Source organism: Erinaceus europaeus, chromosome 1 (genome assembly GCF_950295315.1).
Source record: "Erinaceus europaeus chromosome 1, mEriEur2.1, whole genome shotgun sequence".
Classification (NCBI taxonomy): domain Eukaryota; kingdom Metazoa; phylum Chordata; class Mammalia; order Eulipotyphla; family Erinaceidae; genus Erinaceus; species Erinaceus europaeus.
Window position 1 is genome coordinate 165893444 of NC_080162.1, and position 72089 is coordinate 165965532.

Sequence of the window (72089 nt, forward strand, 5' to 3'; positions counted from 1 at the left end):
TGTTTGCTTCTGTAGGTGGGAGAAAACATTGGATGGTTTGAATGGAAAATGGTAGAATATTAGTTGGACCTCAGGAAGTTGCATCCTTAGGACCTTGTGTTTAAAATTACTTCCAGAGTGAGGTGATTGAGCAACAGCTTCAAATCAGTCCTGATTTGGGGGTGTAAGTCTCTTCACCTACAGTGTTGCCTCTGGCTGAAGGTATAAACATTGACCTTTCCACCCCTTATTAGTCTGACCTCTGAAACTGCTGATAATTTGACTTAGTAAGATTCTCCTGGAAAAATATTTAAAAACTTAATTGGCAGTGTATGTTGGTTCCCTATGAGAGGAGATTGGCTGTTTAACTTTTCCAGTGATCTTGGCATAAATGAAATGAATCTTTTAATAGGAGAAATTTTATAAAAGCAAGAATTTAAAGACTTGCTGATCTTATGGTATAAAAATCTGAGGTGTGATCACCTGATATAATGGTTCATTAACTTAAATGCTCATCATTGAACACATTTGAAATTATGTTAATTTTGACAGGTACAAAATCAACATGCAAAAGAAGAATCTCTTGCTGATGATCTCTTTAGGTAAAAATTTTTTAGAATCTTTGAAATATAGATATAAAATTCAGTTCTTTTCATAAATATTAAGTATTCACTCTTCCTGTCTTTAGAAATATTTATTTCCTTAATCTAAAAATGCTTTGTTTTCAGAACATGTATCATGTATTTGTTTTTATTACTTGAGCACCTCTTAGGTAATTAGTTTGTGTCACAACATACCTTGAGAGACAAAGGAAATTGCCTTAACTGGGTAAATTTGGCTTGTAATTTGTGAGATTTTTTTTTTCCTCTCTGCATAGAATTGTGAATAAATGGATTTTAAATTGAGACAAATGAAATACAAAAGAACATTTCCTGTCACTCTGGGATATATGCCTCTAATGTATAGAAAAGGTTAAAGTCACAAATACTTTAAAGTCCAACTTTGTTGTTTTAATTGGCACATGCATAATAAAAAATGAGAGGCATATTTAGAGCTGAAGGTTTCTGTGAGAGGTTTACAGGAGTTAGGAGTTATTTAATCTTGATTTAACATTCCCAACATTCTTGTAAATATTATAACTATCTCTCACCTATTTGTAAAATATTACACCATAGAAATTGGCTAGCAATGAATAACATTTTCCTAAACCAAGGTAGAGGCAGAACTAAAAAGTGCTTTGATTTTTCATCTTTTTTGAAGCTAGTTTGATTGGTTCTGATTGGATTGACAATCTGAATTATTAGGAATGTTGACAAACAGTACTATTTTAATGCTTTACTTGATTATTGTCAGTAATGTTATTTTTATCAAATACTCATTAAAGCAACATAAAAAGGATGAAATCAAAGTTGAGACTAATGCTTAATACCTGATCTTACGGATGAAATATATGGTTTGTCAAAATATTTTGAAAGTCTTAACATTAGAAAGGTATGATCACATTTATCTAGATACCATTTAACCCCATTTCTTCCGTTGCAGATATAACCCTAATGTTAAAAGGAGAAGATAACTCAAGATTTTATAAAGAATTTGCAAAGAACATTTCCTGTCACTCTGGGATATATGCCTCTAATGTATAGAAAAGGTTAAAGTCACAAATACTTTAAAGTCCAACTTTGTTCAAAAGACACAAAACTATTTCTTTGGTATGTGACAATATTATAAATTCTCTTTTCACTCTATCACCTGGATACATGTGTTTTATCATTTTAAGTGCTATTTATTGAATAATTAGTTTAAAACTAAGAAGGTATAAAACTACAGTAAAGAATAAAAAGTTTCCACCATTGTGCTATTTGGTTCAGTTCTTCAGGAAAAAAATCACTTTTATGAATCCAGAGGGAAAAAAGTGATTCTTCTGATTCTTGTATCACTTTAAAATATTTGTCTACAAAAATGATAGCATAACTCATGGTGTTCTACATCGTATACTTTTTGTTTTTTTTTACCAAATAAGACTAGTTCATAGGCATATCAGAACATTATTTTTATAATTATGTTTATAATAATGTGTGTGTGGGTTTTTCAAGAGCCCTGCTCAGCTCTGGCTTATTGTGATGCTAGGGATCTAACTTGAGACTTCAGTCTCAGGCATGAAAGTCTTTTTTTTTTTTTTCAGAGCCATTATGCTGTCTGCTTGGCCCCACAATTTTAAATACTTTTCCATTATGTTCTAATTTTCCCAGACCTGAAATGACACAAATGAAGGGTAACTCAACAATACAGATGTTGAAGGTCCTGAAAACATCTCAAGAGTTTCAGTGCTCGTCTTCTCTAGACACCCCTTTTTGGTATGTAAATTATTTTACAGAGGTCAAATGAAAAGGCCTGGAAGCTTTTAGGAAAGCCTTTGACCATCTCCATTATTCAGTTAATGATATTCACAAATCATTTTTTCAACTCTTTGAAGCACTTTTTTTTTTTTTTGCCACCAAGGTTATTACTGGAGTTTGGTGCCTGTAAGACTCCACCATTCCTGATGGCCATTATTTCCTTTTTTTTTTTTTTGATAGAAAATGAGAAATAGAGACACCTGTAGCACTGTTCCACCACTTGTGAAGCTTGCCCTGTTTGTGTGTGTGTGTGGAGGGGCTGGGGGCTTGTGAACAGGTCCTTGTGTAGAAGTCTGCCCGACCAGGTACCCAGCACCCCCCATTAGTTTTGAATATAAAAATCTCTTCTCACTACTGATGGTGGATCTAATCATTTTAATTCCCTTGTGCAAGTCACTAATATATTGCTCTTGTCAGTCTGCCTCATAATTTTATCAGGGCTTTGTGTAGCTCTGGCAAAATGTGGCACCAGGTATAGAACCTAGAACATCTCACATGCAAGCTCTGTATGCTAATACTATACTATCCCCGTCCTTATTTGTCTAACCTCTGAAAAACACAGTGAGGGAACCCCCACAATAGCATCCATATATTATAGTACTGGGAACTAAAAATAGAAAATACTTCATCAAGGTTGTGGATTCACTCACTAAAATAGGAAGAGCTGTTTATCTTCCTAATCGGATCTTTATTTATTTATTTATAAAAAATGAAACACTGACAAAACCATTAGGATAAGAGGGGTAACAACTCCACACAATCCCCACCACCAGAACTCCAATATCTCATCCCCTCCCCCGATAGCTTTCCTATTCTTTAACCCTCTAGGAGTATGGACCCAGGGTCATTATGGGGTGCAGAAGGGTGGAAGGTCTGGCTTCTGTAATTGCTCCCCTGCTGAACATGGGCCTTGACAATTTGATCCATACTACCAGCTTGTGCCTCCTCCCACTTCCCCTTTTTTTTTTCTAGTAAAAAGACAGAGAAAGAGGCACACATACTATCTTGTGAAGTTTGATCCTTGTATGGTGCTCCCATATGGTGTCTGGGGCTTGAAGCCAAGTTCTTGTGTGTGATAAATTGTACACTCTATATAGAACGAGCCACCTCCTGGCCCAAGAATGCTTTTCTTTTTTTTTTTTTTTTTTTTTTACCATTTCACATTGACAATTTTAAAATACTATTTAGGTTTGAGTTTTAAATCTGTATTAAACTAAAATAAGATCCCATAAAACTTAAATATATCCACATAAGACTTAAATCTAGTTAAAAGTTCACAATTTTAAGACTACTTAAAACAGTGAAAACTATGACTAAATCCAATTCTTTTAGAACTTTCTGTTAACATCACACCATAAGCCAGAGCATAGCAGTGCTCTTTTGAGAGAGAGAGAGAAAAGGGATAATATCTAGTCCAATTCAACTCACAAGGACAGGTAAGCAAGCAACAGTGCTCAATCAAATGTAGTAAACGGATGCTGCGTCATTTCAATAGGTGTGGAGTTAGTTTTTAAAAAATTATCTAACTAGATTAGTTCTAAAAACTTGGACATAACTGTCAACTGTAAGTTATCAGTTCATCTGAAGCTGCTAGTTGGAGAAGCAAATATGTCTTTTACAATTATGTCTTAAGATAAATTATGATCCTAGAAGCAAAAAAACATTATAATAAGATCAAAAGAACATTGACATTTCAGCCCATTTTTTTTTATTCTAAAAAGTAGTCTTAGATGTTCCATGATCACATTCCAGAGGAAATAAATATTACCAAGTAGAGAATAATAAGATTCGGAAGTTCAGTTTGCCATGTAGAACTCAAAACTTTTGTCTAACACTAGAAATTATAGAATTGGTCTAAAACAGGTAAGGACAATCAATCAGCATATAAAACAATAACCATAGGAAAAGCTGTCATGCCATCTCCAGTGAGCAAAATGTCACAGCAATAATCATTCCAGGAATGGAAAAGACAGGTTTTAACAATAACTTTTTAAATAAATATTTTGTTACCCATGTATTTCATTATGCCCAATTGTAATACTTATTTTAAGTATGCCCAATAACTTAGTTTAACTGACAGAAACAAACTCCATACAGAGAGGTAATATAAGTAGTTTTAGTCACAATTTAATTGAACTGTAATTGTGTTATGGTAGTTAAGCAGAGAATAAACCTTTTAAAAAATCTTGGCAAATTTCTGGACTTCTAAACCAATATTACTAAATTGTTTAGATTATTAGAAACTTGACTATTATTTCAATAATACATATTTTAAAGACCACCATATTCATAATAAATTAGATGTGACTGATAGTCATTTAAAATAAACCTGAGCAGTAAACGCCTCTTAAATCTGCCCCTTCCCCAACTAATGTATCACTTTTTCTTTTAGACCAGTGTGTTTCAAATTATAATAGGCACATAGAATCCTTGAGAATTTCTTTAAAATATAGCTTCTGACTCAGTTTGTTGTGGGCCTGTGAGCACTTTTCGAGTAAGCTGCAAATGATGTATTCGACCCACCCTTGGGTAGCAAGGTGACCCAACAGACAGAGGGCCATTTCTGATCTATTAACAGTATGGTTTTATATGTTCAAAGCTGCCATATTTTGAAATCAAACATAAGAAATGGCGATAAATCACCACAAAAAAAGAGTCTTAGAAAAGATTTTAGTTAAGTGAAATCCTAAAATACACCAAATATTCTTGGTTGTCTGATAGTGACACTATTGATATACTGCAGTGTAACCAGGACATCAAGTTCTTGGGGAAAAAAATGTTGCTCTAGCTTGAAACTTTCCTCCAATTAACCCATGTTCAGAAAATTCAAGCCAGTACACTTGTAAACCACTATTAAAAATCTTTAATGGTAAATTGCCCAAAATAAATAGTTGGTAATGCTGCTTTAAGCAATCCCATCTCCTCCTCCTCTTTCGACAAATAAGTGTTGCTTTTTCTTCTGTCTTATAGCTAAACAATGAGTAACACCCAGTGCACCTCCCTTTAAAAACCGAACAAAATTGTCTCCAACCAAAGGACCCAATGCAAAAAGGTTGGATTCTTTAACACACTCGTAGGTAAATGCATCAATTTCCACAGGATTACCTTTACATGTGATTGGCTGGCTTGATTTATGGCCCAGGTAACACCCTTGCTCCTTCAGAAAAGACAGATTAGGATGAGAACCTATCAATACGACTGCTGCAGAAAGCTTAAATATTTTCTTCAGTCCAGAGACACTTTGAAGAATGCACTTCATATCTGATTTAAAGGAAAGCACATGGTGCTCAGGAAAACTGGTATAATCAGATAAAAGATTTGAGTCTCCAGCATATGACTGAGTACACATCATATGATAGACTTTATGATATTCGGGATACAGCTTTTTGGGAAGCTGTTTAAAAATTAAGCCCTGATCAGTTACTCGCCTGCGAAATACATGAATCACAGGGATATTATTGTTGTGAGCAAACAGTACTGCATCAGCTGCAGTCAGCCCAGAACCTACAATTAACACTGGATCCACTTTGCCACGCAACTTTCCCTTGTTTACAGCAGCTCCAAATTCAGGCATTGAATGAAACACAAAAGGAAAATCTTCCCCTTCGATTTCCAGATGGCCAGGAGAGTCTAATGTTCCAGTTGCCAGAACTACATTCTCAGCAAATAGACAGAAAGGAACATGGGAACCATCCCCTATTCGCTGGTAGCCCCTGATTTCCCAGTTCCTCTTGATAATTTTTGACTTCTCTATTTGTAAATGCTGTTTTGAAACATCTATCTCTTGACTATCACTGTCATCTTGGTCTCTGTAGAGTCTTGATACTGAAGTTATAAAAGTATTCTCTCTGAAATTCTTCTGAAGACCCATCACTTTCACATAATGTTTGTAGTAGCGAGCTATTTCATCCGGCATAACTCTATCACCTTTTAGGTTCCTATGAAAGGAAAAAGAAAAATTTCTATGAACTCAGTACTTTTAGCTTCCCATGCTTATCCTCCATCTAGTAAAGCTACATAATCTATTTTAACTCCTCTAAAATGACTTAGCTATAAGTTATATCAACACCTTATAAAAAGACTTTCTATCATATATGATGCTGTGGGGGCCTCATGCACTCAAGGAAAACACTGTACTCACAACACCATATCCCTGGCTGCAGAAAACTTTCCTTTTTGTGCCCTGGCTGCAAGAGTTCTGTACTCTACTCCCCTGCCTGGGTAAGCTGAAAATATTTTAAACTAAAAATGCTAATGAGTGGGAAGAGCGCTCACTCAGTAGGGCATGTACTATGCCTGCAGCCTGGGTTGAACCCTGGGTTTAAACGTGAGTACCACAGCATTGGGAGAAGTTCTGGTGCTGTGGTATCTCTATCTGAAATAAAGTGAAAAAATGAATAAGTTAATGAATAAGTTCTGTCAATAATGAGAAATTCCATGAGGGCTGAGGCTATATTTAATGCATTGTTGTTCCTCTGGTGCCTTACATACTAACTGTTGAGATTAGCTGCCTTTATCAATAAAATATTAATTAAATCAAAAAATTGTGACACCTAATCTATTTTAGTCTCACAATTGTAGTCTAATTAATTCAGTCTACAATGGCATTATTCAGTCTGTATTTCCTACTATGCAATATATACTTACTACTAGATCCATATACTATGTAAACTGTGTACAATATTAAAGTATTTCTGTTGATTATAATACATGTTTAAAGATTATACCATTTCCACACATTATTAAGCTGCTTTTATTTTCCTAAAGATCAAAACCTACTTAGAGCAATCTCTTCTTGAACAAAATTGTAGCTCTAAGTAAACTCAATATAACATCTATCTTCCCACTGACAGATTTGTAAATATAATCTCTTCAAGAAGAAAGTGCACTAATAACTTATTTTCCACATACATATTCAAACAGGTATTAGTGCCCTGATTAAAGGTAAGTAGCAATAAACATATGCCAAAATACTTTACATAATTGACTAGAAGTTCACAAATTTTTCTTCATAAAGTTGGCTGATTATAATTAGCAAGATTATATTGCTTCATTTTTTAAAGTTAAATCCACATGGCAATGTCGTCTCTATTACTGTCTCTATTTTACAACCTAAAAAAATGGCAATAAAGTTAGCTGACTAGGATCTCATTTTACAAGTTAGAATCAAGATTTGAATCCTGCCAATCTAGATAGAGATCTAAGTGTTCTTAAAACTGCAACGGTAGGGACTAAAATTAATATCAAAAGCTAGTTAGCTAAAGTTATTATCACAAAATCATTAATCTCCACATATTCAATATACAATATTCTAGTTTAAAAAGGTGACCACTTTTGGTACATAAATCAAAAAGCTCTCAACCATGTTGCAAAGGGAAGAACATGTTGAGCAAGTGCACTTACTTATGAAATCAAGAACTTAATATAGCTTTACATTTCATAAAAGCAAGAGGGAACACTAGGAAAGTTAAATACCAATTACCTATACCGGTCGAAATGTACTCAAATTAAGGATAATTTCAGTAGATTAATATGGTTTCTATCTAGCAAAAAAAGCAAGCATTTAAATATGACTGGCCTGTCCTAACAGGTTCTACAACTTCCTGTTTACATTAGCTGTCTCTGCAATTAAACTAGAATAGGTTTTCTATATTATTTCAAGGTTTATTACTGTAAAAAATGATGGGATTTTTCTTGTTCTCTTCAAATTTATGTTCTTTTATGAACTTGAAAAAAAGAAAACTGTTTCTAAGACTTGTGAGAACTAAGGTGTATTATCTTTGGGAGGTGGGAGGGTGGGGATACAGAACTTTGGTGGTGGGTGGGGTGTAGAGCTATACTGTAATCTTACAATCTTTTAACCTACTATCATTTACAAATTAAAAAAATGAAGAAAAAAGAATTGTGTTCTTTTCCCCTAAATAAACAAACCTGTAGTATTTCAAGGTGTGAGCTTTCTTGTGTTACTATTTTAATACTTCTTAAATATCTATTTATATACCCAAGTATTGTATCACAGATTTTAGTTTATGCCATCATTTTTAATTATTACTCAGGCCCAGCAAGACAGTTCACCTGAATAGTGCACCTGCTTTATCATACGCAGCCCAAGTACAAATCTAGCCCAGGAAGTTTTTTTTTTTTTAATATTATTTTATAAAAAGGAAACACTGAAAAAAAAAAAAAACCATAGGATAAGAGAGGTACAACTCCACATAATTCCCAACAGCAGAACTCAGTATCCCATCCCCTCCCCTTGATAGCTTTCCTATTCTTTAACCCTCTGGAAGTATGGACTCAGGGTCATTATAGGGCACAGAAGGTGGAAGGTCTGGCTTCTGTAACTGCTTTCCCACTGAACATGGGCATTGGCAGGTCAATCCATACTCCCAGCCTACCTCTCTCTTTCCCTCGTGGGGCGGGGCTCTGGGGAAGTGGAGCTCCAGGAAGTTTTGGTGCTATGGCATCTTTCCTTCTCTTCCTGTTTCTATATTCTACTTTGAAAGCTGAAGACTTTTTAAAGACATACATTCATTACTCAACTCACAATCACATAGACTTTGAATTTTACTCAGACTCTCCCATAGTACATCAAATAATTTTAATAGTTTGATTTTTTACCTTCGTTTGCTAGACACCCAATCTTTAAATTTAAGTCCAGGTAGCTCCATCCAATTTCCAAAGCTGATTGTCAACATAGAGCCTTCCATATTCTATTTCAATAAAAAATGTACAATCAAAATCATGTCTGAGAAGTAATTAACCAAATCCATCTCATTATAATAATTAAAAGTCTCAATAAGGAGAAAGTGAAGAAATCCTATTTGGTTTTGAAATTCCAACAAATTTACTAATACCTTCATCACTTGAGTTTGTCTATACTTCCATATAGTTGTACATTTACAAATTAAATTTACAATATTGCCCAATAGCCACACAATGTTGGTAGTGCTGGCCTAAATTCAGTATGATAAAGTTCAGATGTTGAGAATTATGAGAGAGGAGAAAAGTCAGTATTTTGTTTTGTCTGATTTGTTATTCCCATGGCTTCACACTCTTGTAGAAAGACATTACTTATCTAGTGTGCTGCTTTGCCATGTACATGACCCAGGTTCGAGCCAGAACCCCTCCACATCAAAGAAAGATTTTATGCTGTGGGGTCTCTCTCTGCCTTCATCTTTAGAGAGAAGGGGCCAGGAAGAACAGCTGGGAGATAGCATAATGGTTACAAGACTTTCACGCCTAAGGTCTAGGGTTCAGTCCCAAGCACCATCATAGGCCAGAGCTGATAGTGCTCTGCTAAAACTCATCTTAAGACTATGAGAATCAGTGGATATCACTAAAAGGGGTAGGACGGGAGCCACAGAATTTTGGTGGTGGGTACAATATGAAACTACACCCCTTTTATATTATAATCTTGTAAACTATGATTAAATCACTAATAGAGAGGAGAAACATCATAGCACACAACTTTCCATAGTGCAACTGTATTCACATATGGTATTCTGGGGGCCTGAATCTGGGTTAATGCACATAGGAAAACAAACAACCTCCTAGCTAAGTTATATACTGGCTCCCTCATGTTTTTGAAGCTTTGCTTGACTTTAGTGAAAAAGGGACACAGAGGCACCAGAACACTTCTCAGCACTAATTTATGATGGCTGCTGGGACTGAACCTGAGACCTCTGGACCACAGGCATAAAAAGCCTACAATCACGGTGCTCACTTCCTGATCCTTATATTCTCTTTTTAAACGAAAAGAAGAAAGTTCAGTAATTCCAAATACTTTAGATTTCTTTTCATTTTAATATTAACAGATTTATATTAAAACATCTTCCCCCACCTCCATTAGTTATAATTATAAAATCTAAGATAGTTTGGATATAGCAGTGTCTCTTCTTACAACAGAGAAATAGGCAGTGGTTGCCTGGAAACAGCATTATTGCTGAAGCTAATGCAACTTTTAAGAAAGCAGTTCTTCAGGCCCTCTTGGCCCACTTACTTTTCTGTAGTCCAATACAAAGCAAGAAATACCAAAGGGCTAAAAGCACCTGTCCTTCCTACAATGACCTCAGCCATCTGTTTCAAACAATTCTTTTAGACCATGGCTATTCTCTTTATTTTTCTTGGCCTATGCAGCCCAGCATTGGGAATAGGTTAACATCATCATCCATTAACATTTATAGAGCACTTACTATGTGCTAGGAATTAAGAAATCCATTATTTTTGACAGTATATAGATCACAACAGCAAAAATGCTATAAGCTGCCATTGTTTTCAGGTAGGGAGGGCCAGGTACTAGGGTCAGAGCAAAGAAGACAGAAATCTGGAATACTGAAAGGGCTGCTGTTAAGAGCATAATACATAGCAGAAGTTATCTGGAACCACAGACCTACCACCTGAAACTTAAAAATCTTAAACCACTAATATTCCAATTCTGTTGACAATCTGCAAACTTTATTCCCACTGAACTAATTCTTCCAGTTGGTTGAGAGTCCTCTAATACCTTGATCTATTCATGTTTCTATTATGATAGTCTGTCTTTTTTCATAAGTAACCCATGTGTGATAGACACCTACTGTCCTGGACGCCACAGTGTACTAAGGGATGAAAACATGACAGAGTACTGTAGAAAAACACAAAAAGAAGAAACTTTTTATAAAGGACATATAATGGGCTTTGTGTACTATACAGGTAGAAAGGCAGACTCAGGCAGAATAAACTGGTTTTATGGCCGTTTTGTAAATAGAACATTAAGTGCCTTTCATTATTGTAAATATATTCATTTTAGCACAGGAAAAGATCACCTTGGTATACTTAAAGTTGCTCAGCCCTGCACATTACTAAAAACAAAAACAGAAAGATGGTTTTCATGACAGATTCTTAGACTCTACTATGGAATAACCTCTAACCCTCTGCAATGCTGTGCCTAAAGAGTGCTTTGTTTGTACTGAGGCTACGCCAGAGGTCCTGGGCCAGATTTACTTGTATCACCATGTCAGATTTATCCTAACTGTGATTTATGGCTCATACCAGTGTTTGTTTTCGGAAGAGAGGGAAACATGTCCAAAACAATCATACAGATGCAGTTTGTATACACACACAACAGCAATACCGGGACACTAAAACACGGGAGGGCGTTCCTGACTGGAAACTCTTTACAAATAGTGTCACAATCACGGCTGGGAGAATAAGTGCATCCCCATATAATTCCACTAGGAATGAACCTGTAGAGCCAGGCAGGTGACTTGACAGTTTCTCTGGGTTGGATCAATGGCACTACGTAATAACAATAAGGAGAACTCTGGATAGATGTCAAAGCATCTCATATAAAAATAAAATTTTAAAAAATGAATGTAAAAAAAATGTACTTGGATTTCTCATAAATTTCTCTCCATAAAATTCTCCCTTCAATGACTGCTCTCTATCCTTTCACTGCAATAAGCTTTAACTGTGAGTATACTATCTACACTGAGTTCTGAAAATGTCAACACCTAGAAGTAATCCTGTAAGCATCTCAATGTAAGCATTCTGGAACACTGGATATGACAGGCAAGAAGGCAAAGTAGGGGCTAGGTTGTGCCCCAGGATATGGTAAAATTCATTAGAAAGTTTTAATGTTATTTATGAGGCATTGGAGCAACTAAACAGTTTTACACGTGGATATAACATCTCTGACAAGTGTTTTAGAAAGATTACTCTGGATTTGGTATTAAGAAGCTCTGATTCCCCAGAGACCCACCCTACTAGGGAAAGAGAGAGGCAGGCTGGGAATATGGATCGACCTATCAACGCCCATGTTCAGTGGGGAAGCAATTACAGAAGTCAGACCTTCCACCTTCTGCATCCCACAATGACCTTGGGTCCATACTTCCAGAGGGTTAAAGAATAGAAAAGCTGGGAGTCAGGTGGTAGTGCAGTGGGTTAAGTGCACATGGCACAAAGCACAGGGACCAGTTAAGGATCCCGGTTCGAACCCCGGCTCCCCACCTGCAGGGGAGTCGCTTCACAGGCGGTGAAGTAGGTCTGCAGGTGTCTGTCTTTCTCTCCCCTTCTCTGTCTGCCCCATCTCTCTCCATTTCTCTCTGTCCTATCTAATAATAACAACAGCAATAATAACTACAACAACAATAAAAAAAAAAGGGAAACAAAAGGGAAAAATAAATTTAAAAAATACAAAAAAAAGAATAGGAAAGCTATCAAAGGAGGGGATGGGATGCGGAGTTCTGGTGGTGGGAATTGTGCGGAGTTGTGCCTCTCTTATCCTATGGTTTTGTCAATGTTTCCTTTTTATAAATAAAATAAAATAAAAAGACTGTACTAAAGAACAAAAATCAGTGTGAGAAAACCATTTAGGAGGTTTTTCCAGTAGTTTGGGTGAATTATGGTTGCCAAAGTTAGTACAAATAATAATGGAGAGAAGTAGAACAGATAACAAAATATAAGAATAAAGAAAATAAGCCAAACGGTTTGAAATGTTGAAGAAAGTCAAGAAAGACTTTTATCTTGAGTAACTACATTAAAGTGAAATTTCATGACCAAAAAAATAAAGAAATTTGATATTAAGGTTATAGGGATGATAAGTAAGAGAATACCTGGGGTGGGGCTAGTTAGCACATATATAATGGTGATACAAAGAGATTCTCATGTCTGAGGTTCTGAAGTACTAGGTTTAGTCCCCTGTACCACCATAAACCAGCACTGCACAGCTCTGGCAAAAAAAAAAAATAAAATAAGAATAAGAATACAGAATAAGCAAGGGGATGTATTTAGCTAGATTTATGAAAGAGAGCAGCACGTTGTCATGGTTTGAGAATCAATCAATCAATATTCATGTGCAAACCACTGAAGTATACATAGTGAGAAAATCATGGCCTGGAGTAGACTACAGTTTTATAGACTAGATACACAAAGAGACTACAATGGAGTAACCCAACGGAAGAAAAATAAGGAATGTATGGTTCACAGAATCTGAGCCATCAATATTACTAAATATTACTAGGAAAGATATATCTTGAGACTAGCAAAACTAAACAACAAAATAAGTCACTGACCTTTAAAAAGCGATCAGTAGGAAACAATGACAGAAAAATGAAGAGTGGAAGGTGCCTTATAGAAAAACAAGGTGGGGGAGTGGGTGGTGGCACAGTCCATTTTACAGTGTACAAGAACCTGGGTTCAAGCACCCAGTCCCCACCTGCAGGGGAAGCTACATGAGTGGTGGTAAAGCAGTGCTGCAGAGGGTGGTGGTGGTGGTGGTGGTGGTGGTGGTGGTGGTGGTGGTGGTGGTGGTGGTGGTGGGTGGGTGTGTGTGTGTGTGTGTGTGTGTGTGTGTGTGTGTGTGTGTGTGTGTGTTTGTGTACCAGTGCTGCAGAGAGGGTGTGTGTGTGTATGGTGTGTATGCAGCAGTGCTGCAGAGAGGGTGTGAGGGTGTGTGTGTGTGTGTGTGTGTGTGTGTGTGTGTGTGTCTTTTACTCTGTCTCCCCCTTCTTGGTTTCTGTTTATAGCCAATAAATAAATAAAATAAAAAAAGCATAAAGTTTAAGAAAGAAAGTATATGTTTAAAAAATAGCATGGAGTTCCCTAAAGAAAGTGAATGCATTGTAGAAATCCATGAAGATGCAGACTGGAGGATGAATCACAAAGACTACTGCAAGCTCATCAAAAAGGACATCTAAAGAAACTACAGGAGAACACGTGGTGAAAGACTCGGCAGAGCAGGTATGTTGCAATGCAGAAGGACCCAAGCCCCTGGTCCCTACCTGCAGGGGGAAAGCTTCACAAGCAGTGAAGCAGTATTGCAGGTGTTCTTCTTTCTTTCCATCTCTATCTCCCCCTTCCCTCTGGATTTCTGTCTCTACCCAACAAAAACAAAGAGAAATTAGAAGCTTCCAAGAGTTCAAGAGATTCCTCTCATCAAAAAGACTAATATTTGAAGAAAAAAAAATCAAATAGACACACAGTATGTGGGACATTAGGAAATGGCTCTCTCAGTGGACCACACACTTCACCATGTGTGAGAACACAAATTAAGCTTCCAGTCACCAAAGCAGAGAACCAATAAGGGAGAGTTTCACAACTAGCAGAGCAGTGCTATGATAGCTTTCCTTTGCTGTCTCTCACCCACTATCTAAAATAAGTAAGGGAGGAGGGGAGAGGGGGCTCAGGTCCTAGAACATGATGGCAGAGGAGCACCTAGTGGGCGTTGAACTGTTATGTGGAGAACTGGGAAATGTTACTTTTATATACAAAAACTACTGTATTTTACTGTCAACTGTAAACCATTAATCCCTCAAGAAATAAAATAAAAATAAGTAACAGCCATCTGCCAAGAGCAGAAGAATCATGAAAGTGCAGAGTCCCAGTGATAAAGCTGGTGACAAAAGAAAAAAGGGACTGAGGGTTTGGAGCCACCTGCAAGGCAAAAGTTTCACAAGCAGTTTATCAGTGTTGCAGGTGTCTCTCTCTCTCTCCCTCTCTCTATCTGAATAGAGAAAGGAAAAAATGGCTGCTGAACCCCTAGCATTCTTAGCAAAAAAAGGAGGAGGAGGGAGAGGAGAATGAGAAAAAGAACAATCCTGAATCAAAACACATCCATCTTAGGAAAAGTCAAGAACAAAGGAAATAACAGTATAACCAATCTCTCATCAGATTTCTCAGAGAAATATACAGGATAGGAAAGAAGGGAGCAAAATATGGAAAATTCTAAAAGATAAGAATAGCTATCCTGGGAGTTGGGCGGTAGTGCAGCAGGTTAAGTGCAGGTGGTGCAAAGCACAAGGACCAGCAAAAGGATCCCGGTTCCAGCCCCCGGCTCCTCACCTGCAGGGGAGTCACTTCACAGGTGGTGAAGCAGGTCTGCAGGTGTCTATCTTTCTCTCCCCCTGTCTTTCCCTCCTCTCTCCATTTCTCTCTGTCCTATCCAACAACGATGACATCAATAACTACAACAATAAAACAACAAGGGCAACAAAAGGGAATATTTAAGATTATCTTTAAAAAAAAAAAATAGCTATCCATAAGTATTTTTACCTGTAAAATTATTATTCAAATATGATAGAGACAGAAAAGGCTTTAAGGCTTTTCATTTCTGTGTGCACTCTATCAGGTAAGCCACTTATATATACAACTGTACAAGAGTGAAGCCCCAACACAGAAAAAAAATCATAATAAAATTAAAGTAAGAGGAAGAGATTCTTTTTTTCCCCACCTCCCATGCCATGTGAGGACACAGTAAGGTAGTTAAGTGCAAACAAGGGCAAGAACTTTAGCCATGACCTAATTAGATTAGCACTTTGATTTTAAATTTTCTGAAGTCCAAATTCTGAGAAATAACACCTGTTGTTTGAGTCACTCAGTCTATGGGATCTTTTTAGTAGATCTTTTAAAGTAGACTATTTTTTAAAAAGATCTTATTATTTAATGAGAAACCAGAGCACTGCTTAGTTCTGGCATATATATGGTGGTGCTGTGGATTGAAATTGGGGCCTCAAGAGCCTTAGGCATGAAAGTCTTTTGCATAAATATACTATCTTCCTACTCCATGAACTCTTTGTTCTACAATGAATTTCTAAGATCTTAACGGAAGTAACAGATATTCGTTTGAAACACTAAGATTTTATAAACTCTAAAGTCAATAGATGGATTTAAAAATCTGTAAGCAAAAGTCTTGAAAAAAAAATTTTTTTTTTGCCTCCAGGGTTATTGCCAGGGCTTGTTGCCTGCACCAGGAATCCACTGTTCCTGGAGGCCATTTTTTCCCTTTTGTTACCCTGGTTGTTTTACCACTGTTGTGGTTATTATTATCATTGTTACTGATATCACTGTTGTTGGATAGGACAGAGAGAAATGGAGAGAGGAGGGGAAGACAGAGAGAGGTAGAGAAAGACAGACAGACACCCGCAGACCTGCTTTACCACCTGTGAAGTAACTCCCCTGCAGGTGGGGAGTTGGGGACTCAAACTGGGATCCTTACACAGGTCCTTGCGCTTTGTGCCACGTGCGCTTAACCCACTGCGCTACCATCCGACCCCCGAAATATTTTCTGTATTATAAAATTGTATAAAGAAATCTCATTTCTAAAAAAGAATCAGTGATTTAACTTCTAACCCATATTTAATTCAACAATAGAATCCTCATATAAAATATAACAAATACATAATATTTTATCACAATATTTCAGGATAAAATGGTTTTACTGAGAACATGTAACTCATACATGCTAAAATGCTAAGAATATATACTCACATGCCATGCTCCGCCAGGTGGACCTTTACCAAAGACTAAGTGAGGGATATAATGCCGTTGTTCTAATTTCCAGTGCAAAACAGATGGATAATCATACCCAAAGTCAGCATCTGGATGAAGAAGTGTGTCAAAAAGTACTGCAACTGGATTAGATGATCGACCTTCAAGACCTTCAGACAAGTATTCTAAGTCCTGGATACAATTGTTATATATATATAAAAGAAAAAGACAGAATTTGAAATTAGTTACAATAGTAATAGTGAAGGTGACTGGCCTAATTGGACATATAATCATGTGCTACAGAATACTGACGTTCCTCAAGATCTTAAGTGTCTTTAGTCAGGTAAACAGAGGAAGGAAGGTTGCTATCAAGAAAACTAATCAGTTCTGATACTGAAGAACTTAAACATGTAGTTTCTCTCATGTAACTTCAAGAATAAGCAACATTTCTAATCTCACTGAACATACAGTATGCATTAAAACATTATCTGCAAATCATTAATTCAGGAAAATAACCAGAACTCAACAGAGTATGTTTACACATCTATACATTAAAATGACATAATTAAAGAGGCTGGGTGGTGGCGCACGTGGATGAACACACGTTACAATGCGCAAGGACCAGGATTCAAGCCCTTAGCCTCCACCTGCAGGAAGAAAGCTTTGCAAGTGGTGAAGCAGGGCTGCAAGTGTCTCTTTGTCTCTCTCCCTATCACCCCCTTCCCTCTTGACTTCTGGCTGTCTCTATCCAATAAAGATAATAAAATTAATTTAAAAAATGATATAATTGAGGCTTTTCAATTAGAAATACATAACTAAGCTTATTTCATATCTTTTTAAGTTTCTAGTTGTGATTAACAGTAGGTTACAAGACTGTAAGACTACAGTATATATTTCCACACCACACCCACCACCAGAGTTCCGTATCCCCACCCTTTTAACTCCCAAATTGTTTCAGCATTTTAAAAACCTGACATATAGAAAATAATACCTGATCAATAATGGAAAGATGTCTTGATTCTTCTAATTTACTATGTAAGATTGTATTTGGATGTATTGCTTCTGAGGACAAATATGGTCTGTAGCCTGATAACATGTATGAAAGGCATATTCCTGAGGGGCCATTTCCTATTGAAAAAAAAAAGTTTAAGGGTTAACATCATGTTTCTTAATATTCTTGTGGTCTTCCCTCCTATTTTAGAGATGGCCCTTTAACCCTCATGAGTTTTCCATTCTTAAACTCTTAAAACCAAAGTATTCACAAGGGTCTGAACTTTGACTTCTCTCTTGTTCACTCACTCACTGTGTGTGTACGAAGAAGTTAATAGAAAGGTGGAAATCTTGTCTACTCAAATATTCATACTGCTGAATTCCAAAATTCAATCTTTAACCTGAACTTTCCCCAAATACAGACTTTACATTTGCACTTTCTACTCCAACTTTAATTAACTGAGCCATAAATAAATAACTTAATCACTATGTGTTCAAAAGCAAATTCATGAGTTCTTCTACTTAGGTGTTTTTTTCTTTCTCAAAATAAAGAATTAGATGGAACAGGGAGTATCTCAGTATTAGTGCACAGGACTTTCATGCCAGAGACTCCAGGTTCAATAGAGCTGCATGTAGCATTTAGGCTTTTCTTTCACACTAAGAAACTCGATTCCATATAAACTAAAAATATTTTCAAAAAACGACACTTTATATATATACATATATATATATATACATACACACACACACACACACACACATATGTATATGTATATTTTAAGACCACAACAAAGGATTCCAAGGCAGAAGGATACAACAAAGCTACTCTTAAATTCATGACCAGGCAGTGGTACACCCAGTTGAGTGCACACATCACCATGCACAAAGACCCAGGTTTGAGCCCCTGGTCCCCACCTGGAAAAACTGAAGCTCCACAAGTGGTAAAACAGTGCCGCAGATGTCTTTCTCTTTCCCTAACTCTCCCCCTCCCATCTCAATTTCTCTTTATCCTATCAAGCAAAAGAAAACTTAAAATAAAAAGGAAAAATTGCTATCAGGAGTAGGCACTAAGTTGCAGCAATAACCCTAGTAGCAAAAGAAAGACAGTAAAAAAAAGAGAAAGGATGGGGGACAGAAAGAGAAAGAGAGAGGGGGGGGGGGAAGAAACTGAAATAATAAAATTTGTTTTAAAAAAGACAAGAGAAAAAATAAGATAATATCGACAGGCCCAGAAAAAGGATTCAGTTTAGTATAGGATAAATTAACTACTTTCTTCAAAGATTTGGTTAAAGGGCTAGTGAAATAGCTCACTTGGATAATGTACCGCTTTGCCATGAGTGTGACCAAGGATGGAGCCTACCATATTGAAAGATGCTTCCGTGTTGTGGTTTCTTTCTATCTAAATAAACAAACAAAATGATTTATTAGTTATTTTAACTTATCAAACCCAGAAATACATATATATATTTTGGTCATAATCAGGACTTCACCACTCTAGGTCAACTTTTCTTCATACAGACAGAGATAGGGGGTTGTCAGTGAGAATGAAACCAAAGCATTAAAGCTTCCTCCAGTAAGATGGGCACTGGACTCACACTTGGGTCATTCATATGACAAAGCAGAGAGCTATCCAAGTAAGTTATTTGGCTGGCTCCTGAAGAAAAGTTTTTAATACAATCCTAAAATATGTGCTATGAAACTAGGTATTGTAAAAGTCGTAAGTATAGTTTAGATGAAATAAACTGTAAAACTCACCTATTATAACCACAGGCAAAGTCACTGATGAATCTTCAAGTAAAGAAGTCTCTTCAACTAATGGCATCGCTTTAACTTTTCTCCCCAAATTATCACCAAAATATTGCACTAAGGAATTAAAAATCTCTCCTTCAGTTTCAGTGTCACTGTAGCTTCTTAGTTAAAATAAAACAGATCAAAATAAAACAAGAAATATAGTCAGTGTAGCCTTCATAAAAATATCTTTACGCAGACATATTTAGGGTATTATATATTCAAACGTTTCACAAAAGGAGATAAGAAAATTTTCTTTCCCGATTGTCTCTCCAGAAACTACTTTTAGCATTCTGAGATATTCATGCATTAATATTCTGCATATTACAGATTACTTCACAGTGAATCCCTCTGAGTTTTCATCTTTACTATGTCCAGATACATATTAAATGGAGTACCTATGGGTGGGTGGACAGGCTTATTATTATTTCCAAAATATCATACATGGGGTAGGTGGGTCAACTATTTCCCAGGACTCTTTCATCCAAGAGGATGATGACAAATGGAAAGAAATTATACAGAGACCAAAACTTCTGCTCCCTTGTAATATTCAGAATTCTCAATCTACAGTAGTTTGATAAGCACAGGAGTCATAGGAATTTTGATCTGCTTCATTTCCAGCATGGTTCACCCTTCCTTAGGCAGAGCAGTCCCCCACTACACTACCGAGAGGTCACCATCTTGATGCCAAACTTAGGTGGACACCTGCCTGCATAGCACAGGCCCGCCCAGAACTCCTCCCGCTTCAGGCTACCAACCAGCTGTGACTACAGTTGCCAGCTCTACAACAGTATGATAAGGCAGAGCTCCCCAAGAAACATTGACTGTTTGCCAGAACTAAAGAGGCTGTGATCCCGGGGGGCGGGGGGGACACGGGACAGGTGGTGATGCACCTGATTGAGAGTACATACTGCAGTGTACAAGGACTGGGGCTCAAGTCCCCAGCCCCATTTGCAGGGGGAAAGGTAGTGAAGCAGTACTGTAGGTGTCTGTTTCTCCCCCTCACCTCTCAATTTCTGTCTTTATTTATTAAATAAAATATATGTGTGTGTATGTATGTATATATATTTGTTTTTAAAAAGTTGTGATCCCTACCCCTAAACTTATCATCATCATCATTTAATGGAAGAGAAAGAGCCCAGAACAATATTCTCTTGTACATGTGATGCTGGAAATCAAAGCCAGGGGATCCCACAAGCAAGTCTTGTTTGCTACCTGCTGAACCATCTTTCAGGCCAGCCAAGCACCCCCAAACTTCCGACCAGACTAGAAGTACTTCTGGCCATGGTCACTAAGGGAAGGTGCTCCTCACACTGCAAGTCTATGCCTGGAAAGAAGTGTCTTCTGCTCAATCTACCCCAACCATTTCCTCTAATCAGAGGCCAGCTTACCAGCTATCTTGCACAATTCTGATTTGGGGAGTGTATTATATTCAGGCATGTTCCTGCTAAAGACAGGTTAAGTTCCCCATACTCTTTTGAATGCTTTCAACTAAAAGTTCTTTTGGATACCTAGGCGTAATAATTATTACTATTGCTATAAAGATCACAATTCTTTTTCACATAATAAAGGCTTCATTTTCAGTCTCTTCTTGACATCCCTGTCATAATCTTTTACTCCCGTATATAAAACATGGAAATAATTTATGAAAGTGTTTGTCATTCTAGGTTTTGGCAATTAATAAGATGTTTCTCCCCCTCCTTTTTTTTTTGTTTTGTTTTGTTATTGCCACAAGGGTGTCACATTAGGAATCAGATCTACTGCTCCTGGTGGCCTTTATTTATTTACTTCTATTTTGTTTTGATAGGACAGAGAAAATTCAGAGTAAAGAGGGAGATTGAGAAAGACAGCTATCAGCAGACCTGCTCCACCACTCATGAAGCATTCTTTTGCAGGTGGGAAGCAAGGACTAGAACCCAGGTCCTTGCACTTAGTAAGGTGTGAACTTGCCCCCGATGTTTCCTTATTCTATCTTTCACATTCCAAAATTTTAAAAGGTGGGCATGAGCCAAGGAGGTACCTCAGTGTGTAGAGAGCATGCCTTGCATAAGGTGACATGCCAGGTTTTAGCCACAGCTATTCACATGACAGAGAGATGTTTTGTAGTCTCTTTAAAAAAAAAAAAAAAAAGGAAGGAAGGAAGGAAGGGGTGGGGATCAAGGAAAAAGAAAGGACAAGGTGAATATTATAACCCTGGCCTATACAAAGAGATCTGAGGACACAAGTGAGGAAGAGGGAAAGAGGATGGGGACACTGTGCCCAATGGAGTAACACAGAGCTGTAGTGGTGGATGGGATTTGCTGACATGTACTGGGGAGATGTGAAATTATTCCTAAGACAACAACTGTCTTGCAAAACTTCCCCAATAAGAGACAAGGAGGGGGGAGGGAATAAGCTCGGTATCAAGAACCAACTTGGCAATATATATGTTTACACATATACTTTTATATATGTATAAACACTAGACTAAATATTATCTGATATCCTATATGTTCTAAAAATCAAACTAATGATTGTTTGAAAGAATGAATGAAAATATTTAGTAGTTATTGTCATATTTGATTTTACAAATAAAAATTAAATGATCTAAAATGTTTTGACCAGTAAGTTTGCAAATGCCCTTAAATGAATACTTAACTTTCAAATTCCTTATCAACAAACAAAACAGAAAAGTGCAGGCTTGAATAAACCTCAAGTCATTTTTGCCTAAAATGCACAGAACTCTGTATACCTCATTAACAATCATTTAATCTTCTAAATCAAGCTGTCTCAAGCAAACTTTTGCTAGTAAGCCTCAAAATTTTATTAAAGCTATCGACCCTATATATATTGACTACATATTTTATAAGCAAGTATTCTTATTACACTGGAACCTGTCCTCTCAAACCACTGGTTTTTATACTTGAAATATCTTAAGAAGTTACGGCAATATTAGAAACATTCTTGGGCTTCTACTCATCAAGAGACACAAACAATCTTATGAGCAAAGACCTGCTCAAGAACCCTGGTTGGAACCCCCCCAATCCCACCCAACTCCCCAATATCAGTGGGGATATTTCATGAGTGGTGAAGCAAGTCTGCAAGTGTCTATTTTTCTCTCTACCTCTCCCTCCCTCCTTCACTCTCTCAATTTCTCTCTGTCCCATAGAACAAAACAAAAATGAAAAAAAAAAAAAAGGAAAATGGCCTCCAGGAGTAGTGGATTCCTAGTGCACGTCACAGAGTCCCAGCAATAACTCTGGAGGAAGAAAAAAGAAAACAACAACAACAACAAAAACACACCAATAGTTCATTTGATCAGGCCCTTGACTAACTTAAAACAGAGGAGCAAAGGAAACAACAAATTAGCAAGACACGTAAGAAAATGTAACTCACACTATAAAATTTACCCTTAGTGTACGGTTTGACCTCACAATCACCAGGTTTTGCAAACAGCACTGCTAAGTGAGAAAAATGTTATCACACCAGAAATTCACACTATGCCCATTACCGCACATGCCTATTCTTTCCTCCCCATTAAGGACTAGCAACCACTAATGTTTGCCTTACTGAATTTGCCTATTGTGGACATGTCATGAAAAAGGAGTCCTTCAAACAATAAGTGGTCATTGTATCTGGTTTCTTCCAACTAGCATGTTTTCAAGGTTCACCTATGCTGCAGGATGTACATTGTAATACATTTTGTTTACTACTAGTGGTTTTATTTCCCTAAATATGTTTTTAGGAGTTAGTGACTATACAATTTCACTTTCCTACCAGCAATATGAATAGTCTAGTTTCTCCATACCGTAACAACTTCGAAAAACTTTTATCACCTTATTGGAGGGGTTAATGATCCACAGTTTCAAAAAATATTATGGCCACCCAAGTGAGGGAATGAAGTGGCATATCACTGCAGTTTTGATTTGCATTTCCCTACTAATAATGCTTAAGCATCTTTTCATGTGTTTATTAACAATTTATAAACCTTTGGAGACATACTTGGATCCTTTGGCTGTTTTTAACGTAGGCATTTATATTTTTATTGTTGAATTTTGAAAGTGCTCTACATATTCTGAGTATAAATATCTTTAGATATGTGACTTGAAAAAACTTGATAACATTCTGTGAATTACCTTTTCAATGATGAAATTTTTTACCAAGTCCAATTTATTATTTTTTATTTGTTTATTTATTTACTTTCCCTTTTGTTGCCCTTATTGTTTTTTATTGTTGTTGTAGTTATTGTTGTCATTGTTGTTAGATAGGACAGAGAGAAATGGAGAGAAATGGGGAAGACAGAGAGGGGCAGAGAAAGATACCTGCAGACCTGCTTCATCACCTGTGAAGCGACTCCCCTGGAGGTGGGAAGGCGGGGGCTTGAACCGGGATCCTTACACTGGTCCCTGCACTTCGCGCCACGTGTGCTTAACCCACTGCGCTACCACCCGACTCCCTATTATTTTTTGTTTCTGTGTCTTTGATGCCACATCTTTGTTTTAACCAAGCAAGCATTATTAACTCCTACCATATATTGCTCCTAGAGCAATACTTTTGGAGAAGTGGAAACTCAAGTTATATAGAATCATCGAATAAGTTAAGTCACCTGGCCAAAAAGAGGGGGAAAAGTGACCTTTTTTGAGAGGTATATTTTGGGTCTTGGGCCTTGAGAATCCTGACTCTGAAGCAAACTTCAAGCACTGGGAACCATCCTGGTTATAGTTATAATCCTTCTAACATTACATTTGTTCAAAAGCTTTGAATATATGTTTGCAGCCAAGCAAAAGCTCTATGACTGGAACATTATAGCAAGAAAGGTAAGAACAAACTTAAAGAATGTGATGCTAGTGGACAGTGAGGTTTTCAGCAGGTAAAGTAATGCAATTTAATTCAGTGCAATCCCAAGCACCACATATGACTGATCTGTGCAATGATCTCTCTTATAAATATCTTTTAAAAAGTAATGTGCTAATAAATACTTAATATGAATTTGAAGCCATGGTCTAAAAGGTTTATGGATTGATATTGTAGTCTAACAGGAACTGTGAGAAACAGTATCTGGGAGTGTTACTGATCTCTGAAATTTTTATCAATGCTCTCTGCATGAAGCTTATTCATAAGACTATCATACTATCAAGCAACCTCACACTTGGGTATAAATTACTAGTTCTGTAAAGTAGTAAGCATCTCAATATATAATTATTTAAAAAAAAATTTTATATTTATTTTCCCTTTTGTTGCCCTTGTTGGTTTGTATTGTTGTTGTAGTTATTATTGTTGTTGTTATTGATGTCATCCTTGTTAGAACAGAGAGAAATGGCGAGAGGAGGAGGAAACAGAGAGAGGGAGAGGGAAGATAGACACCTGCAGACCTGCTTCACCGCCTGTGAAGCGACTCCCCTGCAGGTGGGGAGTCCTGGGCTGGAACTGGCATCCTCATGCAAGTCCTCGCGACGCCACCTGCGCTTAACCCGCTGCGCAACAGCCCAACTCCCTCAATGTTTAATTATAACACTATAGTAGCTAAAAAACAAAGTGCTGACAGATTATTGTGTAAAGATTACACACACACACGCAATGGAATAGTTATTCTATAAAAAAGTGATGCAAGGACTTGTGTTCAAACCCTCAAACTGCACCTGGGGGGAGGGATCTTAATGAGTGGTAAGTAAAGCAGTACTACAGGTTCTCTGACTGCCTCTCTGTTTCTGTCTCTATCAAAATTAAATAAATGAGTGGCATTTCTAATCACAAAAAAAAAGAAAAAAAAACACAATGAAAATTTGCCATATATACCAAAATGAAAGACCTTTATTCAGAGCAATATAAATCAGAATGCCACACACTGTATGAAATCACCTTACAAGTATATAATATAAGGAAACAAAGCAAAGAATTAACAAAAAAAAAAACTAGAACCAATAGCAAAATTTACTAGATTTACTAGAGAGGAAGAGGGTGGGTGATAAGAACAAAGATGGTTTTATTTTAAAATAAAAGGAAAAGAAAGGACAAAAGGACACAGTAAAAGATAAAACAGGCCCTAAAAGGAGTCATTCCTTTCAGGTATTACTCAGGCTTAAAGCCTAGCCTAGAGGTAGGTTAAACCTCTCCCAAAAGAATACTCTTGGAATTGGAGTATTACACCAAAGTAAAAGACTCTGGGTGGGGTGGGTAAAAGACACTGGGGTGGGGTGGGTGGGGAGAATACAGGTCCATGAAAGATGATGAATGACATAGTGGGGGTTGTATTGTTAAATGGGAATCTGGGGAATGTTATGCATGTACAAACTATTGTATTTACTGTTGAATGTAAAACATTAATTCCCCAATAAAGAAATAAATTATTAAAAAAAAAAGAATACTCTTAACTGGGCGGGGAGATAGCATAATGGTTATGCAGACTCTCATGCCTGAGATTGAACCTAAATCCCAGGTTCAATCCCCTGCACCACCATAAGCCAGAGCTGAGCAGTGCTCTGGTGTTTCTGTGTGTGTGTGTCTCTCTGCATTTCTCTCAGAAATAAAATAAATAAAGTATTAAAAAAAAATACTCTTAAACCAATCAAACCGAGTTTTCCTCAGCAGCACGTAGGAGATCTGCATGATTATAGGAGCCCTACTTTCCCTAGAGAGAAGATAAGTTTACCTGAAATAATCTTTTTCTTTTCTTTAATACTTAGGCCCACCCTTTTGACCTTAAAATTCTTCATTTTGTATAACTCCCTGCAGAAACTCACTAAAAGGGATGTTAGTCTATAACAATGTCAATTAGAGCTCTGAATTTATTCTGATCAACCTTGTTTCCTAATAGCAACTACCATTTTCATCCCCTCTTCCAATCTGCAAGTGAAAAGAGGTTAGCTTACGATATTTATTTAGGGTTAAAATAAATGGGTATAAAGACCTTTGTGTGCTTAAAAGTATCAAAGGCTTTGGGATAATATTTTGTGATAGTATTTGTTGTTTAACAAGTTTTTGGTAAAAGAATCTGTTTTTCAAAACTTCCTAAAGCAAGTCTGACGCTATCAAACTATTTTGCTTAAGAGTTGGTGTAATTACCTAGAATCTAAAATCTAGAAGTATATTACATAAAGCATTTTGTTAAATATCCAGAATTTGGATTTCCACAAAACTCAGAAGCTTGGGCAAGCCTGGATTGTTAATCTATCACAATAGGAATGCTGAACTTTCTGTCCCTTATACTGGTTTTGCAATTGGAGGAAGTCTTTTCAAATACTTCTTTTTCTTCAAATAGCTTTAAGCACAAAATAATAGTAGAATTTATAGGAATGCCACTTAGGATAATGCCATAAAAGGTGAACTCCAGGTGTACGTTTTTAAGTGCTTCTCTAACGTACTGACAGGAAAAAGGTTTCTTTTATACTATAAAACAGTGTTTCCCACACTTTACTATTACAGTTTCTACAACAACTGTAATATATGAAAACGTCATTTCTATTGACGTCAATTGAAAAACCTATTTATTGTGTTTTGTTATTTGTAGTCATCATTGAAATGATGGTTAGTTCAGTGAAAATAACAGTGAACTTTACATCAAAGTTTGTGGGCAGTGAAACTTAATCCATGACCCCAATTTAAGAACTTTTTCGTATTTTGCAAAACCAAAACCAGAAAAGGTTACTCTAATGTGTGTCTGGGGGTGGGGGTGGGGAGAAGACCCCCGGTGGCAGAGCACAGTAGAGTGCAAGTGTGAGGTCCCAAATTCCATCCCAGCATCGCATATAATAAAATTGCTCTTATCTTAATAATAAGCAAACATCTACTTTTGGGCCCATTAATATATGTAAAGCATGGTGCTTTATAAAAATCTTAGCTAATAAGCTTTACATGTCATCACAACAGGGTTAAAAGCAGTTTTGTCTTTCTGTAAATTGTTTGCTTCTGTTATGGATCCAAAACATTCATTCCCATTTTAAAAGTAATATCGTATCCGTCCGTCTCTCTCTCTCTCTCTCTCTCTCTCTCTCTCACACACACACACACACACACACACACACACACATTTCTCCCATGCAAACTTCCCTATGAGTCCCCAAATCGACACTTTTATCCAACGTCTACCACACAGAGAGCTCACAATGACATTTTTAAAACAAGTTCCAGTCTAGCTACAACTGGGTCATCACGCATGAACCACCCTATTCCAGCACCCTTGAACTTAGTAACTTATTTTCAAAAAAATTAAAAAAGGAAAAGAAAAAGGAGTGGGCGGTAGCGCAGCGGGTTAAGCACACGTGGCGCAAAGCGCAAGGACCGGTTAGGATTCCGGTTCAAGACCCCGCTCCCCACCTGCAGGGGAGTCGCTTCACAGGTGGTGAAGCAGGTCTGCAAGCGTCTCTCTGTCTCTCTTCCTCTCTATCTCCCCCTTCTCTCTCAATTTCTCTCTGTCTCCAATAACAAATAAAAAGAAAAACATTATAGGGGGCTCCGCTAGCAAACCCTCAAAAACTTTGCACCACTCAGAGACTGGCCCCGGGCCTAGCCGTTCTGCAAGCGCCCGGGCTGTCGCAGCCCACGAGGAAAATACAGCAAGCCGGCGCCTCCCCGGGTGTCTGGGTGCAGCGGCCGCGGCCGGCAACCGGGACCCGGAGGAAGCGGAAGGAAGCGGCGGGCGCGGCGGGAGGCCGCAGGGGGTCCAGGCGCTCGCCCTCCACCCGCGACTCCTCTCCCACGCCGGACGCGTCCCGAAGCCTGTCCCACCCGGCCCGGCCCAGCCGCCAGCCCGCAACGCTCCGCCCCGCGCCTGCTCTTCTCCCCGCCCTCGCCCGCGGAGAAGTCACCTGAAATGACCAGCCAGGGAGCAGCGGCAGCACCACACCGGCATGGAGCGCCGCGCACGGGGTGCCCGAGCGCGACCGCCACGGCCGCTGCCTCCGCCGGCCGGGCAGCCTGTTCCGGGTGTCCGCCTGCCCGGCCGCTCCGGACCGCTGGGTCCCCGGGACGCCCGCGCCCCGCGCCTCGCCGTGGCCGCGGCTGCTCGGCAGCTGCGGCTCAGCAGCTTGACCCGGTGCAGAGCGGCTTCCGCTCCTAGGCGGCTGGACGCCGAAGGCTGCGGAGAATGATCTCGGGGGAGGGGCGGGGGAGGGCGCCGCGGAGGGGGCGGGGCGGAGCGAGGCGGTAGCGGAGGCGGCGCGCGGCTCCTCCTCGCACGTGCGGCGGCGGAGGGCGAGGCCGGCGATTGGTGGAGCCGATTGGCGAGGCCCGGCCTGACGGAGCTGCTCTGCGGCCTACGCTCTCGCCCGCGCCCAGTGCGCATATGCGTGAGGGTTTGCGAGGTCGGCCTGAGACGCGTCTAGGGCCCGGGTGACGAGGGCAACTGAAGAAATTGCTCGCCCGGGGAGCGCCACAGCCTTGCATTGGATTCGACGTCACAGGGAAAGGCCAAACCCACCTGAGCGCCCTTCCCAGTGCCCCAGTGCGGATGCTTCAAAGTGTCTGATGCTTTCCAGTACTTGATGCTGCAATCACAGCCGCCTGGGGGAGCCTCGCAATTCCCAGGGGCTCAAATCCTGGCCTCAGGATACCTAAAGTGCAACTTCAAGTGACTGTCTGGTTTCATTAGATGATCCTCTCTAAAAATAAATAAATAAATAAATAATCCAGGAGAGTGAGAATCCCCATTTCTGGGAGGGGGGAAAGGACATGTTTATTATCACTATCATTATTAGTGATTGCACATTTACAAAATAACAGGGCTCAATTCCACACCTTTCCCACCATCAGAGTTGTTCTTCCAAGGTCACAGATACGGGTTGACTATCAGATAGATAGATAGATAGATAGATTCCTCTCTTTTTCTATGAATCTGCCTTCTCTTCCTTTCTAAGTCACACCTACAGCTATTGTTACTTCGACTAGGATAGGTATTTTTTAAGTACCCTTTCCCTCAAGTGTTTGTTATGCAGTTATATTGTACCCAGTGTACCTATTCTGTAGATACTTTTCCCGGGGAGGCGAAACCTAGAAATAATTAGTTGCAAATCCTGTTAAAAGATGCTTTCTAGGGGCCAGGTGGTGTTGCAGCCTGTTGAGCATACACCCTGCTCCAGGACTGGGTTCAAGCCTCCCTTCCCCACCTGCAGGGGAAAGCTTCATGAGCAGTGGAGCATTGCTGCAGGGTCTCTCCTCTTCCCCCCTTCTATCTCCTTCCTCTCTGTGACTCTGTCTATGATCTCTGTCAAGAGAGATGATTTCTATCTCCTATCAGAGCTCAACATTTTTTTTTTTTGCAGTGCATAAGTGAGTGTTTTTTGAACCATTTTCTTTTAAGTGCTCTTAAAATTTGCTCCATGTTGCCATTGAACAAGTTTGCAGTTGGTACAGGTATTTTAGATTCGTAATGCCTAAAGGAAAATTGGACTCAACCTGCTTCCAAAAATACACAACTCTAAATTTATACATGCCATTAAAATTACTGTTTTATTCTGCTTTAAGTTATCAACAGTTGGATATATAAAATAAAATGCAAACTTTACCGTTATTTCACGAAGTGAATCATGAAGTTTCATTTGTTAGTATTCATAACAATTTTTAAAAATGACTTCCCAAAGACTATGCTAATCTAGAGAAGTAACTAGGAGGATGCTTATAAGAAAACTAGAAGGATGCTTATAAGTATTTTCTATTGAATTTTCCTGTATGACTTTGTTTTACTTCAAGTTTTCTTTCAGTTCAGATAATAAAGTCATTATATCAAGTTTTAAGTTTAACTTCTGTTATACATAAACCTTGTGAACTTGCTGTCCTGGTTTACACTTGAAAAAGATGCCTGTATGTCAGGGAGTTTTTGTTTTACTTTGAATGTGTAGGTAAAGTGATATTAAATATTAAGGTTTTGGATATGTGAAATACTGTTGTTGAGAGTATAAATTAACTTGTAATCCATGACTTTCATTGACACTTAAGCTAAAAACTCTTTAATGAACAACTTTTGTTACTGGTATTTGATTGTCCCAAGGCCTAACATATGTAATATTATGCATATATGTATCATGGAACTGTACCTATTACATACTAATGCATATGCATATCACACATAGTGCATAATGTATTTTATACATTAAATTATAGTATAGTGACTAGAGAACTGTGTGCTGAAATCTGCACTTTGCTGTGTGATGTTGGGCAGATTACTTTGAGTTTCTTTGAGGTCGCCATAACATATCTCCACCATCTTTGGAACTTTCCCTGGTACTGTGGTGCTTTTGTGCCAGGGTTTGAACACAAGGCTTTAAACATAATAAGGTTCTTATCCTATCCAGTGACAAATCTCCTGGCCCCTGATGGTATTTTTAATGTGGTACTCATGATTTAAGCAAGTGCCTTTTTTTAATATGAGAAAATGCTTTATTTTTTCACTATATAACATTTATGGATATACCAGATTACATATTCTCAAATGGCAAATGAGAAGTAGATTAAGATTTCTTTTTGATTTCTGAGAATCTCAACAGCATCTGTCTTTTGGAGGGTTCAATTTCTTTCAATGTCTATGATACTGTCCATGAGGCTACCAGCAATGCTTGGTAGTAAAGAACATTCTGCTAAGTTGCTCAATCATGGGTTTTGACTGTTTTCTTGCTCCAAGTTTTCACTGTTTTCTTCTAATCTAGTTTTTAGCACTTGATCATGTGTCTCTAGATTATTATGTACAGGATCTAGTCGAGGGGTAGGTTTTGTCTGTTCTTCTGAAATATTCACAAAAGGGCAGTAGCAAATTATTGTCCTACAGTCAGATGTTAAAACAAGATCTTCTTTGCAATTATAGTCATCTGAAACATTTATGACAAGCACAATATAAAGTTCCATTTTGATGCAGGAATATGTTTCCAAGATAATTCTGTTTGCTATTGCCCACTTTACTGCTGCTAGTGCCATGGTGAGTCAAGAACTTATCACAGAACCTGACTTAGAAAGGAATAGAAGATGGGACCATGAAAAAAATATGGGCAAATATATACAAATATAGACAGTTATAGAAATAGTAGTCAACCCTAGTGACCTTGGGAGAACCACTGCAGTTTCCAATGGAGAGAATGGGGATACAAAACTCTGATGGTTGGAATGGTGTGGAATTGTACTCCTGTTAGTTTATGATTTTGTAAATCACTAATAAAAATTCTTTTAAAGAAGTATGTGTGTAATGTATGTATGTAACTTTTTGGTTTTTGTTACTAGGAATATTGATGGACCTTAGTGCCTCCACAACTCCACCATTCTCAGTGGCCTTTTCTTTTCTTTTTCAGCAGAGGATGAGAGACAGGGATATAGAGGGAGAAAGTGGTAGAAGAGACACTTGCAACACTGATCCACTACTTCTGGAGTCTTCCTGCCTGCAAATGGTGACTGGGGACTTGAACCCAGGTCACTGCATATGGTTATATATGCGTTCTACCAGGTGAGCCCTGGCATGGTCCCAATATATAGTTTTTTATTCCATAAAGTTAATTCTCTAGTCAAAAGCCATTGCCACTGTCACACATATGCCAATTAACATTTCTAATCTTACCTTTTGATTGATTAATTAATTAATTAACTTAAAAATTTTCTTTATTGGGGAATTAATGTTTTATATTCAACAGTAAATACAATAGTTTGTACATGCATAACATTTCCCAGTTTTCCATATAACAATACAACCCCCACTAGGTCCTCTGTCATCCTTCTTGGATCTGTATTCTCCCCACCCAACCCACCCGAGAGTCTTTTACTTTGGTGCAATACACCAATTCCAGTCCAGATTCTACTTGTGTTTTCTTATCTGATCTTGTTTTTCAATTTCTGCCTAAGAGTGAGATCATCCCATATTCATCCTTCTGTTTCTGAATTATTTCACTCAGCATGAATTTTTCAAGGTCCATCAAAGATTGGCTGAAAACAGTGAAGTCATCATTTTTTATAGCTCAGTAATATATATATATATATATCACAACTTGCTCAGCCACTCATTTGTTGTTGGACACCTGAGTTGCTTCCAGGTTTTGGCTATTACAAATTGTTCTGCTAAGAACATACGTGTACACAGATCTTTTTGGATGGATGTGTTGGGTTCCTTAGGATATATCCCCAGGAGACGAATTGCAGGGTCATAAGGTAGCCTTTCTAGCCTTCTGAGAGTTCTCCAGACTGTTCTCCACAGAGGTTGGACCAATTGACACTCCCACCAGCAGTGTAGGAGGGTTCCCCAAAACCTCTCCAGCATTTGCTGCTGTTCCCTTTTCTGATGTATGACATTCTCACAAGAGTCAAGTGGTATCTCATTGTTGTCTTTATTTGCATTTCTCTGACAATCAGAGACTTGGAGCATTTTTTCATGTGTTTCTTGGCCTTTAGGATCTCTTCTGTGGTGAATATTCTGTCCATGTCCTCCCCCCATTTTTGGATGGGGTTATTTGTTGTTTTGTTGTTGAGATTTGCAAATTCTTTATATATTCTGGTTATTAGCCTCTTGTTTGATGTATGACATGTAAAGATCTCCCACTCTGTGAGGGATCTCTTGGTTTGGGTAGTAGTTTCTTTTGCTGTGCAGAAGCTTTTTAACTTTATGTAGTCCCATAGCTTTTTACTTGCCTTAGTCTTCTTTGTAATTGGATTCATTTCATTGAAGATGTCTTAAAATATATACAGGAAAGAGTTCTGCCAATATTTTCCTCTAAGTATCTGATAGTAAACGTGGTCTAACATCCAAGTCCTTGATCCACTTGGAATTTACTTTTGTATTTGGTGAAATATAATGGTTCAGTTTCATTCTTCTGCATGTTTCAACCCATTTTTTCCAAAACCATTTTTTTTTTTTAAATTTTTACACCAGAGTACTGCTCAGCTCTGGCTTATGGTGGTACCAGGGATTGAACCTGGGAAGTTGGAGCCTCAGGCATGAGAGTCTGTTTGCATAACCATTATGCTATCTACCCCCACCTTCAATACCATTTGTTGACTCTGCTTTCCCCATTTAATAGTCTGAGTACCTTTGTCAAAGTTTAGATGTCCATAGTTGTGGGGGCTCACTTCTGGGCTCTCAATTCTATTCCACTGGTCAGTATGTCTATTCATGTTCCAGTACCAAGCAGTTTTGATGACAATGGCCCTATAGTACAATTTGAGATCTGGGAGTGTGATGCCTCCAGTTCTATTCTTTTTTCTAAAGATTGTTTAGGCAATTCTACGTATTTTCTAGTTCCAGATAAACATTTGTAGCATTTGTTCTATTCTCCTAAAAAAATGTGCTTGGGATCTTGATGGGGATAGCATTAAATTTGTAGATGGCTCAGGGTTACTTATTTATTTTTAACTTTACCTTTTATTCCTGATAAATACTATGCTGTCCTCCAAAGATAAAACACATTCTCCTCAGGATTTTGTGGCTGTTCACTTTCTTTGGAACAGGCTTCTCACCATAACCACCAGATTATTTATTTCACCTCCATAATCTATCCAAATTGATAACCATATTGTGTTACTGATCCTGGTCATCCTGTTTAAATTGCAGATAGTTACTCTGTATCTCACCATCTTCTACTTTCATTTTTATGTTTGTACTTACTACCTTTTAATATAGAATTTTTCTACTTACTGTATCTACATTGTATAATATTCTCTTCCACTATAATACAGGATTGTCTTTATGTTTGGGGCCCCTTTATACAGTAATGAAATTGAAGTATTTGGGATAGTGTGTAGCACTTACTATCATTCAGTAAACATGACTTGAAATTCAGTATCCACTTTTTTTTCTGGTATAACTGATTTTTTTTTTTTTATTCAGACGGACAGAGACAGAGATGGAAAGATACCATAGCACCAGATTTCCTCTCGTGTTACCACTTGTGTTGGTGCCAGGACAAAAAAAAAATATATCATGTACCCTATTAGTGAACTAACTCCTCTTAAATAACAGTTAAATCATGCTCTCTATGATTTATATGCATTAAACCATTTTACATAATGTATTAAGAATGTGCTAACACTGTGTTAGAGGGACCAACTATGAATTGTCAAAGATATCAGCCTGAAATCAATATCTTTCTTGAATATGTGTGTGAGCCTAAAGTCAGAACTCAACTGGCTTGGTTCTGTGATAAGGCCTAACACCAACCTGACTCTATGAAGAAGCAAGGGTACAAGGACCTGAGTTAAGACAGTCATCAACCACAAAGAACTGCTGATTCAGGATGCCTGACTCCCAGTCCCAGAACAGGTTAACAGGGTAGAAAGAAGGGGAGAAAGGAAGGAAGGAAGGAAGGAAGGAAGGGAGGAAAGAAAACAGGGGAAGAAGGAGAGAGAGAGAGAGAAAGAAAAACAGAAAGGAAAAGAAAAAGTAACGACCTTTCTTGGCTATTTCAACATAGAAAAGGAAACAAATAGGGAGTTGGGCAGTGTGCAGCGAGCGGCTTAAGGATCCTGGTTTGAGCCCCGGGCCCCTCACATGCAGGGGAGTCACTTCACAAGCAGTGAAACAGGTCTGCAAGTGTCTGCCTTTCTCTCCCCCTCTCTGTCTTCACCTCCTCTCTCTATTTCTCTCTGTCCTATCCAACAATGACAACAACAATAATAAATACAGCAATAAAACAACAAGGGCAACAAAAGGGAATAAATAATTTTTTTTAAAAAGAAAACAAACAAGCAAAAAACAGCAGTATAGGAGACAGGTAGTCTGACTCACTCTACAAAGTAAAAACATTTACTGTAAATGCAATCAAGGACCCTGACCATGAGGATGGGTCATAAGTCTGAAAACATTAAGATAGAACCACAGGATGGCAGATACCCAGTAGCCCGTATCTTGAAAGATAAATAGAGATGTAAGTAAATTGGTTTGCTTAACTGTATATTTACTTACAGATAAGGGGCCAGGGATAACCAATTCTGAATTGTTCAGCCCCCCCCCTTTATTGTAATGCTTATTCTTCCTGCCTACTATCTACAATGACTGGATATCCATAATCTCATGAGGGTCAAAAATGGGTTATGCATATTTTCTGGGAAACACTGCCTCTTCTCTCTAAACAACCACCCTAAGACCATTATTATTATTTTTTTACATTTTTTTTAATTTAAGAAAGGATTAATTAACAAAACCATAAGGTAGGAGGGGTACAACTCCACACAGTTCCCACCACCCAATCTCCATAACCCACCCCCTCCCCTGATAGCTTTCCCATTCTCTATCCCTCTGGGAGCATGGACCCAGGGTCATTGAGGGTTGCAGAAGGTAGAAGGTCTGGCTTCTGTAATTGCTTCCCTGCTGAACATGGGCGTTGACTGGTCGGTCCATACTCCCAGTCTGCCTCTCTCTTTCCCTAGTAGGGTGTGTCTCTGGGGAAGCTGAGCTCCAGGACACATTGGTGGGGTCTTCAATCCAGGGAAGCCTGGCCAGCATCCTGGTGGCATCTGGAACCTGGTGACTGACAAGAGAGTTAACGTATGAGGCCAAACAAATTGTTGAGCAATCATGGGCCCAAAGCTTGGAATAGTGGAGAGGAAATGTTATTTATTGAAACACAGAGTAAAGTAAGATTTTTTTAGGTGAGCATATTAAGAAATATAACTGAGGATTTAAGCCCTGGAAGGATTCAAACTCCCTCACATTGTTTTGAATGAACTTCCAAAGACTGAGTCCTAGTATAGAAATTTTAAATACTCTGCATACCTAAGAGGATATTAAAAGAAATATCTAAGGGATTCTGTTGGGTTGTTAGGAAAGTCATGACACATTTTTGTAAAGAAAAACATGTCATGGTTTTTCCAACAGCCCAGTAGAACGTAATATTTTGACTGTGTCCTTCATGACTCATTGTTATCTCTGCATTGAGGCTACTAAATAAGGTCATTTTATTTTATTTTTTCTATTTACTCTGTTAACTAATTTTTCAGGGAACTTGGACATCATAAATCTTCTGTCCTTTGTGGATGCTTGCTGGCTAATAAATATCATGTTTCGGGTCACTATAAAAAAGAAAACCGCTTATTTATTATGTTGTCTTAATAGGACAAATTGACAGGAGTGGAGCGACGGAGAGAGAGAAAGAGAGATGCCTACAGCACTATTTCACCACTCCTGAAACTTCTCCTTGCAGCTGGGGATGGGGGACTTGAACCTGTGTCCTTGTGCATGGTAATGGGAGAGCTCAACTGACTGTGCCACCACTCGGTCTTAAATTTTTTTATTTTTAATTTGGAAGACGTAAAACATGTTTCAAACAGGAAAACATTAGAAATTGTGTATTTTTGCTGCATTGGGGACTCATGCATGAACAATTCCACTATTGCTGGATTAACATTTTATTCCTTTTGTTTCAGTTAGAGATAGGAGAGACACTAAAGCATTGCTCCATCATCTGTGAACCTTCATTTGGAGGCTCCCATGTAATGCCAGAACTACAACCCAAGTAAAATGTACACTATATCAGATGAACTATCTATCTTGTATGATTTGTTTGTTTGTGTGTTTTGGTGGAACCATGGCCTCACACATGGGCGTTTCAGTCCCTAGCATCTGATCAGTTGCATATGTAATACAGATGATTTAAACAAGGTATTGCAAGATACTTTCTCAAGATGAATTATTAAAGTAGCTTTTGGGAACATTAATGAGATGAGAATGAAAAGTCACAGATTGTGTGGATTTATTTGAAAGTCAAATGTTTCTTTTATTGCAATTCTCTCAATTTTGTCATTATAATTTTTACCCCATTCTCAGAGTAGCCCGTTTTTTTTTTTTTTACTGTGAAAGAGAATTTGTGACACAGTCTTTTTTATTTCATTTTTTTTACACTTAGTCTTTAAATTTAAAGAAAATATTATTTGATAAGACAGAGAGAAATTTAGAGGGGCAGAGGAGACTAAGAGGGAGAGAGAAAGATGTCTACAGTACTGCTTCATTGCTTGGGAAGCTTTTCCCCTGCAAGTGAGGGCCAGGGCCTTGAACCTGGGATTCTTGCCTATTGAAGCATGTCTACTCAACCTAGTTTACCACCACCTAGCTATCACACACTTGCAAATAGTTCACTCGGATAGTGTGCTGCTTTGCATGTGCACATCCCAGGTTCTAGCCAGAACCCCACTACATTGAAGGAAGCTATGATGCTATAACTTCTTTACCTCCCTCTCTCTGTGTCTCTCTTCCTGTCTCTGTTTCTATTTGAAAAAGTCAGTCCAGAGCAATAAAGCCTCAGAGATGACAAAAAATTGAATAATTATAAAAATTATATGTAGTATATAGGTGCATATTATTATAAAAATTATAGTTAAGAGGTGTGGTTATAGAGAAAAGGTGTTTTGAATTGCATTCCTGATAAACTAGAAAAAATTAACAAAAATTACCTGAAAACTTAACAAAATACAACTGGGGTCTCTCCAGAAACTCATTAAACTACAGGTGAGTATTGACACATGTGGTCAGTGAGTGGAAAAGGGGTGAGGAATGACAAAAGCCATACTTTGGTGCAAACTGGAAATGAAGCAGCCATGCATTTTACCTGTGGTGGGAGGATAACAAAGATAACACTTCCTCATTGGAGCTCATTTCTCCAAGACTGCTGGCTGTCACTCTAATGCTTGGCAGAATCTAGATTTAGCTACCTGACAATAGAGCAGAGAATTTGGGGTCTACCCCCAATCTGTTGCTTCTGGTTGTGTGACCAAAACATTTTCCTGAATCTCTGTTTTTTTTTTTTTTTTCTTATTTCATATCTTCTCTTCTCTTTCTTATCTCTGTCTGCTCTGTCACAAGTGGAATCTACATATAATTAAAAAAAAAAAAAAAAAACCTCTGGGTCTGTTGTAAAGATAAATCAGAGCAGATTCCCTGTGGCATAGCAAGGGAGTAATAGCTGCCTATGTCACCCAGGGATTGAAGTGAATCAAAAGCAAACAGACAAAAACAAAAACAAACAAACCTGTGAATATTTAAAACTGGGAACTCTTAAGTAACTCACTTAGACACAAGTCAATCCAGACAAGTGTGAACAATGGATTGAAAACAGGTAACAATTCCCACCATCAGAACTCCATATCCCATTCACTCCTTTGATAGTTTTCCTATTCTTTAACCCACTGGTTATATGGACCCACGGTCATTGTGGGAGGCAGAAGGTGGAAGGTCTGGCTCCTGTAACTGCTTCCCCACTGAACATGAGCATTGACAGGTTGATCCATACTCTCAGTCTGTATCTCTCTTTCCCTAGTGAGGTGGGGGTTCTGAGGAATTGGAGCTCCAGGACATATTGGTGGGGTTGTTTGTCCAGGGAAGTCTGGTCGGCATCATCTTAGCATCTGGAACCTGGTGGCTGTAAAGAAAGTTAACATATAAAGCCAAACAAATTGTTGACCAATCATGAACTTAAAGGCTAGAATAGTGCAGATGAAGAGTGGGGGGAGGGGTGTCTCCATTTTGTAGCTAGCTAGTAGGCATATTTTAGTTAAATTCCAGAGGGTCCATGGCTATACTAGGTTTGTTTTGTTGTTGTTGTTGTTGTTCCCCTGAGCCTGAAATCTGATATGCAGGAGGATCCTGCATATTGTCTGTGGAGATGGTGTCAGGGCTGGAAAAAAGGACCAGAAAGCTGGATCAGGGAAGAGAGTAGCTCCCTAATATGGGAAAGGTGTATAAATATCGTTGACTGTAAACCCCATCAATTTGATCTGATCTGGACCCCATATTCAACATAGGAGCCTATGTGACCTCTGCATCCCTGTAGATCTGAGCTCACATTCTGTGATCATGAATAGGAATGTTCCAAGCTGCCCCAATTTCAGGACCCATCTTCCTCAAGTGTAGCACAGAGTATGGAACATTCTCTATCATTGTTGATCCAATTTTATGGTAATGGGGGCCCACAAAGGGTTTATTATGTTGTTCCTGATAGAGATGACCGGTAACAATGAGAGAGGGATTTATTCAAGGTCTAGGCCCATGTCTGTTTGAAAATCTCAGGACTCCCTGAATAGGGCCCTGATGGTGGGAATTGTGTGGAGTTGTACCCCTCTTATCCTATGGTTTGTCAGTGTTTCCTTTTTATAAATTAAAAATTAAAATTAAAAACCAAATAATAAATTTTTAAAAATGAAAATAGGTGACAGGGTGACATTTCAAGACTCAAGAAACCATGCTCAGCTTATGAGGCTTGATGTGCCACTTATCTACTTCTCTCCTCAATTTGAAGACTTGAAACTATATGTCATCTTCCCCAGGCAATGGTGCCACCATTAGAATAACTGCTCCACCAACTCCTGAGACACACCAAAGATGACTGACTTCAGGGGCCAAAGAACCAAAGACCAGAGGCTACCTGGAAAACAGCTCCCAGGATACAAATTTCAAAAGTCACCAAATACAATGATCAAACCAAAAACAAACACAGCAGAAATGAACCAGGACAGAAGCTCAGAAAAAGGAAAATCACAGCTAGCCAGATGCAAATAAGAATAAGGAAAACATCCGAACACTAACTGATGCACTATCACAGGAACAAAGAAACTTTTAAGGGAAATATTATCTGATATGAAGAAACAATAAATAAGACTTTTAAAGAAAACACAAACTATCTTGTTTGCTAAAACTAACATAGGTGAGTTAAAAATACAATTAGCTGAACAAGCTAACACAGTAACTTAACAGGGTAAAAAAAATAAGATGAACTAAAGCAAACAGCTGAGGGAAATGAGAGCAGAAAAACTGAGGTAGATCAAGGCTGAATTGGAGAAAACTAAGAAAGTAAAAGAATTGGAAAAAAGATTAATAGACACTGAGAGTAACAACAGAAACATATAGGATGACTCAAAAGAAATAATATATAAATTTTTGGCTTGCCAGAGAAAGAGAAGGGGAAGAAAGTATAACAGTGATAATAGATGAAAAGTTCCCCACTCTAAATCCAGAAAGTCACAAAAAGAATCAATTCATACCTACAGATACCAAGACACATAGAATGGAAAGGAGTAAGGATAAAGAAAGATACTGAAGGCTATAAAAGAAAAACAGAGAGTCACATACAGAGGAAAACCCATAAAACTATCAGCATACTTCTCCACACAAACTCTAAAAACCAGAAGAGAATGGCAAGATACCTATTGAGCACTTAATAAAACAAGATTTCAACTAAGAATCTTCTTAAATTTGCAGTCTCAAACTGTTTCATTAAGCTACAAAGTCAAGTGTAATCAGATAAACAAGAAAGTCACAGATAAATATATAAATAGACATGAGATTCACTAGTTTACAATTTTACTTGCTCTCATTTAGGGTCATTCAACTTTTTTTTTTTAAATTATTATTGTATGTCAACTTTGTGATAGTATTGGTTTTAAAGAGAACAGATGGAGCTTTAGGTTCTTAGTGAAGCTCATGTAGGCTAGCCAATTTTAATCACCTTATGTTGATCCATCAAGTAACAATTCTATCTTTAACCCTTTGTCACTAGGTTTTTTTTTTTTATTATCTTGTTGGTCTTTTGTCACTAGGTTAATTTTCGTTCCACCATCCTATATTCTTTTCTTTTCTCTTCTTTTCTGTCCTTTTCTTTTCTTTTCTTCTCTTTTCTTTTCTTACCTTCCTTTAATTTTTGTTCCTTTTTGCCCTTCTTTTTGTTTTCTTTCTTTCTTTCTTTCTTTCTTTCTTTCTTTCTTTCTTTCTTTCTTTCTGTTTTCTTCAATACATGCTTCCTGTTAGAATATTCAATAAGGCAACAATTCTGCTTTTAATTTCCTCCCCCTCCCCTCTCTGGAAAAATGCACCCTATCTTCTTCCTTGCATCTCTGACAGAGGACAAATTGTCTTACTATTTCAAGCAATTCTTTAGTAACTCAGGAACCATCAACCAAGAGGGGAGACCCCAAATCAAAAAGGTACTCACCTTGCCATTTGAAAGCCTTTGAGGACCAATCGCTCCTTGCATGTACAACTCCCTTATTAGTTTAGGAAGCTAGATGACTTGCTTTGGTCACCTTAGTCATTATGAATTAAATGATATTTGTAAGAGAGTAAAATAAGAATTTTAGAGAGCATATTAAATAATCATCAAAGATGTCCTTGAGGTTTAGGTGGGAAAATGTTCCACCAATGTTTTCCTCTAAGTATTTGATAATTTCTGGTCTAACATCCAGATCCTTGATACATTTGGAGTTAATTTTTGTTTCTGGTGACATAATATGGTGCAGTTTCATTCTTCTGCATGTTTCAGCCCAGTTTTCCCAGCACCATTTATTGAAGAGTGCCTCCTTCACCATTTAATATTTTGGGTCCCTTTATCAAATATATTAGGTTTCCATAGGTGTGGGGGTTTAGTTCTGGACTTTCAATTCTGTTCCACTGGTCTGTGTGCCTATTTTTGTTCTAGTACTAGGCTGTTTTGATGATGATGGCCTTATAATATAGTTTGAGATCTGGGAGTGTGATGCCTCCATTTCTGTCTCTTTTCCTCCAGATTGTTTTGGTGATTCTAGGTGTTTTCTGGTTCCAGATAAATGATTGTAGTTTCTGTTCTATTCTCTTAAAGAAGCTTAGTGGAACTTTGATGGGTATCCTGTTAAATTTGTATATGGCTCTGGGGAGAATATTCATTTTGATGATATTAATTCTTCCAATCCATGAGCATGGGATGTCTTTCCATTTCTTGGTATCAGTTTCTATTTCTTTGAATAGTGACTCATATTTTTCAGTATACAAGTCTTTCACTTCTTTGGTCAGCTTTATTCCTTGGTATTTTATTGATTTTGCTGCAACAGTTAATGGGAATTATATCTGGATATCTTCTTCTTCAGATTTAGTGTTTGCATAAAGAAATACACTGATTTTTGTACATTGATTTTGTAGCCTGGCACCTTGCTATATTGCCTAATAACTTCCAGTAGTTTTCTGCTGGATTCTTTAGGTTTTTCTATGTATACTACATATCATCTGCAAATAGTGAGAGCTTGACTTCTTCCCTTCCAATCTGTATCCCTTTGATTTCTTTCTCTTGCCTGATTGCTATGGCAAGAACTTCCAATACTATGTTGAAGAGTAATGGTGATAGTGGACAGTCCTGTCTAGTCCCCGATTTGAGGGGGAATGCTTTCAGCTTCTGTCTGTTGAGTATGATGTTGGCTGTAGGTTTGCTATATATGGACTCCACTATCTTGAGAAATTTTCTATCCCCATTTTTGTAGTGCTTTGAGCATGAATGGGTATTGGATTTTGTCAAAGGCTTTCTCTGAATCTATTGAGATAATTGTGTGGTGTTTGGTTTTGTTTTTATTGATGTGGTGAATGACATTGATTGACTTACATATGTTGAACCAGCCTTGCATTCCCGGGATAAATCCCACTTGGTCATGATGAACAATCTTTTTGATATACTGCTGTATCTGGTTGGCCAGGATCTTGTTTAATATTTTGGCATCTATGTTCATCAGAGATATTGGTCTGTAGTTTTCCTTTTTTGTTGTGTCCCTATCTGCTTTTGGTATTAGGGTGATGTTGGCTTCATAGAAGGTGGAAGGAAGTGTTCCTGTTTTCTTTGATCTTGTGGAAGAACTTTAGAAGTATAGGTATTAACTATTTCCTGAAGGTTTTGCAGAATTCGTTTGTTTAGCCATCTGATCCAAGGCTTTTGTTGTTGGGAAGATTCTTAATAACTGTTTCGATATCTTTGTATGTGATTGGTGCATTTAAGTTTTGTAGTTCTTTTTGGTTCAGTTTTGGAAGGGCATATGTTTCTAGGAATTCTTCCATTTCTTTCAGATTCTCTAGCTTGGTGGCATATAGTTCTTCATAGAAGTTTCACATGGTTTTCTGGATTTCTGTGGTGTCATTTGTGATATCTCCTCTATCGTTTATAATTCTATTTACTTGAGTCTTCTCCCTTTTTTTCTAGTGAGTCTGGCTAGGGGTTTGTCAATCTTATATAACTTTTCAAAGAACCGACATTTGGCTTCATTGATCTTTCGTATGGTTCTCTTATTTTTGATGTTTATTTCTGCTCTAATTTTAGTGATTTCTGTCCTTCTGGTTGTTTTAGGGCATGTTAAATAATCAAAACTGATGATGCAAGTAGTGCAGGAATTCAAACTGAGTCCTCAGATTGCTCTGAGAAAATTGGTCTAGTGATCAAGTCCTGGTATATATACTTTGGATTCTGGACATATGAGAGAAGGTTATAACAAGTATCTAAGGAATTCTACAATTAAATAACGGACAGTTTTTTTTGCTGTTGTTGTTTGTTTATTTGTTCTTTATGACTCAGTGTTATCTCTGCATTGAGGCAATCCAACAAGATAATTTTACTTTACTTTTTAATTTTATTTTTATTTAAGAAAGGAGACATTAACAGAACCATAGGATAGGAGGGGTACAACTCCACACAATTCCCATCACCCGATCTCCATATCCCATTCCCTCCCCTGATAGCTTTCCCATTCTCTATCCCTCAGGGAGTATGGACCCAAGGTCATTGTGGGTTGCAGAAGGTGGAAGGTCTGGCTTCTGTAATTGCTTCCCCGCTGAACATGGGTGTTGACTGGTCGATCCATACTCCCAGTCTACCTCTCTCTTTCCCTAGTAGGGTGGGTCTCTGGGGAAGCAGAGCTATAGGACACGTTGGAGATATGGCATGTTGACAGATATCCCCTTCCCTGTCTCTAGTGGAAGGCTGTTGAGTAAAGCTACCACTTGCTATCTGAACTGAATATATTCTTGCTTATACTGGTGGGTGAATAATTGAATTCCATGACCCAATCTTTGGACCAGTTCCCTGGAACAATATGATAACTCTTCCAATTTAGAGTCCCCCTTGAGCTTGAATCTTCAGTTTGATTTTTAAATGAATTCACCTATAATCCAAGTTTGCCTGTTTTTTGGTTAACTATTACAAAAAGTCTATATGAAGTTATTAATATCTTCAGGCGAGTATTCTATTTCCTAGTGAAACATGCTGGATATCTGGGCTGGAAGTTAGAAGATCTGGATTTTATCCTGGCTTTTTGTGATAAATAGATATGTAATGTTATGTATGCTACCTTTATTTCTCTAAACCTTTCTTATATAATCTATAAAAGAAAGGAATTGATATTGTTTAAATTATTTGTTTATGAGTTTAGAGATAAACTATTAAAGCTAACTAGCTTTCTTTTTTAATTTCCTTATTGGGGAATTAATGTTTTACATTCGACAGTAAATACAATAGCTTGTACATGTATAACATTTCTCAGTTTTCCACATAACAATACAACCCCCACTAGTTCCTCTGTTATCCTTTTTGGACCTGTACTCCCTCCACCCACCCTCCCCAGAGTCTTTTACTTTGGTGCAATACACTAACTCCAGTTCAGTTTCTATTTGTATGTTCTCTTCTGATCTTGTTTTTCAACTTCTGCCTGAGAGTGAGATCATCTCATATTCATCATTTTGCTAACTAGCTTTCTTAAGGAAATTGTGAATTGGCAGCATCCTATCTAGTAGAAAGACTGCAGCAGACTTGCACAGAAACAGATATTTTCTGGCAAAGCCTTCTTTCCTCAGTGATAGAGGATGATGGGGCAGGAATAGACAGCAAGGGTTGTTTTATGCAAATTGCATTCTATTTTTCATTAGGAAAGTTTATATTATTTAGTTTACAGTTACACTATTGGGAAAAGCTGAAACTGCAAATAGATATTAAATCTGAGTGAGACTTAACATGAATGATTCCATTTGAGACCAGTTATTTTTTCTCCTTTTTTAGCAGCATAAATGAATTTGAAGTTTTCATCAACAGTTAAAAACAAGCACCTATTTTCATATTTCTGGTTCAGTTTAATTTGATATGCAGAGAGTGGAGGTGAGGCCCTGAAAGGGCAGAATTCTATAATGTGGCCTTAGTGGGGGTAAAGATGGAGAAGTGAGCTGAGGGTGATACACTGAGTTAAGCTGAGTTATCAGTATTCTGTCCACAGTTAATATGCTCCAATTAGATTTGCAAAGTAAAAGGCTAAGTATTAGGGACATATATCCACAACTAGCTTCTTGCATTGCTTTTTATAAATAATAAGGAATAATTGAAATCAATTATAGGCTTTGTTTTAGGAGAAAGGTTCAGTGAGGTCATGATCCAAGAGGCAGGAAGTTCAGGAAGTTCTGAAGCCCTCAGCCTCCTCCTTTCTTGTCTCTTAAGCCCAGTTCCTGGTTTTCTAGCCCCGCTTTTTTTCACCCTACCCACACCCACATATATTGGTGATCACTCTCTGGGGAAGATGGTTTGAGTAATATCTCCTGCATATATTGTGGGTTCAAATGGAAACTTAAGAAATAGTTTTCCCTTTATGCAAAAGCTTGAGTGACATTGTCTGCTTTTTTGTGGTACCTGATAGTTGGTCCCTCATTTTGGTAAAGTGCGCACTGCAATACATGAGCTATATCCTGATCCCTTTGGTTTCTCAGTTTGGCTCAGAGTTGTTATCTTTATAATCTGATCATTTTTGTTTTACACATACTTAGCTGCTCATTACATGCCCATCAAACAGTTACTCAGTATCTCTTGCCTTAAAGGTCTGCATGTGTGAAATGAATATAGAAATAAATACCTTCTTCACATAACATTTGTACATTTTTATGAAAATAAATTAGGTAATCTAAGTAAAGATATTTAATGCAGTTGCATATAGTTCATGAACAGGACATGATAATTGTTGGTTTGTAACTTTCTATGAAATACTAAGGAATATTTTTTGTTGCTTGGACCTGTCAAATAAATGAAGATCTAGCATATGAGAAAATCAAAGGATATTTATTGTGTACTTTCTGTAGAAATTGAGTCACTGGACTACCATTACTTGCATTTGGACAGAAACTCAAAAGCAAACAGACAAATGGAAAACTTTTGGTAGAAATATCGGAAGTCATCTGGTATGACTTCATTGGGCAACCTTGGCAAGTAAAAAGTAGTAGGTTAACTAAAACTAAAGTGAAATATCCCTTATGACTTGTTAGGGGTACAAATTTAATCTTCTCTACTGCTAAGTCAAAAGTAGAAAGAAAAATTAGGAAAGCAGTCAAGCATTGTATATTTTGGATAGATGGCTATGCAAATTTACCGTCTCACATTATGAATTGTCACAAGATACAGTAATCATCTTTTTTCCTTTTTTTGCAAGTCTGACAGCAGGCTGATTTCCTGCATTATCATTTATAGATAAAGGGCTTGGTTTCCTGAGCAGGTTGCTGTATATTTGTGGGTAAAACTCAAGTTTTGGTATGTGGTCTAGTCATGTTATTCAGATAGACTCAGAAGAATATGGTAACTTTTTCATGTCTTCTACACAAATCGGCTTTTAAAAGGATCTTGGAATAATATTAAATATGAGAACAATCAAATCCACTCATTAATTTATATTGATTTACAAAGTGATAGATAAAAGAATGTACAAATATAAGAGAGCATTAAAATCTTGAAAAACTGTTATTGATTTAGTAATCTAGAGTTGGTTCCAGTTAAATGTCAATCTATTGCCAGGTGGAATTGTATCATGATAGTAGCTAAGCCTTATTTAAGTACTCTTTAGTCCCTTCATTGTGATTTCTATTCCTTCTTTATAATGTTTATTTTAAAAAATCTCTCAAATTAACTTGTAACATTTTTTTACTATTGTTTAATGTGCAGCTTTATCCATTTATTATGTCTGCTAATACTCTCTCACATTCATTTCCGCAAACATGATCTTTAGCTATAAGCTCATCTTCACCAGGCTTGATTTGGGGGTGTATGCTATTACTCAGAATGTGGGATCAGAACTACATGTCACTTTCACATTTATCTCAGCCTAGACTGTATGAGTTTCACTCTGTCTAACTCAGTTATAATGAAAAGATCTCATTTTAGAATCATTTTTAAACCAAGTAGCCAGGGTAAATTTAGACTCCAAAGTTAACCTGTAGGCTAAGGTTCTGGTTTCCTGTAACTGACTTCATAAGCTACCTTCAAGTGTCCTAGGAAAGGTCAGTGACAGCTGTTTTCCATTTCATGGAAAGGTCAGTGAAACCCTGAGTGGGCCTGCTACCTCGAGCCACAGACAGCCAAATATTGCCACATCTTAATTTCTTCTTTGACCCAGTAGTTGTTAATCAGTGTACTGTTGAATTCAAATGTACAGAAGAATGAAACTGAACCACTGCCTTGCACCACACACTAACTCTGAGTGAATTAAAGACTTGGATGTTATACCAGAAACTATCAAATACTTAAAGGAAAATATTGGCAGAAATTTTGTCCTAAACCAGAGCACTACTCAGCTCTGGCTTATGGTGGTGCAGGGGACTGAACCTGAGACTTTGGAGTCTCAGGCATGACAGTCTCTTTGCATAACCATTATGCAATCTACCCCTGCCCATAAGCAATTTTTTATTGGTGGTATTAATGGTTTATAGAAAATACAGTGGTTGGTACATATATAAGATTTCTCAGTTTTCTGCTAAACACCAGCCTAGGTCATCCTTCACCGTCTTGTACTAGGCCCTGAAACTTCCCCCTCCCTGCAGAGTCCTTTACTTTGGTGCAATGTAACAAATCCAGTCCAAGTTCTGATTTTGTTTCCCTTTCTGTTCTTATTTCTCAACTTCTGTCTGTGAGTGATTATAGTAAAAAATAAACTGTCGGCTTTTGCTAGGAGTTTAAGAAAGGCAGGTTTATTAAAGTACATAGGAAAAAAGGGAAAAAGTCTAACTAGAAATATGGCAGGAGCCATCAGTTTTTTAAACTTAGTTCACTAGCTTTCAGCTTCTACATGTGTGGGTCCCTGGGACAGTGGCATAATCTGTCTGGAGAGAAGATTAATGGGAATCTCAACAGTAGAGGGCAATCAGGAGGGAGTAAAGAGGAGAAAAACCAAAAGGGGAAACTCCAGCCAGACAATTGCTTAAATATTCTGATACCCATAGTTTCTTGTGAGTTTATAAACCTCTGCTCTTGATGTCAGCTGTATGCTAATTATGTTCATGTTCCATAATTCTTTTTGCTCACTGTAAGTAAAAACAGTGTTCCCAAGAAGTGATAACGTCCCATTTTCATCCTTTGATTTTTTTATATTTATTTTTCCCTTTTGTTGTCCTTATTGTTTTTTATTGTTGTCGTTGATGTCATCATTGTTAGACAGGGCAGAGAGAAATGGAGAGAGGAGGGGAAGACAGAGGCTGTCCCCTTCACTTTTCTCCTTTAACAGTGGGATCACAAGACATTTTCATTTTTATTTTTGTTTAGGAACTCTTCATTACTATTTTCCACAGGGACTGCATCATTCTGCATTTTCAACAACAGTATAGTAAAGTTTCTTTTCTTTCATTTTCTTTCTTTCTTCCATTCTTTCTTTCTACGAATCTACTGCTCTTAGTAGCCATCTTTTCCATTGCTGTTGTTGTTGGATAGGACGGTGAGAGAAAGACAGATACCTGCAGACCTGCTTCACCACTTGTGAAGTGACCCCCATGCAGGTGGGAAGCCGGGGGCTTGAACCGGAATCCTTCCATGAGTCCTTGTGCTTCCTACTATGTGTGCTTAACCCGCTTTCTTTTTTTTCTGGATTCTTGCCAACACATGTCAGTCTGGAATATTTTGATAGCATTTATATTGAAAAATTTTCAAACATGTTTATGTTAACAACCCTCTTCCTGTGAGACAGCACTTGGTAAAGAGCACACTTTAGCATGTTCATCACTCCATTATTTGTGAAGCTTCCCCTGTGCTGTTGTTTCTCCACCTCTCTCTGTCTCTATCTTTCTCTCACACAGTATGTGGAAGGAAACAGTCCACCAGGAGTGGTGGAATCATTCACACACAAATCCTCCAGCTCTCTTAGGAAAAAAAAAATATATATATGTATATGCATGTGTAAGTATATATATATATAGTTTCTATCACTACTTTATAAGTACTAATACCTGCTCCATAAAGGGAAAGGAAAAACATTTCTGTAAAAAATATATATATATTTTACTTAATAACTTAAGTATCTAAATCACACGAATTCCAGCCTGAATTTAAACACCCGCTGTGTGTCTATGTGTTATGTCCCTGAGATGAGTGTGAGTGTAATTTGGTTTAAAGTTAAGATATTTTGTTTCTGAATTCAGTTGTCTGGAAAGCAAAGCCATTACAACTTATTGTTATCATAGTTCTTTTTGTCTTCAAAATATGACCGTAGTTTGGCAGGAAATTCTTTCATTGAAAATAGGGAAAAGCCATTCATGCTGTTGTTTTGGTTTTGCTTTTATCTTTGTTCTATTAGGGCTTCTCTGTAGCTTCTTGTCTGCTCTCCACAGACTCTCTCCCCTCACCCCACCCAAATAGAGTGATATAGAGAGCGAGCAGAGAGAAGGGGAGACACCACTTCACTACTCCATCACTTATGAAGCTTCCCCTTGGCATGCTGCTCTCATGTGGTGACCAAGAATTCCACTTAGTAACCCAGCTGGTGAGTGGTTTACCACTGTCTCCTGCTGTGTTCCAATGATTGTCACATGTTCGCATTTTATGTTAGCAATCAGATTGGCCACTGCTTTAGTAGCTAAGGTCAGTCAAGGTAAGTGATTCCTTACCAGAAAAACAAGTTCTTAATCTAAAATCAAACACTTTTGAAAAGAATTAAGGGATTTGAGGATGCAATGTTGTATATTCTGTAGATGATGTTTTAAGAAAAAGTAATAGGGTTTGGAAATGTAGATATAAAATTCCACTAACTGGAAAAAAATGAAAAGGAAAAAAACAAGCAAGAACCATACATTCCTTTTATTTGGGAGAAAACCACCACCACAAGTGTGTAAATGTTAATGGCTATGTTAGTTCACAAATAAAATAATCCAAAATGAAAAATTAAATGAGTCAGCAAAATAGCTCACTTGAATAGTGAGCTGCTCAACCCTGTGTGTAGGTTTAGGCCTGGCCTCCACCACGTTGAAGGAAGCTTCAAGAGCTGTGGTCTTGGGGTCTCTCTCTCTCTCTCTCTCTGCCTAAGTCTCTATCTCTATTTTTAAAAAAGTTGATAAAGGGAGCATTAAGACCTCGGTGGAATGGAATGGGAGAGGGTGGAAGAAGGATCATAGCCCCCTTTCCTTAGGTTTTCAGAAAATTCTCTTACTTCTCATAAAAATTGGAGGAAGTCTCTAGTCTTAGGACTAGATTTGCACCAAGAGCCTGTAACCACTTCCTAAACAACCCAGATATTCCAAACTAGGCAGAGCTCAGCTTCTATCCATGACTACTCCCCTGGTCTAACTTTAAGAGACCAATGAAACTATATTCTTGGATACTGCTACGTTTTAATATTCTGCTAATTTAGTGAAAGCGATTATAAGTCAGGATGCAAAGTGTGTGACTGGCATGATTCTAAAGGGTCAGTGGCTGAGATCAAGGGTGGTGGCATATAATTAAAAGGATACTTGTCAAATACTTCTAATAGCATTATACATTTTAAGTAATTTAGACCACATACCATCAAATTCATTTTTATTAAAAACTTATTTTAGTTGCATTATAAGTCATTTTGCCTTCTATGATAAATGAAATAGAGGTGAATCTAATCCTTTCCTTTTCCTTTTTAGATTTTAAGTAAGTTTATTAGTGAATCAAGCTGAGGAAGGACTTGAACTCCAGATTTCTCTGAGGGTATTGCTCCAAAGATTATATCCTGATATAAAATACTATCAACAAACTAATAAATATCTTAGGATTCTGCAACGTTGTAACAGCTAGACAGTGTTTTTTTCCCCAGAGCACTGCTCATGTCTTGTTTACAGTAATGCTGGGAATTGAATCTGAGACCTTCAGCTTAGGAGCCTATGTAACCTCTGCATCCCTGTAGATCTGAGCTCACATTCTGTGGTCATGAGTAGACTTTTTGCATAGCCATTATACTACCTATCCCCCTGGGCCTAGACAGTATGCCTCTCTCTCTTTTTTTTTAAACGTTTTTGTAATATTTATTTATTTTTCCCTTTTGTTGCCCTTGTTGTTTTATTGTTGTGGTTATTAATGTTGTTGTTGTTGAATAGGACAGAGAGAAATGGAGAGAGGAGGGGAAGACAAAGAGGGGGAAAGAAAGACACCTGCAGACCTGCTTCACCACCTGTGAAGCGACCCTCATGCAGGTGGGGAGCCAGGGGCTTGAACTGGGATCCTTCTGCCGGTCCTTGTGCTTAGTAAGCCACATGCTCTTAACCCCCTGTGCTGCCACCCGACTCCCAGACAGTATGTCCCTTGACTCAGTTTTATCCATGAGGAGCTGGCCAGTCTTGCAATGATGTTATTCCTCGCACCCACCTTTGCTGCAGTTTTTATGAGATGTTCGTGAAATGACAGAGTGCGATCGAGAGTAACGCCAAGATAAACTGGCTGGGCTTCATGCTGGCTTCATTAAGCTCACGCGAGGCTGAGGCATGGTGTAGATGGAAAACAGATGATACCATTTTTGCAGTGCTAGGGATTAGTCGCCATTTTTTACAGTAATCAGATATCAGAGACATGTCTTTCATGAGTGTTTCCTCGAGGATGTCAAACTTGGATGCCTGAGTTGCACAGCAGATGTCATATCCAGGTAATAAGGAAGAGTGTAAAGCATAGATAAATGACCACTTTCTCAAAAAGTTATCAGACTTCTCATTTACCTCCTGATAACAGATGCTTGTGGATAGGTTATCTTCTTTATTTAATGCATTAGTAAGACAATTGCATTCCCTTGAGTTATTTTCCTATTGTGGAATGTTACTGGCTTGGTCGATTCCAAATTATATTCCTCCATGAGGATAATTTCTGGAACCATCCGTTCCACCCGGTTCCATGGCTGCCAGTTCTTAGCAACATCGCCCCGCCAGATATTCGTCGGGATGCGGCATCATCTAAGTTCATTTCCCACGTCTACGCTCAACTGGACCTGCCAATATACGCGGATATCTTCGCCCACCCTGTCCAACGCTTGATGTCTCGTTACCCAATCTGGTCCCCTATGCCTACACTGAACTTCTCTGTTCCAGACTCCTGGAAACAGAGTTGGCAGTCAGCTGAGGTAAAGAACAAACACCTCATCACAGACCCCTGCAAGCGTCAACCCGGCTTTGACCTAGCACATTATGATTGGGCCCTCCTCAATCGCTATCGAACAGGCCATGGCCGGTGATGCTGTTGACTGGCTACGGAAGAAGGGCAAACACTAGAAGAAAGACTGGCTTGGGGGCTGGGTGGTAACACACCTGGTTGAGCACACATGTTACCATTGTTAAGGACCTAGATTCAAGACCAAAGCCCTAAGTGATTCTGCAGGTATTTCTATTTCTGTCATTTCCTTCCCTCTTAATTTCTTTCTTTCCTATTAAGTAGTAATTTACTAAAAGGAAAAAGTGTCCATCAGGAGTGACAGATACATTAGGCAGGTGCTGAGCCATAGCAATAAACTTGGTGGCAATTAAAAAGTATATAATGTTACTGGTCTATAGATTTAAAATTAGATAAGTAATATAAACTAGAAGCAAAAATGTTGAATTTTTCTATTTACTTATAAATCATGTGATTAGTACGTGCTGTTGTATGGGGAGTGAATAAGAATAAATACAGACTATAATTGCTGTTCCAGAGTGCTTTACTTAGACATGTAATTCCTAACATGGTTTTGTGAAAATTCTCATATACAGTATAGGACAGTTGAATCACTCGAAGTCCCACAGCTCAGAGATGGCCACAATTACAGTCTTTGAAGCTTAGATCCCCAATTCATACTCTAAACCACTGTACTCTGAGAATATCCAATGGATGTTTGGTCCTATTCCCTGTCTGTGAATGCGCATGGACAAATCACAGCATTTCTGTTTTCCTTTCTTTTAACCGATATGTCACAATTATTTTAGCCACTCATTTGTCATGAGACATCTGGGTTGCTTCCAAGTTTAAGTGGTCATGAATTGTGCTACTGTGAACATAGGAAAGCACAGGTCTGTTCTGATAAGGGTTCTTGTTTTCTTTTGCTATAATTCCAGGATAAGAATTGCCTCATCATAGGGCAATTTCATTCCTACATGAGTCTCCAGGCTGTTTTGCACAGAGCTGAACCAATTTACATTCTGACCAGCAATGTAGGAGAGTGCCTTCCCAACCCCCCAGCCTTTCCAAAAGTTGGTATTTCTGGCATTTATAATGCATGACATTTTTATAGATGTAAAATTTTTTATTTGTTTCTCCTTGATTTTCATAGACTTTGAGCATTTTTTTCACATTTCTGTTGGTGCTTTGGATCTCTTCTTTATAGAAGTTTTGCCCATGCCTGCCCCCAATTTTTCAATATTTTTTCTTTATTATTACTTTTTTTGGGAGAAAATCACCACCACAAATATATAAATTTTCATGGATATGTTAATGACTACGTTAGTTCACAAAGAAAATAATCCAAAATGAACAACTTTGAGTTTGAGTTCTTCATATATTTTGATTATTAGGCCTCTGTCTAATCTATGACGTACAAAGATTTTCTTCCACTTCATGATGAGTCTCTCTGTTTTGGTGGTCCTTTTTTTTTTTTTTTCAGAAACTTTTCAGTTTGATGTAGTCCCATTGTTTTATTTTTGTTTCTGTTTTCTTTGCAGTTGGACTTGAATTGCCAAAGATGGTTTGAAAGCTTACATCCAAAAGATCTGAAAGTGTTTTTCTCTGAATATTTAATATTTTTTGACCTAATACCTAAGTCTTTCATTCATATGGAGCTTATTTTTGTATGTGGTGAATTATGGTGTTCTACTTTCATTCTTCTGCATGTTAAAACACAGTTTTTCCAACACCATTTTTAGAATAGACTCTCCTATTTCCATTTAATGTTCTAAGGCCCTTTGTCAAAAATTAGATGTCCATGGTTATGAATTTTTATTAAGTCTTAGAGTTGATTTGTAAATACCTAATATCAAGTATGAAGTCGACTTTATGGTTTAAGCAGCCATTATTTTTGTTATTTTTATTATTGCATTAATTGTTAAATGAAATTTTAATCATTTATTATTCACATGTTGCTGTGATTTTCCTTTTTAAAATATGGTTTCAGTTCTTATAAACTTTTTTTTTCATCTATTTTTCTTTTCTTTTTTAAAAATTTATTTCTTCTTTATTGGGGAATTAATGTTTTACATTCAACAGTAAATACAGTAGTTTGTACATGCATTACATTCCCCAGTTTCCCATATAACAATAAAATGCCCAATAGGTCCTCTGTCATCCTTCTTGGACCTGTATTCTCCCCACCCACACACCCCAGAGTCTTTTACTTTGGTGCGATATGCCAATTCCATTTCAGGTTTTACTTTTTTTTTTTCTGATCTTGTTTTTCAACTTCTGCCTGAGAGTGAGATCATCCCATATTCATCCTTCTGTTTCTGAATTATTTCAGTTAACATGAATTTTTCAAGGTCCATTCAAGATTGGCCCCAAACCCTCTCCAGCATTTGCTGCTGTTACCTTTTCTGATGTATGACATTCTCATAGGAGTGAAGTGATATCTCATTGTTGTCTTTATTTGCATTTCTCTGACAACCAGAGACTTGGAGCATTTTTTCATTTCTCAGCCTTTTGGATCTCTTCTGTGGTGAATATTCTGTCCATGTCCTCCCCCCATTTTTGGAAGGAGTTATTTGTTGTCTTGTTGTTGAGTTTGGCAAGCTCTTTATATATGTTGGTTATTAAACTCTTATCTGATGTATGGCATGTAAAGATCTTCTCCCATTCTGTGAGTGGTCTCTTGATTTGGGTATTGGTTTCTTTTGCTGTGAAGAAGCTTTTTAATTTGATGTAGTTCCAGAGGTTTATACTTGCCTTAGTCTTCTTTGTAATTGGATTCGTTTCATTGAAGATGTCTTTAAAATGTATGCGGAAAAGATTTCTGCCAATATTTTCCTCTAAGTATCTGATAGTTTGTGGTCTAACATCCAAGTCCTTGATCCACTTGGAATTTACTTTCGTGTTTGGTGAAATACAGTGGTTCAGTTTCATTCTTCTGCATGTTTCAACCCATTGTTTCCAACACCATTTGTTGAAGAGACTCTGCTTTCCCCATTTAATAGTCTGAGCCCCTTTGTCAAAGATTAGATGTCCATAGATGTGGGGGCTAGTTGTTGTAAACTTTTAAAGAATATATTATATAACAAAATATAACATTTTAAAGAGTATTTTATATAACAAAATATAACAAAATGTAGGAAGGTACATGTTTCTATTTTGGAAAATTCTTGTATACTTAGTGTATTTGTATTTTAAAGGGAAAAATATGTGCATTGTTTATTTTAGCTAAAAGTGTCTCATTTATAACTATTTGGGACTGAGCTATAGTATTTGGGACTTCATCCTATAGACATGAAATAAAGTTTGAGGAGTTATCCATATGATGAAAATACCCAGCATAGAGTTTATTTAGTTTTATCATCAGTCATTTATTGTTGGACAAAAATGACATAGTAATATGTGCAAGATTTTAATTTTATTCTGTTTTGGAGAAAACTACTCTAAATCCAAAGTAAAAACTTGTCATGTGTTAGCTAAATTCTATTTAAAGATTCTGGCATTTTAAACTCTAAACAGTCCTTTTGGCTTTTGTGATCCTCAACCGTAAAATATGTTAATTTATTTGTTTTATATGGAATTTTTTTTTATTTAAAAAATGTTTGAAAGACTTTATTTTTATTTAATAAGTGAGGGAAAGAGAGAGGAAGAAAGATCAAGGTGGGAGGGTAGATAGCATAATGGTTATGCAAAGAGACTGTCAAGCCTGAGGCTTCAAAGTCCCAGGTTCATTCCTGCACCAACCCCCAACCTCACCCCTACCAGTATAAGCCAGAGCTGAGCAGTGCTCTGGTAAAAAAAAAAAAAGGAAGGGGGAAAGAATGAAAAGAATAAGTGAACCCCTCTGACATATGTGGTTGCAGGGACTGTACCCAGGAGTTTAGACATGCAAGTCTTATGTTCTGTGAGTCAGTTTCCCAATTGCTGTATTCTATTTTCTTAACTCATCAAACAGAAAAGCACTAAGCACTATCTTCAAAGTAAATAATAAATTTAATGGATGAAAAATATAAAGATTAAGACCGGGGACTGGGCAGTGGCTCACCTAGATGAGTGCACATATGAGTGCACCATGTACATGGACCTACATGGAGCTCTAGTTCCACACCTGCAGAGGGGAAAGCTTCACAGGCATTGAAGCAAGCCTGCAGGTTATCTCTTTTTCTCTCTCCCTATTTCCCCCTCCACTTTCAATTTCTGTCTGCTCTATCAAATAAAATAGAAAAACAAAAAAAAAAGTGGTCCAGGAGGTGGTGCAGTGGATAAAGCATTGGACTCTCAAGCATGAGGTCCTGAGTTCAATCCCTGGCAACACATGTACCAGAGTGATGTCTGGCTCTTTCTCTCTCCTCCTATGTTTCTCATTAATAAATAAATAAATAAATAAATCTTTTAAAATAATAATAATAAAAAAAGAAAAACAAAAAAAAGAAAGAAAAAAAAGGAAATAAAAGAAAAGGAAAAATGGCTGCCAGGAGTAATAAATTTATAGTGCTGGGACCAAGCCCTGTGATAATCCTCATAGCAATAAAAATAAACAAATAAGGCCAACAATGTAACTCACTTGGGTACTGTACCTGCTTTGTCATGAGTGTAATCTATATTCAAGCCTATATTACTGAATTGAAGAACACTTTGGTGCTGTCTTTCCCTTTCTGTCTCTTTCTGTCTGAAAAAGCAAGGCTGGAGTAGTAAGACCCCGATGAAGTAAAAAAAAAAATTATAAAAATGTAAAATTTCTGCAGCAAAATCAAATAAAATATATTGAAGTGTGTGCTGAGCTACCTTCTGGGCCATGTCTCTTGTTAAAATAAATAAGTATATTGGTATTTTTAAAAAATGACTTTCTTTTTTTTAAATTTTTATTTATAAAAAGGAAACACTGACAAAAACCATAGGATAAGGGGGTTAAAAGTTACAACTCCACACAATTCCCACAACCAGAACTCCATATCCCATTCCCTCTCCTGATAACTTGTCATTATAGGGTGCAGAAGGTGGAAGGTCTGGCTTCTGTAACTGCTTCCCCGCTGAACATGGTTGTTGACAGGTCTATATCCATACTCCCACTCCCAGCCTGTCTCTCTCTTTCCCTAGTGGGGAAGGGCTCTGGAGAATCAGGGCTCCAGGACACATTGGTGGGGTCGACTGCCCAGGGAAGTCTGGTTGGCATCATGGTAACTTCCGTAAGAAGATCTCAGTGGAGTTGTAATTATTGTCTTCATCAGAGTTCTCAAGGAGAATAAAGAATAATTGTGACACAAAATCAATTTATCTATTAATCTTATTCTACCACTATTCTTTTTTTCCATAATGTAATATTTTAATGGTGGTATACAAATCACTTAATCTTACTGAAACAATTAAATGACAAATATACTATTTATAACTAGATGAACTAATACATTTCAGTGTGTTTTTATAATGCATTTATAAACAGATTAATTTTAGCATAAATGTCTGGTTTGCTAAGCTTTGTGTATTCTTTTTTTAAATTTATTTATTGGGGAATTAATGTTTTACATTCAACAGAAAATACAATAGTTCGTACATGCATAACATTCCCCAGTTTCCAATATAACAATACAACCCCCATTATGTCCTCTATCATCCTTCATGGACCTGTATTCTCCCCACCCACCCACCCCAGAGTCTTTTACTTTGGTGTGATATGCCAATTCCATTTCAGGCTCTGTTTGTGTTTTCTTTTCTGATCTTGTTTTTCAATTTCTGCCTGAGAGTGAGATCATCCCATATTCATCCTTCTGTTTCTGAATTATTTCACTTAACATGAATTTTTCAAGGTCCATCCAAGATTGGCTGAAAATGGTGTAGTCACCATTTTTTACGGCTGAGTAGTATTCCATTGTGTATATAGACCACAACTTGCTCAACCACTCATCTGTTGTTGGACACCTGGTTTGCTTCCAGGTTTCAGCTATTACAAATTGTGCTGCTAAGAACATATGTGTACACAGATCTTTTTGGATGGGTGTGTTGGGTTCCTTAGGATATATCCCCAGGAGAGGAATTGTAGGGTCATAGGGTAGATCCACTTCTAGCCTTCTGAGAGTTCTCCAGACTGTTCTCCACAGAGGTTGGACCAATTGACATTCCCACCAGCAGTGTAGGAGGGTTCCTTTGACCCCACACCCTCTCCAGCATTTGCTGCTGTTACCTTTTCTGATGTATGACATTCTCACAGGAGTGAAGTGCTATCTCATTGTTGTCTTGATTTGCATTTCTCTGACAATCAGAGACTTGGAGCATTTTTTCATGTGTTTCTTAGCCTTTTGGATCTCTTCTGTGGTGAATATTCTGTCCATGTCCTCCCCCCATTTTTGGATGGGGTTATTTGTTGTCTTGTTGTTGAGTTTGGCAAGCTCTTTATAAATGTTGGTTATTAAACTCTTATCTGATGTATGGCATGTAAAGATCTTCTCCCATTCTGTGAGGGATCTCTTGGTTTGGGTAGTGGTTTCTTTTGCTGTCAAGAAGCTTTTTAATTTGATGTAGTCCCATAGGTTTATACTTGCCTTAGTCTTCTTTGTAATTGGATTCATTTCATTGAAAATGTCTTTAAAATTTATGCGGAAAAGAGTTCTGCCAATATTTTCCTCTAAGTATCTGATAGTTTGTGGTCTAACATCCAAGTCCTTGATCCACTTGGAATTTACTTTTGTATTTGGTGAAATACAGTGATTCAGTTTCATTCTTCTGCATGTTTCAACTCATTGTTTCCAACACCATTTGTTGAAGAGAATCTGCTTTCCCCATTTAATAGTCTGGGCCCCTTTGTCAAAGATTAGATGTCCATAGGTGTGGGGCCTCACTTCTGAGCTGTCAATTCTATTCCACTGGTCAGTGTGTCTATTCATGTTCCAGTACCAAGCAGTTTTGATGACAATGGCCCTATAATACAGTTTGAAATCTGGGAGTGTGATGCCTCTGGTTCTGTTCTTTTTTCTCAAGATTATTTTGGCAATTCTAGGTCTTTTCTGGTTCCAGATAAACATTTGTAGCATTTGTTCTATTCTCCTAAAAAATGTGCTTGGGATCTTGATGGGGATAGCATTAAATTTATAGATGGCTCTGGGTAGTATATTCATTTTGATGATGTTAATTCTTCCAACCCAGCTTTGTGTATTCTTTTTTAAAAAATTATTTATAAAATGGAAATATTGACAAGACCATAGGATAAGATGGGTACAATTTCATACAATTTCCACCACCAGAGTTCCGTATCCCATCCTCCCCTTGAAAGCTTTCCTATTCTTTATTCCTCTGGGAACATGGACCCAGGATCATTATGAGATTCAGAATGTGGAAGGTCTGATTTCTATAACTGCTTCTCCACTAAACATGGGCTTTGGTGGGTCGGTCCATACTCCCAGTCTGTCTCTCTCCCTCGTGAGGTAGGGATCTGGGGAGAGGGGGCTCTAAGACACATGGTGGGGTCCTCTGCCCAATGAAGTTTGGTTGGCATTATGGTAGCATCTGGAACCTGGTGGCTGATATAAAGCAGAACAAATTGTTAAATAGTCAGGTACTTAAAGGCAAGAGTATTGCAGATGAGATTTAGGGTCTCTGTTTTAGAAAAAGCAAGTAGGTGTATTATAGGTGTATTTCAAGGGGCCCATGACTTTACTAGTTTTGTCTGAGCCTGACAGCTAACATGCAGGTGGACCAAAGGTATTGTCTGAGAGACATGGTATCAGAGTGGGATGCATTGGATTGAATGGGTGCATCCCGTGAGTACCCACCCATTCATTGGGGAAACTGATGATCCTTCCTAGTTGACTGAATCCACATGGATCCCAGTCACTTTCAAAGCCAGCAACAAGCAGCTCCTGACAGCTTTCAACCTGACCTGTTGACTGGCTATGGAAGAAGGGCAAACGCTAGAAGAAGAAGAGTTGGATATAAGACTAGAAAGCTGAGTCAGAGAAAAGAGTTGCTTCCAAATATGGCAAAAGTATATAAGTATTGTTAACTGTAAACCCCTGTCAATGTGATCTGGGGCTCATATTCAGCACAGGAGTCTGTATAACCTCTGCATCCCTGTAGGTGTGAGCTCACATTCTGTGGTCACAGCTAGGAACATGCTAGGCTGAACTAATTTCAGGACCTATCTTCCTCGAGTGGTAGAGTATGTTCTACTGTTTTTTTTAATAGTAATTTTAGGATTATTATATAGCAGCTTGGGAAAACTACCCTATGCTGAGAAAGGCTATTTTGATATTTGTGCTATAAGTTCTCTGCTGCCTTTTTTTTTTTCATGGCATCTCTTCTCTAACTTGATTATGGTAACTTGTAAGATACTGATGGGGCTTGATGAGAATAACTTCAGTAAACTTTTAGTTTCACTTCTCTGACCGGAAGAAGCCACCAGTTGATCCAGTATTTTCAAAGTCTGGGTGATATGAAATCCTACATGGGAATTTGAAACAAACTAAATTATATGGAATATAAAGAAAACACTGGTGGTTTGGCTTAGAGCATCATTAGGACAGGGTTCTTTAACTAGATATTTTGAATTGTAATAAATTTTATGTGCTATTTCAATTTTTATCTGTGTGTTGATGTAGAGATTTTTATTATAGTTGGTATGGTAAATTCCCCTTTACAATTAAAAAAGAAAGTTTCACAATTTATTCAATTTCCAAATAATTTAAATTTGTTCAAATTCTTTGTAATTCCAAAAATACTTTTGTTGAAAACTGTGGAGATTGTTCAGTGGAAGAACACATGTCTTGCATGCCTGGGGCCTTGGATTTGATTCTAAACATTGCATCAAAATATGTTTATATAAACATATAAAATCACACACATTTACATATATACATAGTTCTTAGTATTTGAATAATTTTATTGTAAAATACTGAAAATAGACCTACAGAGTCAAAAGGTATATGTATTTGTTAATTGTTACTGTACTTTTATTTTAAAAAGTTACATGAATCCCTTATTGTTCATTGTGATGTTTTGAATTTTTGCCTAATAAAGTAATTTCTTTAAGTTGCATTTCCTCGTTCATTAGTAAGTTTAAGTATTTTTTATTTCTTTATTGGGGAATTAATGACTTACAGACAAAAGTAAAATACAATAATTAGCACAAACATATCATTTCCCAGTTTTCTACATAACAATTCAACCCCCTCTAAGTCCTCTTCTGCTATCATGTTCCAGGACCTGAGTCCAGGAAGTTTAAGTATTTTAAGATATACTTGGCCATTTGTGTTTATATTTCTAAACTTACCCAGTGAAGAAAGCAGAATATACTTCATAAATTCACACTTTGATTGGTTATTTTGAATTAAAGACATTTAAGAACAGCAGGTATAGAAAGGACACTGTGATCCTCTTTATTCTTCTAAAAGTAGAGCATAAAACTTAAATTTGAACAGTATCCTCCCTGTACCCAGAAGAAGGATGACATTCTTATCATCAAAGACGGGGATTTGGAAGCCCAAAAAATCTTTACAAGCAAATCTTGTTAAGTTTTATCTATATATTCCTCAGTATTTCGTTGTTATTTAGTATACTTAGCTCCAGTCCCCCTTTCTTGTCATTTCTTCACAAGTTTATTGCTTCTGTATCAAAACTATACAAAAGTTACCTGTTCTGGTCACTATGTGTTTGCTGACATTTTACAGTGTACATGTGAAAATTTAGTAGAATTTGTATGTTTTTCTGTCTGTTTTCTTATTTCTTGATCTTAGCCAGAGACTGTTAGAGAGTAGGGGAAAGATTTTTTTTTTACCAACTTTGTACTGGCAATATCTATACTTTTTCACAGTTACTTTATCTACAGAAGTAATTTCTTTGTGTGGAATATATCATTTATTTCACGTCACAACCTTTTCCTTTGCTTTTCTTTCCTTCTCTTTTCTTTTTTTTTTTTTCTTTTCTTTTTTCCCTGTCACCAGGGTTATCATTAGGGTCCATGCGGAGAGAGAAAAAAACTATAGTACATTATTAAAATAAATAGAAAATGACACAAAGAAATAGAAAAACATTCCTTGTTCCTGGATTGGAAAAAATTGACATCATTAAAATGGCCACCCTACCAAAAGCAATTTACAATTTCAATGCAATGCCTATTATAATCCCAATGACATTTTTCAGGAAAATTGAAGAACTTGTCCAAAAATTTGCATGGGAAATAAAAACAAAAGGGCAATAAAAGTATTATCGTGTTTGGTGTTTGTGATATTTGGGTTTTGTTTCTGCTGTTTACCATTTAATATGCTTAATCTTTAAATTTTCTTTTTAAAATATGATTTTTTATTTTCTGAAATATAACTACTATTTATTGCTCATTCAAGATTACTTGATGGTTTGTTGTTATTTACTAAAAATCACAACCCCTTATTGTATAAAACAATTTTAATTATTTAGATTGTCATTATCATATGCTGCAGGCACTTTATTGGTTTTTCAAACACTTTAAATTGGATTGTACTTGTCAGAATGTTTAATATACCCATTCTATTTTAAGATCTTTAGCAGACCATAAACTATAAATTCTTTCAGGAACTCAGAGAATGTAACATTTCAGTATGAAAACATCATTGCAAATTTATCAGTTCATCTCCCCTTTTAGTTCCAAGCATTTCTCTGTCTCCTTAGTGATCTAGAAATAGCAAGACAAGTTGTCACTAAAAGTATCACCTGCCTAATCTTTTGAGTGCATGAATAGTTCAGACTTGTCTCAAGTATATCTTGCTTTTAGCTTTCCTATGACATTTCATCTGCTCAATTCTAAAAGCTTCTCTTAACATTATTAACTTTCCTGTTTATAGCCCTGCTATATTTTACAAATCACAACCATATCACATAATTCTAATTTTAAGTTCAAATTAGACTTTTTAGCTCCAGAAGTGCATTCCTTGGGACCAAGCAGTGCCACACGTAATAGAGCACACATATTACTGTGCAAATTGACCTAGATTCAAGCTCTCTTGGTTCCCAGCTACAGGGAGGAAGCTTCACAAGTATTGAAGCAGTGCTGCAGACATCTCTCTCTCTCTTAAATGTTTTTATTTAGTTAGTTTGGATAGAGACAGAGAGAAATTGAGAGGGGAGGGAAGAGATATAGTGGTGAAGGAAGAAAGAGGAGAGAGAGTGAGAGAGAGAGAGAGAGCGAGAGAGAGCGAGAGAGAGCGAGAGAGAGTGCTGTAGAAACTCTTTGCAAGTGGGGACCAGGGAATTAAACCTAGGGTCCTTGAACACATAATGTGTGCACTCAGCCAAGTGTTTTTTTTTTCCTCCTTATTTTCTCTCTGTCTTTATATGAAAAATAAAGGAAAAAGTTAGTCACCAAGAGCAGTCAAGTCATCAATCAGGTACCAAGCCCTAGAAAGAATCCTGATGGCAAAAACAAACAAAATTCAAAACATTCCTTTTCTTCCCTTTGTTGCATTTGATGCAACAAATCCACAAATCATGAAAGGGAAAATGGTTTGAGGTTTTCTTTGAAATTAGTATGGTTAACTACCTAGCCTGGTGTTGGGAAATGTTTTTATGAATTTTCACAATATGACCAACATTCATACATGAACACAGGAATACAAACACCTTTAAAAGCTTAAGGAAATATTTTTTACTCTCACTTTGTCAAATTGACACTATTACTGCTATCCACATTATCTGGATAAATTAAACAGTAGTATTTTTTTTTTACATATATTCAGTTATGAAAATGTTTGAGTCAGTGTGCTATCAGGATATAGAGTCATAAGAAAATATGTTTTCTCACCTCTGATTACGTGCTATGGGGAGTCAATTTACATTTTCCAAAGTTTGGTTTTCCTGAACGTAAAATGAGTAAAAGTTAATATTTATTGGAAATAAAAACAAGCAGATTGCTGGGTAGATTATTATAGTTTATCTCAACAACAGATTGATAAAATTTATCTTTACAGTCTATCAGCTGATACTCCTTTGTCATTTTACCTCTGATACAAAATTTTCATGTAGGGTGCAATTATTTTGAGCTGTGTGATTCTCACAAACTGTTGCATTGCAAAGAGAAGTATTCTTTATGAGTAATATGAATGTCCATGCTACTTGTAGTTGTAATAAAGCTGTTTTGTAAAAACGGTGGTCAGAGCATTGTCTTGACTCTAGAAGAATATGAAGAGAGGCTCTTATTTATTGTTATATAATTAAATATTTATTATCACCTTGTAATGTGTGAGAGTATATTGCAACCATTTGCTAATTAACATTTTACAGATTATGATGTGATTGAAAGATCTGTTTCAGCTTGTTAAATTTTGCCAGTGGAAACAAAATTGTATGCTTTTTTTTTTCTTCCCACTATGTCACTATGCAAACTTCCAGAGCCAGTTTCTTTCCATTTTACTCTGAGTTTACCTTTATTGGCAATAAAAACTTTCTCCAAATGTTTTACTACCAACTGTAAAATGAAAACAATAGCTCTAAACAAATTTCTGCTGAATAAATTATGTTTAGGGCTATAACTGATACAAAAATATCACTCTGTTTTCTCTTGGGTTATGAGATAAGCTGCTTAATGCCATGTCTTACCACATGAAATCAATCACAGCAGAAACTACTTTATCAGGGGAAAATTTAATATTTGGTTTTGCAAATTAATTGTGAAATCTTATTTTAGTTATTCACTGACCCCTGCTTCTGGGTTCACATAAATCTCTTTGATTTCAGTTTCATGAACCTCCTCCCTCATGAAACATTAAGAAACTGGTATCCTCTGAATAGGAGCCTGTCTGGCTCTAGGAGATAATTTACCAAGTCAGTAGAACCAAGGTCAGTTATCTGGAAGTAATGTTGCCAACCTTGACTGCCTGAACCCAGAGACATGGACAAACTTCAAAGTCTGATTATACTGAAGACAGAGGATTACTGGTATCATCAGTTCCTGGGACAAGCAACAAATGGACATTCCATTCCAGGATAGAATTGGGTGACCTCAAGATCTTTCTTTAACTGTGAGAAAGTTGCTTTTAACTCAGCTACTGGGAAACAAAGGTTTATGTTTTGTAAAAACTGTAGATTGGCAAATATTTCTTTCTTATTTTTTTGAGAGTCTAAGTATGCTTTGCTTAAAATATTAGATATTTTTTTATAATTCAGCACACTCAGAATTTTATTGATTTATTGAGGTACTTTTTAAAGTACAAGTGATAAAAATTAATAAATTGCTGTCCTTAACCATTACAGTTTACTATACACATTAACATCTATGTGTGTATGTGTGTGTGTGTGCGCGCGCGCATGTGTGTGTATGCTTACTCTCTATGTTCCAGGTCAACTTGTAAAAAAGGCCTGGAACTGCTATTTGCATCTTGTAAAACTTCATCTGTAAAATGAAAATAACCACCAGTTCAATTTGTCACCAGGGTTGTCACTGGGACTTGGTGTCTGCATGATTCTGTCACTGCTCCCAGCAATTCCTCTTTTACTATTATTATTACTTTTCCACCTTTCATGGGACTTACAGTTAATTCACAGTAATATATTGAATTATTATTATTTTTTCAAAAACAGAAACCAAAAAAAAATTATTTTGCTGGGATCTACCATAAACAATATGAATCTGCAATTGCCGTGGTGTGTGTGTGGGACTTATCACAGCTATGTAGATTTGGGGAATTAAATTCTTGACTTTTTCTGTCTCCTCATTGTGAAATGGGAACAGTAATGCTTATGTAATTTAGTAAAAGGAATAATGTATGTAGAGCATGTGATAGCATAGAACGTGGCACAGTTGATATTTCTTGTACATTTAATACTTTCCATAGGTATCTTCCAAAGATAAGTTATCAGATATTGCTGAGCTTTAGTTTTCATTATAATCATCATGTTATAGGCATCTCTTTGTAATATGAAAAAGTAGAACTCATATGATATCTTAAATTATAAGAAAGACAATTCTATATTTGCCCTCATCTCACATGAACTATTTTGAGTACAGTTGGCTTGTCTTCTTCCTTTTGTGTCAAGAGAGGCTTAAGAGATGAGATGAGATGTTATATGGCCTAGACCCGACCCTGTTTTGTGGAAGTTGGGGGGTGGTAATGATATGATTTACAGACACACACACACACACACACACACACACACACACACACACTCACACCCCTTTCTATAGCCTCCTTGTTATGTGTTTGATGGAAAAAACATTAGTCCATTAAATAAAATATTTTTGGATAGAGATGGGAAGGGGGGAAAAAGGGAGACACACACAATACTGCTTCATTGCTTGTGAAAGTGTTCTCCTGTATGTAGATGGGGACTTGGGGTTTGAACCCAGGTCCTTTCACATTGTAAAATGTGCACTGTACTGAGTGAGCCATCACTCTGTCCCTTGATTTTTTTTCTGTACTCTCAAGTACAAATACCCAATGCAAACACAGGTCTAGGTTATTTTATTCTGTGATTTTGCCCACACTCAGAATGGCCTTTTCTTTCCTTTACTCTCTCAGTATCCAAATTTTAGAAGCAAATGTTATTAATTTACCATTGGGTCACAATACTATGTTTTGGAAATGATTTCATTCATCTATAAGTGTTTAAAATTTATTGTACTTACAGTCAACATTTCAGTGCCATTATACTTTCTTTTCTTTTTCTTTGTTTCTTTTTTTGCCTCCAGGGTTATCACTTGGCCTCGGTGCCTGCACTATGAAATCCACTGCTCCTGTGCCCATTTTATTATTATTATTATTTTTTGGATAAGAGAGAAATTGAGAGATGAGGGGATGATAGAAAGGGAGAGAGACAGAAGACAACTGCAGACCTGCTTCACCACTTGTGAAGTGACCCCCCTGCAGGTGTGGAGCCAGGGGCTCCAAACTGGGTCATTGTCCCCCATTATACAATCAAAATTACCCATTACACCTCCTGGAATTCCAGCCTCCAATATGGTAGTTACTGTATTTTTTGCTTTCCTGTACTTTGCTGTATCTCTGTTTTTTCTGACCAACTTGTATAGGCTCTCTCTAATCTGAAGTTCATTAGTATTCATTGTCAGGACAACATATTTTGCACATGTAATATCATTTAGCACAGGATTCTACATTTTGATGTATTTCTTATTTTTATTTTACATTCCCAACTTCACATACTTAAAAAAATTTTTTTATTTATAAAAAGGAAACATTAACAAAACCATAGGATAAGAGGGGTACAATTCCACACAATTCCCAGATTCTCCATATCCCATCCCCTTCCCTGATAGCTTTCCTATTCTTTATCCCCCTGGGAGTATGGACCCAAGGTCATTATGGGATGCAGAAGGTGGAATGTCTGGCTTCTGTAATTGCTTCCCTGATGAACATGGGCATTGACAAGTCGATCCATATTTCCAGCCTGCCTCTTTCTTTCCCTAGTAGGGTGGGGCTCTAGGGAAATGGAGCCCCAGGACACATTGGTGGGGTTGTCTGTCCACATTCTGGGGAAGCGTAGCTTCAGGACACATTGGTGGGTTTGTCTACATTCTCAGCTTCAGCTTTGGCCATGTGATACTGTTTAAGTGGTGTTTTTAAGATCTTCTTTATCTCAGTTATAAAAACTCAGGTTTCATTGCCTTGATCTTTGTAGTAGTAAATTGTCAACACATTTTTTTAGAAAATGCTTTGGATTGCTTTCAAGTAGTTTCTAGATGTGTTCTGTACTTAGAAATGCATAGATAATGATTATAACATATTAGCTATTAACCTGTTAATTCTATTCATCTATTTCCCAAACTGACTTTGTTAGACATTTGGCTAATTTTTTTAAACGTTTCTCCTCTATATCCTTAGTAAATCTTATGTCCAGAGAAAGAGAAGAGAGATTAAAAATGCTCTTAATGAAGGTCTCAAACATGTCAAGCAACAAAAGAATTAAAGCAACAAAAGCCAGAAGGTCCAGGCAGTGGTGCACCCAGTAGAATCCATACATTTGAGAAAGTGGGGTGTTGAAGTCTCCTACTACTACTATGTTACCGTTGATATGTTTTCATAGCTCTTTCAGTAGATATTTGACATATTTAGAGGGCCCCTCTTTGGATGCATAGATGTTAATAATTGTTAAGTCCTCTTGGTTGACAATCCTCTGATTATAATGTAACCTCCATCACTATCCTTTGTTACTTTATTTATTTTGAAGTCTATTGTGTCAGATGTGAGATTAACTGTCCCTGCATTTTTTTGTGTGGTCATTAGCCTGAATGATAGTTTTCCATATTTTTACGTTGAGTCTGTGTTTGTCCTATTGGGTTAGGTGGGATTCCTGCAGAAACATATGGTGGGGTTGTGTTTTTGACCTATCTACCTACTCTGTGCCTTTGATATTTCAGGCCATTGACATTTACTAAAGTTATTTCAGTGCCATTATTCTAAAGTTTTCTGAGTGTTATGACATACGACATGTTTTTGGTGGTTACTGTTTATAGGAGACTTTTTAGAACCTCTTGCAGAGCAGGTTTGGTGATAGTTGATTCCTTCAACTATTGCTTGTCTGAGAAGTATGTGTGTGTGTGGTGCACCAACGTGGGACCTAACCTGCCCATCCCCCAGATAAGTAAATGCCGCTTGGGTACCCATCAGCCATGGGCTGCCTTCCTGCCTATGAAGAGGTTTCCCAAACCCTCTACTATCTTGTCATGAGACAGTTTCTCTGTCTCTGGAACATTTTGCTCTGGGCCACACTTTGGTTCCTTATGACCATGATCGTAGAGCTTGGGAGATGCACGGAGATTTCCCCTGGGACTTTCTGGACTCCCTTTTCCATGTTTCCTGTGGAGAAGGACTACTCTAACTTGAAGAGCATTCTCCAATACCCTGGCAGTTCGCAAGAATGGAGACACGTGGTTAGTTCTACCTTCCTGATTCGATTCTTTCTTCAATGGGAAGACGTTTTTAAAAATGGGTGCCTGCAACAATCCCCAGGAACAGTCAGAACTACTATAGCTGGAATTTTGAGGCCATTTTTGAAGTAGGACGCCCTCCGGGGACACATGGTGCTACATAGTAACATCTAAATGATCTGGTTCAAGGTGAAAAAAACAAAAACTACCTACCACTTTTCTTTTGCTTCCCCCCTCATTATTCTCTCTGAATATCTTAAGTTTGCTGTCTGCTTTCAGTTGCATTTTGTAAGAGAGTGATTTGAATGGCTGATTTTTTCTTAAAGAAAGGATTAATTAACAAAACCATAGGGTAGGAGGGGTACAACTCCACACAATTCCCACCACCCAATCTCCATATCCCAGCCGCTCCCCTGATAGCTTTCCCATTCTGTATCCCTCTGGGAGCATGGACCCAGGGTCATTGTGGGTTGCAGAAGGCAGAAGGTATGGCTTCTGTAATTGCTTCCCCACTGAATATGGGCATTGACTGGTCGGTCCATACTCCTAGTCTGCCTCTCTCTTTCCCTAGTAGGGTGGGTCTCTGGGGAAGCTGAGTTCCAGGACAAGGTAAGGATTGGTCTTGAATCCAGGAAAGCCTGGCCAGCATCCTGATGGCATCTGGAACCTGGTGACTGAAAAGAGAGTTGAAATACAAAGCCAAACAAATTGTTGAGCAATCATGGACCCAAAGCTTGGAATAGTGGAAAGGAAGTGTTATGGGAGTACTCACTGCAAACTCTAGTGTACTTCTGCTTTCAGGTATATATTTTGCAGTAGTTTATGGATACGTGTGAACATATGCTCTCTCTCACAGAAACTGGTGTATATCTAGGTTTTGGGACTTTGTTAGAAAGTGAACCACCTGAGATGAAATTAGAGTATACTATGAAAGGAAAGGTCTCACCCGAGTAATGAAGCTGAAGGGTTGTCATTCCACACGTGAAGTCTCTGGACACAGTCTGAAGTGAAGCGTTGTTGAGGTGGCAATCGTTGCATTGGTTAGGTTGTGATCGGCAGATGCAATATTATTTGATATGGATTGGGAGAGGCATATGGGAAAGTGGGCCCTATCCAAGGGTTCCAGGACTGGGGGAAGTAGGGGCTCTATAGTGAAGATGTGAGGTTCCTGCTGTCTTAGGGTTCAAAAAGACAATCGATAGTTAATGTTATCATCACATTATTTGGTAATTGGGTTAACTTTGAAAAGTCCTTTTGTTATGGTTTGCTGTACAGTACCCAGTATCTTGTATATAGCTGTGCTATTGGATGCTTCTGATCTACTTGGTCTAGGCTGTTGAGAGAGTCTGCATATCAAATACACAGCCTATATATTAAAAAGATTCAGTTTGTGTTTTGAAAAACTTTGAGACATACAATTGATTTTCCCCCTCTCATATTAATTAACTAGTGATGTATATGTCTACATTTTGCTAGGAGTGTACATAAACATAATTCCCACCACCAAAAGACTGTAACCCATCCCTCCCACCCACTCCCACCCCCCCCCCCCGGCCCAGGAGCTGCATGTCTACCCCTCACCACAGGGTTTTTACTTTGGTGCCCTACTTACAATTTGGTCAGGTCCTGCTTTTAGTTTCCCTTTCAGATCTTCTTAGTTAACTTCTGTTGATGAGTGGGATCATCCCATACTCATCTTTATCTTTCTGACTTAGCTAACTTAACATAATTCCTTCTAGCTCTGTCCAAGATGGGTCAGAGAAGGTGGGTTCATTGTTCTTGATAGCTGCACAGTATTCCATTGTGTATATATACCACAGCTTTCTCAGCCACTCATCTGTTGTTGGGCACCTGGGTTGCTTCCAGGTTTTAGCTATTATGAATTGTGCTGCTATGAACATAGGAGTACACACCTCTTTTTGGTTGGGTGTTATGGAGTCCTTGGGGTATAAGCCCAGGAGAGGAATTACTGGATCATATGAAAGGTCCATGTCTAGCCTTCTGAGAGTTTTCCAGACTGCTCTCCACAGAGGCTGTACCAATTTACATTCCCACCAGCAATGTAAAAGGGTTCCTCTGTCCCCACAACCTCTCCAGCATTTGTTGCTGCTGTCCTTTTTGATGTATGCCATTCTTACAGGAGGGAGGTGGTATCTTAGTGTTGTCTTAATGTGCATTTCTCTGACAATCAGTGACCTAGAGCAGTTATTCATATGTTTGTTAGCCTTTTGGATCTCCTCTGTAGTGAATATTTTGTTCATATCCTCTGCCCATTTTTGGATGGGGTCATTTGCTTTTTTGGTGCTAAGTTTGCTGAGTTCTTTATATATTTTGGTGATTAGTTTCTTGTCTGATGTATAGCATGTGAAGATCTTCTCCCATACTGTGAGGGGTTCTCTTTGTTTAATAGTTTCTTTGGATGTGCAGAAGCTTTTCAATTTGATGTAGTCCTATTGGTTTGTTTCTGCTTTAGTCTTCCTTGCAATTGGGTTTGATTCATCAAAGATGTCCTTGAGGTGTAGGTGGGAAACTGTTTTACCAATGTTTTCCTCTAAGTATTTGATTGTTTCTGGTCTGACATCTAGGTCTTCGATTCATTTGGAGTTGATTTTTGTTTCTGGTGAGATAAAGTGGTTCAATTTCATTCTTCTGCATGTTACAACCCAGTTTTCCCAGCACCATTTATTGAAGAGAGCCTCCTTTTTCCATTTAACCCTTTGGGCCCCCTTATCAAAGATTAGATGTCCATAGGTGTGGGGATTTATTTCTGGGCTTTCAATTCTGTTCCACTAGTCTGAAACAGTAAATGGGAGTGATTTCTGG

The 72089-nt window shown here is 37.6% G+C and overlaps 1 protein-coding gene and 1 pseudogene across 3 annotated transcripts; both read right to left on the minus strand.

The window, feature by feature from the left end:
* Positions 1-4066: 4066 nt before the first annotated feature.
* OSGIN2 (oxidative stress induced growth inhibitor family member 2) lies at positions 4067-28488 on the minus strand. 3 transcript variants are annotated; one of them, XM_016185664.2, is made up of 6 exons: positions 28184-28488; positions 19368-19519; positions 17614-17750; positions 16623-16814; positions 8997-9088; positions 4067-6313 (listed from the first exon to the last, which is right to left on the minus strand). In XM_016185664.2, exons 1-6 carry the CDS (start codon positions 28225-28227, stop codon positions 5281-5283), a joined length of 1650 nt encoding a protein of 549 aa, XP_016041150.1. In that variant the 5' UTR covers positions 28228-28488; the 3' UTR covers positions 4067-5280. The 3 variants fall into 3 exon arrangements, with proteins under 3 accessions (XP_016041150.1, XP_007517417.1, XP_060055235.1); XM_007517355.3 differs by having other exon boundaries at positions 19368-19522; positions 28184-28486; XM_060199252.1 differs by having other exon boundaries at positions 19368-19475; positions 28184-28316.
* Positions 28489-30551: 2063 nt separating this feature from the next.
* LOC103108442 (large ribosomal subunit protein mL42-like) lies at positions 30552-31280 on the minus strand (annotated as a pseudogene).
* Between the last annotated feature and the right edge of the window lie 40809 nt (positions 31281-72089).

What these genes read in the sequence shown, in the direction of transcription:
- OSGIN2 (XM_007517355.3), bottom strand. Translation starts at nt 28,227, where the DNA reads ATGCCGGTGTGGTGCTGCCGCTGCTCCCTGGCTGGTCATTTCAG. An exon ending in TTTGCCTGTGGTTATAATAG is followed by an intron (nt 17,751 to 19,367) that starts GTGAGTTTTACA and finishes TTTTTTCAATAG; the next exon opens with GAAATGGCCCCTCAGGAATA. An exon ending in ATCTTTCCATTATTGATCAG is followed by an intron (nt 16,815 to 17,613) that starts GTATTATTTTCT and finishes AATTGTATCCAG; the next exon opens with GACTTAGAATACTTGTCTGA.